We start from the raw sequence: 72,089 nt of genomic DNA on the forward strand, positions 1-72,089 counted from the left end.
GTTCCACCACTAGTGGCAACGGATGAACTGTTGCGCGGGCCACATGGCAAGGTCTGGCGGGCCGGATTCGGCCCACGGGCCTTGTGTTTGCCACCCCTGCTCTAAACAAACATCACTGACAATAATTATTTCACTACACAGGCATAGGGTGACCACGTGTCCTGGTTTGCCCGCATTTTGTCCCGGGCACATTCATTCCAGGTCATTACAGTGTCCCGGAATGAAACTGACACAGCCAACTGCCCCCCCCCCCCCCCCCGGGCCAATCTGATGCCCCCAAAAAAGGCTGCCACATCAATGCTTTACTCACTGACAGTACTTGTCCTGGCCGGGAATGCCTGGAGGAGCACAGTCCCCACCCCGTTTGTGATTGGAGAAATCATAAATCCCGCCACTTGTGTCCAATCAATGTGTTGCGATTTGTTACAGCACAAGCTGATTTTTGGGAAGGGAGGTGTCCCTGAATGGTAGTTTGGAAATGTGGTCACCCTACACAGGCAGCCAATGGACAATCATTACAATATGCAGCCAACACAATGATGGAGTGCAGGGGTCAGGAGTATGGAGCATAGAGCCCCTTTCACACACGCAGACCATTCATTTCATCAATAGTTCCACATTTTTTCAAAGAAGAAAATAAAAAAAGTTTCCATCAGTTATTCATCCGGTTTTCATCTATTTTTTTACATCCTCCAGCTAGTGTCCTTAACCACTTAAGTCCTGGAGCCATTTTTTCATTCAAAAACTGACCATTTGTCCTTTTACATCCGTTTTTCATCTAGTCAGTTTTTTTAAACGGAAGAAAAATAGAGCTTTGATCTGTTCCAAAAAAAATGGAGGCGGATGTAAATGGATGATCTTCCATTTACATCTGTTTTTCCATAGAGATACACTGATGTCTGTTTTTCATCCTTCAATTGATGAATGAAAAACAGACTGCATGGTCAGTAGAAAGAAAACATAGGGCAGCACAGTGGTGTAGTGGGTAGCACGCTCGCCTAGCAGTAAAAAGGGTTGCTTGTTTCGAATCCCAACCACGACACAACCTGCCTGGAGTTTGCATGTTCTCCCTGTGCCTACGTGGGTTTCCTCTGGGTACTCCGGTTTCCTCCCACATTGCAAAGACATGCTGATAGGTTAATTGGCTTCTGTCTAAAATTGGCCCTAGTATATGAATATGAGTTAGGGACCTTAGATTGTAAGCTCTTGAGGGTAGGGACTGATGTGAATGTATATGTAAAGTGCTGCGTAAATTGATGGTGCTATATAAGTACCTAAATAATAATCATTCCCCAGCCTGCCATGAAGAATATGTTCCATCATTGGTGTCAGAGGGAGGAAAATGCTGAGGGCTCTGAGGGAAGTAGAGGAGCTGAGAAGGTACGGAGACTGAAAGACTTTGGGGCCCCTGATGGGGTAGTGGGGTTGAAGGATTCTGAGGGGGTAATGTAGCTGAAGGACTTTGGGCCCTTGATAAGGATGGAGAGCAGCGGGTCTCTGAGGGAAAAAGGAGACTATAGGGCTCAGGAGGACTCTAAGGTATGGAGGATGGTCCTCCTACCTGCACATACTTTTCTGACCTCCTTACATAACTCTTGCCAGGCAAGGAAGGTGCCTTTCACCTTCTTACCATCTCACTGGTCATATAACATTTTTCCAGAATATCAAGTAGAATTAAGAAGGACAGTCCTTCACCCCTTCTCATTTTTGTAGGATATCTGTTTGCACAGCATTGACAGGTGACCAAGTCAAAGGAACGATCGTATTTATCATTCCTTGTCTGCAGATCTAAAACTAATCAAAACCAGTTCAAAAACCAAACAACCCAACAGAGGAAAGGGAATTTCTGATCCAGGAGACTTCTGGGTTCATGAAAATGTAGCAAACATTTAACAGTTCAAATGAAATGTGTTCCCATGGGGGCAGTAGTTCTTAAATGTACAGCAACCCTCCTATTACCCCCCTCGCATCCATATCCTATTATTGTGTGACCAATACCATCCAAATAATTCTTACTTTCATTTCCCAAAGTTATCTGTCAAGGAAACCTGTATAGATCAAATGACGTCACCAATGAGGATGGAGAAGGACTGGAGTCACATGACTGAGAAGATACTAAACCTCACCCTGGAGATCATCTACCTGCTGACTGGAGAGGTGAGGAGGATTCTGGGAGGTCACATGACATCACTCTTATCTCTATTAATAAAACACAGACCTGACCAGAGAGGTGAGGAGGATTCTGGGATTCTAAAATTCGTTTTTTATTGGTTTTCACAATACAGAGATTTCCTCTTGTGAAGTCAGGTGATCACATGACCATCACAGTGCCTCCATGTGACTCCCTAAAACCTGAGAGACACAACATGGAGAAGATTCTAGAAGTCACCAAGAAGATGATGGAGCTGCTGACAGGAGAGGTGAGCGGTGCCGGGAATTCTGGGACATTATCCAGTAACAGACAAGGGATGTGTCTGGATGGTGACTGTATCATTGTGTGTGTCAGGTTCCTATAAGGTGTCAGGATGTCACTGTCTATTTCTCCATGGAGGAGTGGGAGTATTTAGAAGGACACAAGGATCTCTACAAGGACGTCATGATGGACAATCAGCCGCCCCTCACATCACCGGATAAGAGGAGACTTTATTGTAAAGGAGAGAGCAGTACGGAGGCTCCACCTAGATCCCCCATCATCTGATAAACACATAGAAACAATGTATTCAGTCAGTGTGTGTGTTTCCTACAGATGGATCCAGTAATGGGAACCCACCAGAGAGATGTCCCCGTCCTCTGTATTCCCGGGATTCCACACAGGAAGATCACACCATCCCTCACCATCATCAGGTAGATGAGGAACAATCACTGATAGTTATGATTTATACACAGTAACTTTTTTTCAATTCATTCTTTATTATATATTCAGAGTGGAAACTTTGGGATTGTTGTTAAAGAGGAGGATGAGGAGTATGGTGTAATGAAGGAGCTTTTTGAAGGACAAAAGGATCTCTATAAAGACATCATCATGGAACCACCCAATTACAGAGACCCACCAGAGAGATGTCCCCGTCCTCTGTATTCCCGGGATTCCACACAGGAAGATCACACCATCCCTCACTGTTACAAGGTTGGTGGGATGGATTATCTAGATAGAACAAGGACAATATGTGGATTCTGTTTGTCACAATATTAACGTTTATGTCGTACAGATGTTATTGTTAATCTTTCTCTTGGTTTAGGCTAAAGATCTAATAGATATAAAAATTGAGATTAAAGCAGAAGAAGAAGAGACGTATGTGAGGGATGATCAGCAGTCTGTAAAGGAGGATGGAATAACGGGGACATTTATAGAGGAGGACACTCCTACAGAGATCAGCACAGGTGGGTCATTAACACTAAATACATTCCTCCACCCATACTGCTCACTGATTGGTCCAGAGTAGGGCGGGGACTGGGTGATATCAGCCTGTAATCCCCTGGACACTTTCCTGAGCTGTGTTCCCCGTCCTGTATTCCTGTATTTCTCTCAGATAATCTTCCTTCTCTGTGCTGCAGACACAATTTATAGATCTAGACTGGATTTATGGAGATTCTGGGGTTCAGCTGACAACACAATGTTGCTTTTCACCATAGGCATTACTCATTCTAAGCATCTGATGCATGTGCTTTGGACCTTCTACCTCATACCCGGGTCTAGCGAAACCTCTAACAGAACCATTCTCCCGGGGTCACTTCCTATGTTGTTTGCTGGCAGTGCTGGGTGGTGGGAAATGTCTGTATACTTGTTGATACATTTGGAACCTTTAACAGAAAGTGATAATAAGGTATAAGTGATATTGTTGAAGGAGTCAATAACCCAATGATGGTGGTCTTCAGGATCAGTCCAGACTTCATCTTGGTTGTTCTCCCCCATCCTCACTTTCTGACCTTTGGTGGGGATCAGCCCCGCTGTTATTCATGACTAAATCATGGACTAAATAAGGAAGTGCTGGACTTCTTGTGTTGAGTAGATGACAATGAGAGATAGAGGGGGAGGGGACACTCGTCCTATAATCCCCTCATCACTGTCACTCCAATAAAAGACAGTTCTCGTTGTTTCCTCACTCTCTGACTAAGGTCCATGAATAAAGAAATGATCTGGTAGGAGATCAGAAGACCCATTTACTGGTTACCTTGAGGGTGGAATTGTAAGATGCTCAGAGACAAAGCTGCCTGATGTGGGCGGAGTCCTGGTTTAGGGGAACCAATCAGCTCATGTCTAGTAATAATCTTTTTATTTCTATTTTAGTAGATGGACGGGAGATGAGGAAAACTTCAGAGGATTGTCTCACTTTGTCTCCAGACTGTAAAGTAGAAGATGAGGACATCACACAGTATAGACCAGGAGAAAACCTGACTACCTCAAATGTCCATCCGGCACCACACAGTGTAGATGGACCATCGTATTCCTCTTATCCTGAGGAACCTCAGACTGTGAGGGACGGTGCCGGACCATCGTATTCCTCTTATCCTGAGGAACCTCAGACTGTGAGGGACGGTGCCGCCCTTCCAACGGATAAGGGGTTTTCCTGTACTGAGTGTGGGAAGAGTTTCCATTCTAGATTAAATTTTAATAGGCATAAAAAATCTCATACAGGTGAGAAGCCACTGTCGTGTTCTGAGTGTGGGAAATGTTTTTCAATCAAGTCCAGTCTTCACAGACATCAGAAATTGCACACAGGTGAAAAGCCGTATTCTGAGTTTGGGAAATGTTTTATACAAAAATCAGCACTTGTCACACATCAGAGGTCTCACTCGGGGGAAAAGCCTTATTCCTGTTCTGAGTGCGGGAAATGTTTTTCAGAGAAGTCCAATCTTAACAGACATCAGAGATTGCACACAGGTGATAAGCCATATTTCTGTATTGAGTGCGGGAAATGTTTTTTACAAAAATCAGTATTTGTCGCACACCAGAGAACTCACACGGGGGAAAAGCCGTATTCCTGTCCTGAGTGTGGGAAATGTTTTCCCTATAAGTCCCATCTTTACAGACATCAGAGAGCTCACACAGGGGAGAAGCCGTATTCCTGTCCTGAGTGCGGGAAATGTTTTTCACAGAAGTTCCATCTTTACACACATCAAAGATCTCACACAGGGGAGAAACCGTATTTCTGTACTGAGTGCGGGAAATGTTTTTCACAGATATCTAATCTTTACAAACATCAGAGAACTCACACGGGGAAGAAGCGCCCTTCCTGTCCTGAGTGATTGAATTGTTCCTCACTGAAGTCCTGTCTTCCTGTACATCAGGGATCCCACACAACCCTCGAGGTGTATTAGTGCCTTGAGTGCGGGAAATGTCTTCTATATGAATGTTGCTGGACATCACAGCTCTCATGTGGGGAAGAAGCACACCCTGATATACACCTCAGATATACTCCATGGCTGATCTTCATCATGTAAGAAACAGTTCATAAGGAGATCAGAGATCACCAAAGACATGGATGAAGTGTTGTACCGTGTTGGCCATTGATAGCAGTATAAAAATAAAAATGGAGTCATTAGCTTTTCATTGGCTGAGTACATTTTGTGGTGTAACATTTCACAAACACTTAGAGGTCTGTTTTGAAAGAAAATGTCGAAGGAATGTGACCTGCATTCGCCCACCCGTGGCAAGCATTGGTCATATTTTATTTCATACAGTGATTTCCTATGACCATTGGCTTCATCCAGTGTCAAAAATATAGCACTTTATTGCCCCAAGAAGGAGCTGACGATCATAAGAAATCATTGTGTAATGAAAATACTACAAGAATTCGGCACTGCTGGGCCAATGCTTGTCACATTAACCACTTAAGGACCGTGTCCTGCACATATACGTCGGCAGAAAGGCACAGACAGGCAAATCGATGTAAATATACATCAGTTTAAATTTGCCACTGTGTGGGTGCGCGCACGCCCCTGTCGCGAGCTGCAGAACGTGGATGCCAGTGTAAACAAGGCTTCTCCCTGTTCTGCCTAGTGACAAGACACCGATCGTCTGCTCCCTCTCATCAGGAGCAGCACTAATGTGAGCAAACTCCGCCCAAGGCAAGAGGTCTGACCAGTTGTTATGGTGGTCAGAAATATAGCAACGTAAAAAAAATACTCCAAGGCTTGGTTGGCTCGTTCTACAGCCCCATTAAAGGAATTGTACATTTTTGCTGAAATGACTGTTTACAGGGTATAGAGACATAATAGTTAACTTAAGAACCGCCTCCTGCACATATACGTTGATAGAATGGCACGGCTGGGCACAAGCATGTACCTGTACGTCCTCTTTAAGTGCCCAGCCGTGGGTCGCTGGCGCGTGCCCGCGACCCAGTCCAAAGCTCCGTGACCGCGGACGTGGGACCCGCGAACCCGATCGCCTCCGGAGTCCCGCGATCGGTCCCCGGAGCTGAAGAACGGGGAGAGCTGTGTGTAAACACAGCTTCCCCGTTCTTCACTGTGGCGCTGTCATTGATCGTCTGTTCCCTAATATAGGTAAAGGCGATCAATGACATGAAACGTCCAGCCCTGCCCCCTACAGTTAGAAACACATATGAGGTCACACTTAACCCCTTCAGCGCCCCCTAGTGGTTAACTCCCAAACTGCAATTGTCATTTTCACAGTAAACAATGCATTTTTATAGCATTTTTTGCTGTGAAAATGGTCCCAAAAATGTGTCAAAATTGTCCGAAGTGTCCGCCATAATGTCGCAGTCATGAAAAAAAATCGCTGATCGCCGCCATTAGTATTAAAATTTTTTTTTTAAAAAATGCATTAAAACTATCCCCTATTTAGTAAACGCTATAAATTTTGCGCAAACCAATCGATAAACGGTAGAAGATAAATAGGTAGAAGAATACGTATCGGCCTAAACTGAGGGAAATTTTTTTTTTTTTTTATATATTTTTGGGGGATATTTATTATAGCAAAAAGTAAAAAATATTGCATTTTTTTCAAAATTGTCTCTCTATTTTTGTTTATAGCGCAAAAAATAAAAACCGCAGAGGTGATCAAATACCACCAAAAGAAAGCACTATTTGTGGGAAAAAAAGGACGCCAATTTTGTTTTGGGAGCCACGTCGCACGACCGCGCAATTGTCAGTTAAAGCGACGCAGTGCCGAATCGCAAAAACTGGCCGGGTCCTTTACCTGCATTTTGGTCTGGGTCTTAAGTGGTTAAAAATAGATAAAAATCAATCATATAATGTACCTGTAGTTTCTAGTTTCGTTTTTGCATGTTGTTTCCTGCTTCTGTGCTGTACAGAGCATACAGAGCCATACAGGGCAGTGATGGTTTGGAAAACTAAACTGATCCAAAGGGGAGGTTCTGTGGGGTTTTAGACACGCAGTAATCACACCTCCTTGAAGTTAGTGACCACAGAGAGAAAGCTCCCAACACTGTGGTTATCAGGAAACAGACAACCAGGAAGTGTGGAGATCAGAGAAGAATTACAACAACTTGAGAGCAAAAACGAACAATGAGGACATGAAAACAGCACTGCACTAAGGTAAAGGAAGCTATTAAGATAAAAAAAAAAAATCCTTTACAAACCCTTTAAACTGCGGGTGATACGCAGAGGAGAAGGAAAGCTGAATTCCCAACTGTGCACAAAAGGCTCACCAAAACCGGGAGACAAACTGGCTAGCCCTATCTGAGATGATAACCTTGGGTAGCCCATGTAATCGAATGATCTCACAAGCAAAAATGGATGCCAGTTCTTTGGATGTAGGCAACTTCTTAAGTGGAATACAATGTGACATTTTTGAGAACCGGTCAACCACTATAAGAACAACTGTGTCGCCCTGAAGAATGTGAGATTCCTATGGCCAGTCAAAATGAGCATCGGCATGGTGGTACTTTCAAGGAGATGCCTCCATTCTTTAAGAGCTTAAATGATAGCTAACAATTCTCTGAACCCAATCTTGTAATTGCACTCTGCAGGAGACAATTTCTTAGAAAAGTAGTCACAAGAGTGCATAGTGCTCTGAGGTGAGATGTTGACACAGAAGGGGGCCTACTCCAGTCTTAGATGCATCAACCTCAATAATGAAGGGTAACATAGGATCAGAATGTGCCAGCACAAATGTAACGGTCACCACCGTTTACGACCTTCCATCAACTACGACAGCTCATCTGACACACAGACAAACCAGCAGGCATCCGATTTCCCCAGAATCAAGACGAGACACGCAGCTCTGTACTTGTTTCAAATGAAGACAATTTTAATGGTTTCTTCTCAGCTTATATACAGTACCAGGCATTAAAGGAACAATCAACTCCCCACGCACACACTAAGGCTAATTACTAAACATTCCTTCATTAACAGCATTACAAACAAAACACCATCACACAATGCTCTCTTTCTAATCCACATCCCCAGACAGACGTTCTGTCTCCAACGAGTATATTCCACACATAAACAGGATTTAGCATATATAATTAGAGGTCTGGGAGCAGACCTGGATTAACACCTGTCCGTTACAACACCTTTACACAAGGACAATGAAATGTCTTCCAGGCCCTGACTCAATTAGCATGTCACTAGTCAGGGCTAATCATAGAATGAGTCACTATTGACAGGCTGGGCCAATATCCTGCAGTATCTCAAAATCCTGCAATACGAACTATCAGTGATGTCCTATCTCATGTAATACATTAACCTCTTGACCACTGGGCACTTAAACCCCCTTCCTAACCAGACCAATTTTCAGCTTTCGGTGCTCTCACAATTTGAATGACAATAACTCAGTCATACAACATTGTACCCATTTGAAATTTTTGTCCTTTTTTTCACACAAATAGAGCTTTCTTTTGGTGGTATTTGATCACCTCTGCGGTTTTTATTTTTTGCGCTATAAAAGAAAAACGACAGAAAATTCAGTAAAAAAAAACAAAAAAACTTGTTTCTGTCATATTCGCAGGTTATTTCTCACACACAGCATATGCTTACCACGAATTACACCCCAAAACACATTCTGCTATTCCTCCCGAGTATGGCGATACCCCATGTGTGCGACTTTTACACGGCGTGGCCACATAGAGAGGCCCAACATGCAGGGAGCGCCATCAGGCGTTCTGGAACACCCAGACCAATTCTTACAATTACATAGAACCCCAAAACATTATATATGCAGAGTATTGGGGTATTTTGGAGTATTGGGGTATTGCGGAGTATTGGGGAGTATTGGGGTATTGCAGAGTATTGGGGTATTGCAGAGTATTGGGGTATTGCAGAGTATGGGGGGTATTGCCAGAGTATGGGGGGTATTGCCAGAGTATGGGGGGTATTGCCAGAGCATGGGGGGTATTGCCAGAGCATGGGGTATTTGCAGAGTATTGCGCAGGGATAGCTGGGATGGATCTGTGACTGCAGTTGTCCAGTCACAGCAGTGCTGACACCCCGCGTCCCCCCCCCTCTCCTCTCGCACTGTACTGAACGGTACAGAGAGGGGAGGGAGGAACCGGCGTCATCAAATGACGCCGGTTTGTTGACAAGTGATCGCTCCGTCATTTGACGGAGCGATCACGTGGTAAACGGCCGCTATCAGCGGCAATTTACCGTGATGCGCCGGGTCTTCTAGACCCGGCGAGCACGGACACTTCCGCGAGCGCGCCCCAGGGGACGCGCAAACGCGGAAGTGCACGAGGACGTCCCAGGGACGTCCTGTCACAGTAACTCGACCACGCTGTAGCAGTATTTTTGCTATAGCGCGGTCGGCAAGAGGTTAATTATGATTCACTTACCACCCCATGCCCAAAGGGCACAGGGTGGACTCAGACCCAAGAGTTATCAGTGACGCTGACACAGGAGTATCCCCCATCCTCACAAAGTCTCTGGGTGTCCCGGGTCATTCCGTTACACCAAATAACTTTGAAGCGGACATAGACCTACGGGTCGAGGCTACTGTAGAACTGCAGATAGTTTTTCTGGGTCCATTGAAAAACCGACAGTAGAAAAGACATCTCTCAGCCTCTGTAGCACACAGGAGACATCTGCGTGGTGGCTCTCTAAGGATTTATAATGTATGAGGATATTGTCAAAACAAACCACCACACATTGCTGCAACATATTTCAGAGGACATTGTTAATGAATTACTGAAAAACTGCAGGAGCGTTGCAAAGACCAAATGGCTTTACGAGGTATTCGTAATGTCCTGTCCTGGTATTAAATGCAGTTTTCCATTCGTTGTCCTCCTTGATCCTCAGGAGATTGTATGCCCCTCTCAGATCAAGCTTCGTGAAAACCGTTGCTCCCTTGAGGCAGATAAGCATTCTTAATCGTGAAGCGATTGAGACCCCTATAATCGATAGAAGGTCTCAGTTCACCATTCTTCTTTTTCACAAAGAAGAAGCCAGCACCAGCAGGAGACGATGATTTGCAGGTGAACCCTTGAGAAAGTGTGTCTGCAACATACTCTTCCATGGCTTTATCCTCTGAGACAGACTAAGGGTAAACCCGGCCATGAGGAGGGATGGCACCAGGTTGAAGGTCAATTGCACAATCATATGACCGGTGTGGAGGCATACTACCACCTTGACCTTTGTCAAAGACATTGCTAAATTCGCGGTACTCCTCTGGCAAGGAGGAGAGTGAAGTGGTGCACAAGACCTTAGCCACTTTCTGAAAACATGTTTTACTGAATTGTGGCGACCAGGAAAGAATCTCAGCATGAAGCACAATCAAAAGAGGGGTTGTACCTCTGTAATCAAGGATAACCAATGACCACCAGGAAATTAGGTGGTGAAATTACTTGGAATTGGATTTTCTCATTAGGAAGAGCCCCTACGGCCATGGTCAATCGAGCAGTCTCTTGAGTCACATGGGTAGGCTGTAGAGGTCTTCCATCAATAGCCTCAATGACAAGTGGAGTGGCACAAAGCTGTGGTGGAATCGAGTGCTTAGACACAAAGGCACAATCTATGAACAAGCCTGCAGCCCCAGAGTCGATTAGAGCCTGTGTCTCGATGGACTACTCAGACCAAAAAGGCTAACTGGAACTAAAGGCTTATCCTTCCGGATAACTGGGGATGTAACAATGCCACCCACAGGACCTCAGATGCAATGCGTTTCACGGACGGGTAGGACAACACTTCAAAAAGTGACCTGCCTGGCCACAATAAAGACACAATCTCACCCTCCTCCTAAAGGCCCTCTCATCCGCTTAGAGACTTGTAAAGCCCAACTGCATGGGTTCTACCTCACTGGCGGATTTGGTACCAGGAGGCAAGGGTGGGACTGCAAAGTTTAGAGCCAAATGTACAAGAAGCTTCCGCAAGCGCTCCTTAAAGGAAGGTCTCTCTCGGAGTCTGGAGTCAATGAGAATGGCAAGTGTGATCATCTTCTCCAGATCCGTAGGTATGTCTCGGGCTGCTATCACATCTTTGATATTATCCAAGAGACCATGAGAAAAGCAGCCACGAGAGCCTCATTGTTCCAAGCGACCTCTGCTGCCAGAGTACGGAATTCATTGGTGTAATTGATAACGGTTCTCGTACTCTGTTTGATGGACATGAGGCTCTTGGCAACAGAAGTGGAGCATGCAGGAACATCAAATACCCTTTTAAAGGAAGCCACAACCTTCGGGGTAACTGAGGACAATGGGTTTTTGCATCTCCCATAGAAGGTTTGCCCAGGCCAAGGCTCTATCAGAAAGCAAAGAAATAATGAAGCCTATTTTGCTTCTGTCCGTGGGTTATTCCTGGGGCAGCAACTCAAAGTATATGCCAACCTGGTTGAGAAACCCTGTGCATTGAACTGGATCGCCACCAAATTGCTGGGGAAGTGGAGTGGAACCAGACATACCTCTTAGAGGTAATATTCGAGGCGGGTGCCTACACAGAGACTGGAGCAGCAGCAGGGATGGCCTGCAACACAGGTTGTACTGGAACAGCCACAGTGGGAAGATCCAGGTGAGCAGTGCGAATCAGGAGTGTCTGTAATGCTATGGCAAACTGATCAATGCAGTGGTCCTGCTCATTCAATCGGGGAAAAAAAATTACCAATTGCCTGCATCTTCTGAATTCATGGCCTTCGCCTACTGTCAGGAACCATGAATCAGATGGAGACAGAAAATGCAGTAAAAATCACACCTTTTAATGTAATGTCATAAAATGGTACAAATAGTAAATGTAGTAAAAACATAGACAGGGTTCGGTACCCAAAGCGGGTAGTCAGAAATCAAGAAGCCAGAGATCAGTATAGTCAGAGGCAGCAGACATGATCAGGAACCAGAAGGGACGTCAGCCAGGCAAGTCTTCAACAGGAACACAGCAGAGAGTTTCCAGATATGTTTGACCAAAGGCACTGAAGGAATGAACCAGGCAGTTTCAAATAGCCAGAAGAGGCTGGCTGATGAGCAGGAAATTATTACCAGGTGCGCCACTGCGGAACGATGAGTGCTGGCAATTAACCAACAGCTGAGCACCGTAAGCACTGAGAAGGGAGGGCTAAGCCAAGTCCTGACACTCTGGTGTGAAACAAGGGGTGATATGTGGCAGGGCCTTGCCACAGTGTAAAAAGGAAGTCTGCACCAGGTTTTGTAGAGAACAGGAACAATGATGGTGCAGGTATGTGCTGGGTTCTTAAGAGAGTGCGGATTAGAGTTCAGGGTTCCACCCTCCCAAAGAGTTGCTGTGTGTGCAAGGGAGCAGAGAGGTAGGCAGGTCTGTGCTGTACAGGACAGACAGAATCTGAGCCTGAGAGATGATGCGACAGGGAGCTACAGGAAGTAAAAGAGAGCTAACAGAGGTACTGTGTTTGTACCCTTTAATTTTGCAAACACGCACAAAAACAGTATATAAACTATACGCAATTGCGCAAAAAAAGCCTCCCCCTTACATCAGAGTCCCTAGAGAGCGCCCCCTTACATCAGGGTCCCCAACAAGACCCCCCACTTACATCAGGGTCCCCAGAGAGCCCCTCCTTACCTCAGAGTCCCCACAAATAGAGCTTTCTTTTGGTGGTATTTGATCACCTCTGCGATTTTTTTTTTGCGCAATAACTAAAAAAAAGACTGAAAATTTTGAAACAAAAATACGTTTTTATTTTTTTCTGTTAATTTTTTTGTAAATAAGTAAGTTTTCTCTTTCAATTACGGGCACTGATATGGCGGCACTGATGGGCACCGATGAGATGGCACTGATGGACATCGATGAGATAGTACTGACGGGCACAGATGAGGTGGCACTGATTGGCGGCGCTTGTATGCGGCACTGATGGGCACACATAGGCGGCACTGATGGGCACACATAGGCGGCACTGATGGGCACTCATGGGCGGCACTGGGCACTCATAGGCGGCACAGATGGGCACTCATGGGCAGCACTTATGGGTGGCACTGATGGCTACTTATGGGTGGCACAGATGGGCACTGATAGGTGGGCACTGGGCATGGATGGGCACTGTGGGGTGGCACTGATGGACACTGTAGGGTGGCACTGATGGACAATGTGGGGTGGCACTGATGGACACTGGGGCGACACTGATTTACCTATGTTGCCAGTCAGTGCCCATTTGTGGGCACTGATTGGCATCTTTTTTTTTTTAAATGCTTTTTTTTTTTTTTTACAGCCTTTTTTTATTTTTTTTTGCAGCCTTTTTTTTGTTTTCTGCCCTTCCTGGTGGTCCAGGGTGGGCTTCCCTGGTGGTCCATGTGGCGATCCGAGGGGGGGCTGCGCTGATAAACAATCAGCGCGAACCCCCCCTGTCAGGAGAGCCGCCGATCGGCTCTCCTCTACTCGCATCTGTCAGACGCGAGTGAGGAAGAGCCATCAACGGCTCTTCCTGTTTACATCGTGATCAGCCGTGATTCGACACGGCTGATCACGTGGTAAAGAGTCTCCGTGAGAGACTCTTTACCGAGATCGGTGTTGCGGGGTGTCAGACTGACACCCCGCAACAACGATCGCCCCCGGGGGCGCACAGCGGCTCAGAATCCTGAGGACGTCATATGACGTCCAGTCAGGATTCTACAACCACTTTGCCGACGTTAATTTGTCATTGGCGGGCGGCAAGTGGTTAATAAAAGTGGTCAGAAGCAGCCCTGAAAAGGCATATCTTGTGTGGATTGAAGTCACTGTGGAGCACTACCAGTGGCGTCTCCAGCTTTCATATTTAGGGGGGGCACATGGGGGGACAGGGACAAAAGTAGGGGGGCCAACTATAAAATGCAATTATATATATATATATATATATATCCTGGGGCCCTTTACTACGATCCCACTATGGGCCCTTTCACATGTTCTGCAGTGAGCTCCCTTCCTACTATACTGGGGCCCCCCAGGGTGGCAGAAAACAAGAGATATATGTCACCAGCACACCAAGAAAATATAAGGGTCCAAAGCAGTGGGAGAACTATCAGGGTTGCAAAGGTTGTCTTGCCACCGGGCCCTGGTGTTCTGCCACAGTGGGGATCCCCAGCTGTCCTGTCCCTGCTATTTACAGCGCTGGTCTGGCGCCTGTCTCCTTGGCAGCGGTGGCAGTCTATTAGTGCTGGTGACATTATGGGTGCATGCAGGGGAAGGCTGGCACTATTGGTTATAGAGAGCCGAGCCCCCAGCTGGTCACCTAGCAGCAGTAATGCTGTATAACCTTCTCTGTTGACATGCTGATCGGGATGTGATCCAGGTGATGCTCCCAGTCAGATCTAATAAACGCAGTATTTATTAGCATCAAGAGTACAACCACATATATATAATCAACCGTATGATCAGCAGCCATGTGGGCTCTATGCCTGTAAAGTGTGGGATTTGATCAATAAAATCACTGATATTTAACACTTGGATTTGACTAAGAGCATCACCTGGATTGCATCCCGATCAGCATGTCAGAGAAGGGTCCACTGCTGCTAAGCAACCTGCAGGGAGCTCAACTGTCTACAACCAATAGAGATGGGCTCGGGTGTGTTTGAAATCCCACATGCCCGATCCCGCCAGGAAGCCGACACTCCACAGTGCTAATCAATGTATGGGCTGCCTATGAGCTAAGACCAGCCATAGACAGTTTAAATCTCAGCTGGTTCAGCAGAAACTGGCTGAGATTTGAACCATTAATGAGCAGATTCTCTTATAATTATCACTAGTGGTTGCTGTATAGTCACTGGTGATAATCACTGTTTGTCGGGAGAATATAATTGCTGGGCAGGAGGGATATTCCCCTGTCAGTACTGTCTGTTGATGGGGGGAATCATGCAAGTTTCTTTCCTGCAATCTGTGGATGCAGGAAAGAAATTTGCACCGTATATTATCTGCCTAAGTGAAAGTAAATTGTGAATGTTTTGAAAGAACAGGAGAGGGGGAGGGAGACAGATGGGGGGAGAGAAGGGATGGAGATAATGTAGTTCAGTGATTACAGTGTACTGCAGTCTGCAGTGAACACACTTAAACACGGCCCAGGCTAGAATATCTGGTTGTGTGAGCGCTCGCATTATGCAGTGTCGGCGAGCACAGGGAGGGGGAGGAATCCCCCGCAGAGCTGACTGGGGACGCTCTCCCTCTCGGGGAGCAAAATACAAAAATTGCAAAAAAAAAAATAATAATTTTTTTTTGGGGGGGCACATGGTGGGGGCACAGCATGATGTTGGGGGGGTCAGGCCCCCCCTAGGGACGCCTCTGAGCACTACCAATGAGCGAAACAATCCCCAGAATTGACATATACGTATAACGAACGGCGCAAGCGCCGTCCCGTGGACGCATCCCAGTGCGCATGCTCAGAATCACGTCGGAACTACTCCCTAAGATACGTCGGATCACTGCCTACGGCGTGAACGTAACCTACGCCTAGTCATATTCACGTCCTACGTAAACTACGTGGACTTGTTGTGATACATTTGCCTATATGTCTCAGTGTACTGCTCCCTGCTAGCCATGGGTAGAGGTAGAAAGGAATTTCATGTGTGATTCATTCCTCTGACAGGTTATTGACGTGCTAATGTCCCCTCACTATTCTAAACGTTAATTGATCTATTGTGTTGTGTAAAGAAGATCTGTGTTTACCTTTAAAAGATGTGTATTGTATCATCAGGCTAAATGATTAGAGAAGTAGTATGTTAATTATTCTGATTGCTTCAGTGTAGTAATTAACTCCAGTGATGTCTTTATCTAAAGAAACGTGTCTGCATGGTCGGCTCCGACTTGTCTCCTATAATCTGTATGGGAAACCCCACTGTGTGAGGGGGGCGTTCCTAACAGGCTGTAACCACATATAAGCTGAGTTTTTGTGTCAATAAAGTGTCTTGGTTCCAGCATCCAGTCTTGACTCATGTGTGGGGAATCCTGTGATGTTCTTGTATGGAGAGGAGGGAATGCTTGACGGGGATATCATACCGATACTGTCACAAATTGGTTGGCAGCAGCGGGATCTTCCCTTCTACTCTCCTTCACACCCGGATTTCAAGCAGACACTGGAAGAACTACTGGAAGGATTGCTAGCAACAAAACCAAGCGGGTCATCATAGCGGAATCAATGGAGATAGACCAGGAGGACGGGATTGCAGCAACGCCAGCAGTACAAGAGATGGATACACCAGTGATTCAGGAGGAGGAATCGCCAGCCAACAAGCTAATGAGAGAGAAGCTAGCGTGGTTTGGCCCGAACCCAACGCCGGATGTGGTGCTGAAAGTGATGGACCTGTTAGCATAGGAGGCTAAACAAATAAGGGACGCAGAACTACAGAAGGCTAAACAAATAAGAGACACAGAACTACAGAAGGCTAAACAAATAAGGGACGCAGAACTACAGGAGGCTAAAGAAATAAGAGACGCAGAGCTACAGGAGGCTAAAGAAATAAGAGACGCAGAGCTACAGGAGGCTAAAGAAATAAGGGACGCAGAACTACAGAAGGATAAACAAATAAGGGACGCAGAACTACAGTTAAAACTGGCAGCAGTCCAACAAGCAGCCGCACCTTCTCCGAACAGTGAGTACAGCACAGCAGACGCAAGGAAGATTCCGTTTAGCGCTTTTAAAGCTTTTGATGAAAAGGACTGTGAAATTGATAACTACCTGGTGGATTTTGAGCGACAATGTAACCTGCACCGAATAGCTAGAAGAGAGTGGGTTGCAATATTGTCAGGCAAACTGTCAGGCAAAGCTTCTGATGCTTTCCGGACCGTGCCAGATCAGGATATCCATAGCTACGCCCGGGTTAAAGAAGTGCTCCTGGCTCGTTATGCAGTAACCCCAGAGTCCCACCGACAGAAGTTCAGGGACTCACGCAAAACCACGAAAGACTCTTACGCAGAATGGGCATGCCAGCTGTCCCTGTTGGCCTCTAACTGGGTTAACAGCAGCCAGGCCACCACCGCAGAGGACATTTTGCAACTAATGCTCCTGGAGCAATTTTACAATCACATCCAGACGGATGTCAAAGATTGGGTGAGAGATCGCAGGCCCATGACTCTACCAGAGGCCGCGAAGTTGGCGGATGAATATGCGGATACTCGCAAGACAAACCAGGTCACACCACGGGTACAACCTCCACGACCAACGGCGCCCTCACACCCACCAGCCGCTAGATACCAACCTCCTAACAGACCGGTGACATCTAGCCCTCGCTATCCACGCCAGGAGGACAACGAACAACGCTGCTTCCGGTGCAAACAGTTGGGTCACTTCAAGCAGAATTGCCCCATGAATGACAACACCAGGTCAAATTGGTCTCAACCTGGGTACCGCCCACCAGCAGCAGCCCATTGTGTAGACTCGGCTTGGGATCCCCAGGAGCGGGGTCGGGAAGAACCATTGGGCACCCCTTACGAAGCCCTCATGGTACAATCTGCTATTACGGACAACAGGGAACACCATTGTCAGCTGGTCATGGGCTCCAGCCCTGAGCCGGAGGGGCCCTGGAGGGAGCTGGGCAGAAAGAGGCACCGCCGGCCATCCTTCAAGAAGAAGAGGTCCTGGAAGTCATATAACCAGCGGACCTGGGAGGAGAAGAAGCGACTGGAGGAGAGGGAGTCGCAGCGGGCGTCCCAGATGCGGGCCGAGATGTTCACCAAGGGCCCACCGGTGGCCCCTTACACCACCACCCAGTTCCTGATGATGAAGGACCACGTGGAGAGCCTGCAGGACATGAGCAAGCAGGATCTGATCCGTGAGTACATAGAGCTGGAGGAATGCATAAGCCGCATGGAGGAGGAGAACAACCACCTGAGGTCACAGCGGGCTGACCCCCCCAGGCTCCATGAACTGGAGATGGAGCTGGAGAAGCTCCAAGAGGAGAACCGGCGGCTGCGGAGGGAGCAGGGGGTGGCTGACCTTATGGGGCTCTGAGTCCCCTCTCTCTCCCCCCCCCCGGACTCTGAGCACCAGTGCTACAACAAATATAACTTTTCCTTTTTATGAATCTCCTGTGATTGTCACTTCAGAGCCATAACCTGCCCCCTCCCATAGCGGGACACCTAGACGGCGGCGCACAGACCCATTCGCTGTCTTCACACTGACTTCTGGTGACTTTGCAGATCGCACAAAGACTTGGGGACTGACCGGCGTGTGATCTGACGACCCGGTGACATACCTGAGTCTGAAGCAGTTGTCAAGGGAGGTCAGTCATGCCAAACGGAGTTAACCTCGGACTAAAAGCTCTGAACCCGTCAACCCTACTGGACCAGGGAAGGTCCAACCGGATTTGCCGGAGCAGGGAGCAAAAGGGGGGCCATTGTGATACATTTGCCTATATGTCTCAGTGTACTGCTCCCTGCTAGCCATGGGTAGAGGTAGAAAGGAATTTCATGTGTGATTCATTCCTCTGACAGGTTATTGACGTGCTAATGTCCCCTCACTATTCTAAACGTTAATTGATCTATTGTGTTGTGTAAAGAAGATCTGTGTTTACCTTTAAAAGATGTGTATTGTATCATCAGGCTAAATGATTAGAGAAGTAGTATGTTAATTATTCTGATTGCTTCAGTGTAGTAATTAACTCCAGTGATGTCTTTATCTAAAGAAACGTGTCTGCAGGGTCGGCTCCGACTTGTCTCCTATAATCTGTATGGGAAACCCCACTGTGTGAGGGGGGCGTTCCTAACAGGCTGTAACCACATATAAGCTGAGTTTTTGTGTCAATAAAGTGTCTTGGTTCCAGCATCCAGTCTTGACTCATGTGTGGGGAATCCTGTGATGTTCTTGCATGGATGCTGCTGAGTTACACCTCCTTTATGGAGCATAACTTTACGCCGGACTTAGAACTTTACGCGCACTGCATCGGGCGCACGTACATTCGTGAATCGGCGTATCTCCCTCATTTGCATATATGAATAGAAAATAAATGGGAGCGCCAAATGCATCCGGCGTAAATATGCGCCCACTCTCCGCCGGCGTAGGCAAGTTTGTGGGCACAGCGCATTGATACGACGGCGCATATTTGCACTTAGTGGGGCAGATTCAGATAGATTATCGGATCTTTAGATCCGCGTAATCTATCTGTTTTTCGATCCGCCGGTCCAATTTTGCAAGGCTAGTGCATGATTCACCAAGCACTTACCTCGAAAATTGCACCGTCGGATCGTAACTCCCCCCGGCGGAATTCAAATTCCACGGCTAGGGGGAGTGTACAATTTAAATCAGGCGCGTTCCCGCGCCGATTTAACTGCGCATGCGTCGCCGGCGAAAATTGCCAGTGCGCATGCCCCAAATGACGTCGCTAGGACGTCAATGTTTTCGGCGGCTACGTCAATTGCGGCCATCCGTATTCCCGATCGACTTACGCAAACGACGTAAAAAATTTAATCTCGGCGCGGGAACGACGGCCATACTTAACATTAGCTACCCCTCATATAGCAGGGGTAGCTATCTGCTGGAAAAAGCCGAACGCAAACGACGTAAAAAAAAAGCGACGGGCGGGCGTTCGTTTCTGAATCGGCGGTTCTCCTCATTTGCATATCCGACGTGTAAAAAACTGCGACGACACCTAGCGGCCGGCGGTAGATTGCAGCCTTTGATCCGACTGGTGTAAGGCACTTACACCAGTCGGCTCTAAGGGAGATCTATGCGGAACTGATTCTTATGAATCAGTCGCATAGATCCGACCATCGGATCGCAGAGATACGACGGCGGATCAGGAGATCCACCGTCGTATCCCCTTGATGAATCTGCCCCACGCTGCATATCTGGAGATACGTCGGCGTAAGTGCTTTGTGAATCCGGGCCTATGAGCACAAGGCCGTGTTCACACTAACATGTTTCTCAGGACTGCAGTTCCTAAAAGATCCACAAGGTGGTGATCTCACTTATACTGAGATAGAACATCGCTAGTGACTGCAGACAGGAAGTGATGTCAGGTATGGACAGGAAGTTCCGGGTGAGAGGTGGGTCGGGAGGAAGTAGAGAGAAGACATTGTTGGAATTGGCAGCAGAGGAGGTAATAAGATCTTATTTTCTATTTACACCCAGTAACCCCGTCATGTCCGTCCTCTTCCTCCATAGTCACTGTGACGTCTTTTATCTCCAGCAGATGATGACACACACATATATATAGTGTGGAAACCTAGATTAACCCCTTCAGGGGAAGAACATTTCCCCACTTACAGGGCCGAAACATTTTCTTCATTTTGGAGATAAATTCTAGTAAAATGGTCCTCTAAAGTCTAAACAAACAGCACTGACAATAAATAGACAAGTCAATGACCATAAATGGCCTACAAAGGGCAATTGTTATACACAGGCAGACAATGGGCAATCATTATAATATGCAGCCAACACAATGATGGATTGCAGGGGTCAGGAGTATGGAGTAAAGATTGCTGGTCAGGAGGAAGAAAACATTCCCCAGCCTTAGGGTTGCCAACTCATCTCTTTAAACCCAAACTCATATGAATTACACAGGTTCTGAGGCTGATTTAATGCAGATAAGGCACAAAGTGAGGTTCCTTACCACCTCAAAGGGGTTGTAAAGCATTGCATTTTTTCACTTTAATGCATCCTATGCATTAAGGTGGAAAAAACATCTGATGCTTACATGCCCCCCAGCCCCCCGGTTTACTTACCTGAGCCCTCGAAAGTCCTGCTTCGTGAACGCGCTGGCTTCTCGCCTCTGTCTTCTCGGCTATTCTCGGCTCTTCATTGGAGATTGATAGCAGTGCAGCCATTGGCTCCCGCTCCTGTCAATCTAATCAATGGCACGGCGCGCCGGGGGGCAGGACCGAGTGATACACTTGGCGGCTATGGCCGCCACTGTATGACACAGGAGCGCGCACGCAAGCTAACCCTCTTGGGAGATAGCATTCCAGAACGGGGAGGAGCCGAGACAGCCGCCGAGGGACCCCAGAAGACTATGATCAGGGCCACTCTGTGAAAAACGAGCTGCACACTGGAGGCAAGTATGACATTATTTTAAAAAAAAGAACCGTTACAACCCCTTCAATTAGCCACAGAACCTGTGTAAATCATATGTGTTTGGTTTTAACCTAACCTGCCATGAAGAATATGTTCTATCATTGGTGTCAGAGGGAGGAAAATACTGAGGGATGTAAAAAAGCCTATGTGGGGGGTACTGAGGTGGAAGGACTTTGTGGCACCTGAGGGGGTAGTGGTGTTGAAGGATTAAAGGACTGTGGATTCAGATGTAAAAGGGGAGCTCTGTGGATTCAGATGTAAAAGGGGAGCTCTGCGGATTCAGATGTAAAAGGGGAGCTCTGCGGATTCAGATGTACAAGGGGAACTCTGCGGATTCAGATGTAAAAGGGGAGCTCTGCGGATTCAGATGTACAAGGGGAACTCTGTGGATTCAGATGTAAAAGGGGAGCTCTGCAGATTCAGATGTAAAAGGGGAACTCTGTGGATTCAGATGTAAAAGGGGAGCTCTGCGGATTCAGATGTAAAAGGGGAGCTCTGCGGATTCAGATGTAAAAGGGGAGCTCTGCGGATTCAGATGTAAAAGGGGAGCTCTGCGGATTCAGATGTAAAAGGGGAGCTCTGCGGATTCAGATGTACAAGGGGAACTCTGTGGACTCTGATGTAAATCAATTAATCGCAAAACATATGTATAGTTTATACTATAGAAAATTGCCACTAAACTGGTTTAACTTGAAGAAAAGGTGGCAACCCTAGGTGGAGGTGACTCAAGTACAATTCTTAGGTGGACGTGAGACAGGCTTCCCTGAATAAGTATGTTTTCAAGGACCGCCTAAAGGTGGACAGGGTAAGAGATGACCGGACATACTGGGGCAGGGAGTCCCAGAGGATGGGAGAGGCTCTGGAGAAGTCCTGAAGGCGAGCAAGGGAGCTAGAGAGCAGGAGGTCCTGGGAGGAGTGAAGAGAATGATTTGGGTGATATCTGAAAATGAGGTCGGTGATGTTGTGGATGGCCTTGTCTATGAATAACACAATATTCCTAAGTGCACATGGGACAGTAAGTACAATCTTCAAATCTTAATAATATTAACCATTCATTAGGGGAGGAGGAAAAATGATCCGCACCCCGGTCATTGCTCTTTAAAAAATCATAGTTTTTATTGACAAGCCGCAGCGAACAAACACAAATATAAACAGTTGACGCGCTTCAGCCTTTAAGGCCTTAGTCATGGGTTATGACTAAGGCCTTATAGGCTGAAATGTGTCAACTGCACTAATGAACTACAAGCACCAGCAGTTTATTACCGTTTTATTTGTTGTGGAATCACTTTATGAACAGTGTTATAACGTTCTTTTTTCATCTTTAATGATTATTATTAGGAGTTGGAGATTGTAGTCACAGTTTTCACTGAAGCACTAGCACAGTGTGGATCATATTGAACTACCAATACCAGCATTTTATACTTTTTTTTTTTTTCGTGGTATCACCTTATAAACGGTTGTTTAATATTAAGATATATAGATTGTACTTACTGTTTCATGTGCACTTATAGAATATTCTGTTATTCATAGATTAATACACAGGAGTATGTAGGGGTTGAAGAATTCTAAGGGGGGTCGTGTAGCTGAAGGAATCTTGGCCCATGATATGGTTGGCGGGAAGTGGAGGTTGTAGGGCTCAGGGGGACTCTGAGGTAGGGAGGGGAGTCTTGGTCTATGACGGTCCTCCCACCTGCACTTACTTTTCAGACCTCCTTACAGAGCTCCTGCCAGGCAAGGAAGGCAACCTTCACCTTCTTACCACCTCACTGGTCAAATAAATTTTTTTCCAGGATACCAAGTGGAATGAAGAAGCACAATCCTTCACACCTCGGTGGGCACTCGTTCTTATAGGAGATCTGTTAGCACAATGTTGCCTAGTGGGTGCCCAGGGGTCAGTGCTCTGCATCTGGGGGAGACAGTCCAATATCTCCCCATGACACAGGCTCTGGCATTGCCCGGTGCAGGAATTCAGAGGCCCAGGAGCCCACTGCTACTCTCTACAATGTCCTGGATACTACAGTATACTTGGCAACCAAGAGAACAAATCCTTACCCTGCTGTCCTCTTCCTACCTACACTAGGCTGTCATTAGAGGAAAGAGAACAGACTCCTCCCCCACAGCTCTTTCCTCCACCAGCAGCATCCTTCTGCTATCCAATCCCTTCTCTTACTGCAGAGAGTGGCAGTTAAATTATTATTATACAGGATTTATATAGCGCCAACAGTTTGCACAGCACTTTACAACATGAGGGCAGACAGTAAGGTTACAATACAGTTCAATACAGGAGGAATCAGAGGGCTAGGCTCCTTAGAGCTTATAATCTAACAGGGACTATCACGTGAAAACAAAGGTAATAACGGTGGGGGTGACATCACTCTCTATCAGTCAGCAGACTGCCGACCTTTTGAGCCCCACAGCTTCTGGTAATTGTCCTAATTAACCGACAACTCCGGACAAAATTCAGCAAGTTCCCCTACCTGGACATCATGATGACTCTACATTGTCCTCACAGCACGGCCTCAGAGCAAACCAGTCACAGGAAGACTCACAGGAGAAAAAGGAATTTCTTATCCGGCAGGCCAAGAGGGTTCTGGGGTCATGAAAATGTAGCAAACCCTAAACAGTCCAAATGAAATGTGTTCCCATGGGAGGGAGTAGTCCTTAAATATACATCAACCCTCCTATTACCCCCCTCACATCCACATCCTATTATTGTGTGACCAATTCCATCCAAATAATTCTTACTTTTATTTCCCAAAGTTATCCGTCTACGAGACCTGTATAGATCAAATGACATCGCCAATGAGGATGGAGGAGGACCGGAGTCACATGACTGAGAAGATACTAAACTTCACCCTGGAGATCATCTACCTGCTGTCCGGAAAGGTGAGCAGGATTCTGGGAGGTCACATGACATCACTCTTATCTCTATTAATAAAACACAGACCTGACCGGAGAGGTGAGGAGGATTATGGGAGGTCACATGATATCACTCTTATCTCTATTAATAACACACAGACCTGACCGGAGAGGTGAGGAGGATTCTGGGAGGTCACATGACATCACTCTTATCTCTAATAATAAAACACAGACCTGACCGGAGAGGTGAGGAGGATTCTGGGATTCTAACATGATATTCCTATTGGTTTTCCAATACAGAGATTTCCTCTTGTGAAGTCAGGTGATCATATGACCATCACAGTGCCTCCATGTGACTCCCTAAAACCTGAGAGACACAACATGCAGAAGATTCTAGAAGTCACCAAGAAGATGATGGAGCTGCTGACAGGAGAGGTGAGTGGTGCTGGGAATTCTGGGACATTATCCAGTAACAGACAAGGGATGTGTCTGGATGGTGACTGTATCATTGTGTATGTGAGGTTCCTATAAGGTGTCAGGATGTAACTGTTTGTTTCTCCATGGAGCAGTGGGAATATTTAGAAGGACACAAGGATCTCTACAAGGACGTCATGATGGACAATCGGCCGCCCCTCACATCACCGGGTAAGAGGAGACTTTATTGTAAAGGAGAGAGCAGTACGGAGGCTCCACCTAGATCCCCCATCATCTGATAAACACATAGAAACAATGTATTCAGTCAGTGTGTGTGTTTCCTACAGATGGATCCAGTAATGGGAACCCACCAGAGAGATGTTCCCGTCCTCTGTATTCCCAGGATTCACCACAGGAAGATCACAACTATGCAAGCTTTTATCAGGTAGATAATTGACAATTATTGGTAGTTATTATTTATAGCCAGCATGTTTGTTACAATTAATGTTTTATTATATATTCAGAGTGGAAGCCTTGGTATTGTCATTAAAGAAGAGTTTAAAGAGGAAGATGAGGAGTATGGAGTGATGAAGGTGCTTTTTGAAGGACACAATGATCTGATGGAGCCACCTAATACCAGGAAACCACCAGAGAGATGTTCCCGTCCTCTGTATTCCCGGGATTCCACACAGAAAGGTCACACCATCCCTCACCATTACAAGGTTGGTGAGACTTGTAGAGACAATGTGTGGATTATTTTTGTAATGTCACAATATTAAAGCTTATATTTTACAGATGACCAATCCCAATAATTTTCTTGCTTTAGGGCAAAGATCTGATAGATATACAAGTTGAGGTTAAAGAAGAAGAGACATATGACTGGGATGATCAGCAGTCTCTGGAAGAGGATGGAATAACGGTGACATTTATAGAGGAGGACACTCCTACAGAGATCAGCATAGGTGGGTCATTAACACTAAATACATTCCTCCACCCATACTGCTCACTGATTGGTCTAGAGTAGTCCAAGGACTGGGTGATATCAACCTGTAATATCCAGGTCACTATCCTGAGCTGTGTTCCCTGTCCTGTATTCCTGTATTACTATTGGATAATCTTCCTTTCTTGATCATACATCACGGGACACAGAGCCTTAATTACTTAATGGATCATGTAGTCATCACAGGTGATTGGACACTGGCAAACCCAATTAAAATTGAGTTCCTTCCCTACATAAACCCCCCTCAAATGGAGAGTGCCTCAGTTTTTTCGCCAGTGTTAGGGTGGTTGGTCACGTTCAACATGTGCTAAGAAGAAAAATGCTCTTTTGATGGTCTGGCTGCAGAGACCTAGGAGCTATAACCGGATCCATTCCTCGGGCTAATATCAAAGGCCTAAGATGGTTGGTACCCGGGCCTTGTGTAAGAAGAAACAAGGTTTGCCTGTAATGTCTCTCTGCGATGGTCTGGGCTCTGGGATCCAGACTTTGGTGTACTAATACATCCGTGGCACGAAAAGTTTCTGGCAGAGTCTTCTGCAGGTCCAGGTATGAGGTTTTCTTGAATAAAACCCTTTGTAAACCTGAAGGTTGGCACAACTTGCCCGCCGTGATGGGTGAAAGCTGGAACTACATTTTGTAGCTTTCCTGCGGTGTGGATCAGGTAAGAAGAAGATAATTTTTTATTTATGTATTATCTTCTTGGAGTAGGATGTCTTTCCTGGTTTTCACCACTGGAGGGAGTTAGTGCAACCTGGTGTTTTCTTACATAGCCTTCCAGGATAAACATGCTCAGTGATGTCCGTCATAATAACACCACTCGCCTCCTTCTGCTGCAGGCTCTGCCATGATACGCATACAGGGGTCCCCAAACCCCCCCAAGTAACTCTCCCCCGCTTCTTTCTCTCCTGGGCACCGCCATGACAGCACGCGCACGTGCGAACGTTTGCACACCGGAAACGATTCTTTCTGACAGTATGGAGACATGGATAGGGGGAGGGCCCAGAGTGGTTGCTAGTGCCCTGCGCAATGCAGGACACCTGTGTGCAGGCGCCAAGAGGCTGGGTCAAAAGCCCAGCACGCCAGAGCCTTCTGTAAATCGGCATGGACACAGAGCTGTGGATTGAACCAGGCAAACCTAAGACTCCTACTCGGCATCAGGTTGTTCAGTGAGCTGATATTTTTTGTATATTGTAAGACTATAGCACAACAGTGATTACATTTATATATTGTGGATAGTACCTTTGCTTTGCAGTAAGGTCTGTCTCCTAGAAGAGGGTCTAGGGCAAATAAAAAAGGCCCCAGAAAATCCCCACGTACGGCTTAGGATTCTGAGCTTGACTGCATGTTACCATCCACCTCTGTTAGCCTGATAGCAGCCTCACAGGATGAGCCCCTGTCTGGTTTTGCAGCTTCTCCTATGGCAGCACCTGTATACGTCACTGAGGACGCTTTAAAAATTGCTAAGGATGGCCTGGAAGAAAGAATTGCTAATATTGTCGCAACCTCCTTGAGAAATAGCAGAAAACGGTGTAGATCCCCTTCATCTGCTCTGGCTCTCTTTTCAGATGAGCCTTCTGAGGGTGAAAAATCCCTCTCAGGAGATGCGGATCATGGGCAGTCTGAGGACTCAGAGGATGAGAGGTTTCCTGCGACTTCTCAGTCGCTAAAGATGCAGGTGCAATATTATGCAGAGATGGTGCGTGCCACTTACAAATTGCCTCCTGTTGAAGCTTCTAGGCCCTCTGTTTCCTCTTTGGGATCTCGGAAATCCCTGCAGGCTGCATGCTACTTTCCAGTTCATCCCTTGCTGGATAAACTGATGTATGATGACTGTGTTCACCCAGAAAAACTGTTTTCTCATCCTAAGCAGTTTTCCCTCCTCATCCTAAGCAATTTCACCAAGAAATGGGGGGTACCTGCTAGTGATGCAGCTATTTCTTGTGCAAACAAAAACCTGACCTGTCCTTTAGAAAACGCACAGGGTTTCAAGGATCCAACTGATAAAAAGCTGGAATCCCTAGTAAAAGCCTCCTCTGCCATGGCTAGGGCTGTAGTACAACCTGCTGTTACAGTTCCTCAAAGAACAAATGAAGCAGATGATTAACCTCCTCCCTTCAGAGGAGATTGAGGTTAATGAAGACCTTCCTAAGGCCTTGTGCTTTGCGATTGATGCGATTATTGACTCTGTTCAGCAAGCATCTTGCTTGAATCTCCTGCAGGTACACATGCGCAGGTCCCTTTGGTTAAAACATTTGGAGGCCGAGGCTTCCTGCCATAAATACTTGGCAGCGTTCCCCTTTGGGGGAGAGCGCCTGTTTAGAGATGACCTGGCCAAATACATCCAAAAGATTACCGGAGGCAAGTCTACTCTGTTGCCTTTTAAAAGAAAGAGTAAGCGTCCCTCATTTAAACGTACTGTTTCTCCATCCCCTGGAAACTCAGTCTCCAGGCAGTGGCGATGGCCGCCCCAGTGTAACACTAGGGGTAAAGCCTACAGCCAAGCCCAAGGGCAGGAAAGGACTTGGGGTTCAAAGTCTAAACAGACCCCCAAAGCTTCCTTATGAAGGAATGCCCCCGCTCGACCGAGTGGAGGAAAGGCTACTGCATTTTGAAAACGCCTGGCGGAACAAGGTTCAGGACAAGTGGGTCATCTCCACAGTGTCCTCAGGCTACAAGCTTGAATTCAGAGAACTTCCGCCACCCCAGTTTCTGAGATCAAGAATTACCAAAGATCCAGAAAAAAGAAGGCTTCTCCTGTTGGCCTTGGAACACCTGTTGTCCCAAGGGGTAATCTTGGAGTTAGCCTCAGAGTCAGGATTCTATTCAAACCTGTTTACGGTTCCAAAACCAAACGGGGATGTCAGACCTATCCTAGATCTAAAAAGTCTAAATCAGTTTCTGAACATTTGCTCCTTTCGCATGGAGTCTGTCCGTTCAGTTGTCTCCACCCTTCAGGGAGGAGAATTCCTGGCATCAATAGACATCAGAGATGCATATTTCTCGCCTATCTGTGGTCTTCATTCCAGGGGTAGAAAATTGGCAGGCGGATTTTTTAAGTCGCCAGGAACTGAGTCCGGGAGAATGGTCTCTACACCCCGAAATGTTTCAAATCATGTCAGAAATGGGGTACCCCAGATGTGGACCTGTTGGCTTCCAGGTTCAATGCAAAACTGGACAGGTTTGTGTCAAGAACAAGAGATCCCTATGCTCAAGGCTCAGATTCCCTGACAATCTCATGGGATCGGTATTCCCTGATTTATGTGTTCCCTCCAATACTGCTGCTCCCACGACTCCTTCAGAGGGTCAAGAAGGAAGGAAAATCTGTAATTTTGGTCGCCCCGGCTTGGCCCAGGAGACCCTGGTACGCAGAAGACATAAGGATGGCAGTAGGAAGACCTTGGATTCGTCCATTGCGCCCAGACCTGCTATCTCAGGGTCCAATATTCCATCCTGCCTTACAAAGTCTAAATTTGATGGTTTGGCTTTTGAGACTCACATTCTGAGGAAACATGGGCTCTCAGGTCCAGTCCTATCCAATCTGGTTAATGCTAGGAAGCCGGCCTTCAGGCACATCTACTACAGAATCTGGAAGGCATATGTTTCCTGGTGTGAACCCAGAAAGTGGCATCCTAGGAAGTTTGTCATTAACAAGATTCTTGCCTTTCTTCAGTTAGGCTTAAATATGAAGTTGGCCTTGAGCACTATCAAGGGCCAAATCTCGGCTTTGTCTGTATTTTTTCAAAGACCGCTTTCTTCTCATTCCCTAGTCTGGGCCTTTGTTCAGAGTGCACTGTGGTTAAATCCACCGAATAAGTCTCCTGTGTGCCCATGGGATTTGAATTTGGCATTGCCTGTTTTACAGAAGCTACTTTTTTAACCTTTACACCAGGTTTCTCTAAGTCTGTTGACACAGAAGCTGGTTTTTCTTGTAGCCATATCCTCAGCTAGAAGAGTATTGGAATTGGCGGCTCTTTCATGTAAAGAACGGTATATGATTATTCATGAAGACAGGGTGGTGTTACGGTCTCACCCAACTTTTTTACCTAAGGTGGTTTCAGGTTTTCATCTGAACCGAGATGTAGGCTTACCGTCTTTTTTTCCAAATACGCAGTCTGCGGAGGAAGAGAGTTTACACTCTCTAGATCAGGGATATGCAATTAGCGGACCTCCAGATGTTGCAAAACTACAATTCCCATCATGCCTCTGCCTTTGGGTGTCATGCTTGTGGCTGTCAGAGTCTTGCTATGCCTCATGGGACTATTATTGAAGATTCCGACTCCCCGCGGGGAATGGGCGTTCCTATCCAGAGGGAAGGTGATTGACGGCCGGCTCTGGCGCGTCACGCTTCTCCGGAAATAGCCGAAATAGGACTTGGCTCTTCACGGCGCCTGCGCATAGTCTGTGCGCAGGTGCCGTATAGCGCTGTGAAGAGCCGAGACCTACTCCGGCTGTCTTCGGGGAGCGTGACGTGCCAGAGCCGGCCGTCAATCATCCTCCCTCTTGATAGGAATGCCCATTCCCCGCGGGGAGTCGGAATCTTCAATATACGATTGCACAGTGAGTACGGGGCTAAAAAAATAAATACAGGCATACTGTAGCTTGCGCTACTATGCCTCATTTTATGCTAAAATGTTGTTATGGAGGGTGAACCACCGCTTTAAGGCTCTGTGTCCCGTGATGTATTTCCAAGAAAAGGATTTTACAGGTAAGCTGTATTAAAAAATCCTATTTTTCTGTGCTGCAGACACAATTTATGTATCTAGACTGGATTTATGGAGATTCTGTGGTTCAGCTGGCAGCAAAATGTTGATTTTTTTCACCATAGACATTGCTAATTTTAGGCACCTGATGCATGTGCTTTGGATTTTCTACCTCATCCCTGAGTCTAGCAAAACCTCTAACAGAACAATTCTCCCAGGGATACTTGTTCTGTTGTTTGCTGGCTGTGCCGGGTGGAGGGATATGTCTGTATACTTGTTGATACATTTGGAGCCTTCAACAGAAAGTGAGGGAGGAGTCAATAACCCAATGATGGTGGTATTCAGGATCAGTCCATTCTTCATCTTGGTTGCTCTCCCCCATCCTCACTCTCTGACCTCTGGTGGGGCTCAGCTTTGTGATTATTGATGATTGATAGAGGGGGTGGTGACCCTCATTCTCTAATCCCCCCCTCATCACTGTCAGTCCTATAAAAGATAGTTCTCGTTGTTTCCTCACTCTCTAAGGTCCGTGAATAAATAAATTAACTGGTAGGCATATTGAGGGAGAAGTTAATAACCCAATGATGGTGGCATTCAGGATCAGTCCAGTCTTCATCTTGGTTGTTCTCCCCCATCCTCACTCTCTGACCTCTGGTGGGGCTCAGCCCCGCTGTTATTCATGACTAAATCATGGACTAAATAAGGAAGTGCAGGACTTCTTGTGTTGGGAAGATGGCAATGAGTGATAGAGGGGGTGGGGACACTCGTCCTATAATCTCCTCATCACTGTCACTCCTATAAAAGACAGTTCTCGTTGTTTCCTCACTCTCTGACTAAGGTCCATGAGTAAAGAAATAATCTGGTAGGAGATCAGAGGAGCCAGTTACCTTGAGGGGGGAATTGTAAGTTCCTCAGAGACAAAGCTGCCTGATGTGGGCGGAGTCCTGGTTTAGGGGAACCAATCTGCTCATGTCTAGTAATAATCTTTTTATTTCTATTTTAGTAGATGGACGGGAGATGAGGAAAACCTCAGAGGATTGTCTCATTTTGTCTCCAGACTGTAAAGTAGAAGATGAGGACATTACACAGTATAGTCCAGGAGAAAACCCGACTACCTCAAATGTCCATCAGGCACCACGCACTGTAAAGGGACCATCATATTCCTCTTATCCTGAGGAACCTCAGACTGTGAGGGACGGTGCCGTCCTTCCAACAGATGAAAGGTTTTCATGTACTGAGAACTGGCAGAGTTTCCATGTTAAATCCGGTCTCAATGTGCTTAAAAGGTCTCATACAGGTGAGAAGTCACTGTCTTGTCCTGAGTGTGGGAAGTGTTTTTCATTGAAGTCCAGTCTTAACAGACATCAAAAATTGCACACAGGTGAGAAACCGTTTTCCTGTCCTGAGTGCGGGAAATGTTTTATGCGAAAATCACATCTTGTCACACATCAAAGGTCTCACACGGGGGAAAAGCCTTATTCCTGTCTTGAGTGCGGGAAACGTTTTTCACAGAAGTCACATCTTTACGGCCATCATAGATTGCACACGGGGGAGAGGCCACTTTCCTGTTCTGAGTGCGGGAAATGTTTTTCAGAGAAGTCCAATCTTATCAGACATCAGAGATTGCACACAGGTGATAAGCCATATTTCTGTATTGAGTGCGGGAAATGTTTTATACGAAAATCAGTACTTGAGGCGCATCAAAGATCTCACACGGGGGAAAAGCCATATTCCTGTCCTGAGTGTGGGAAACGTTTTTCACATAAGTCACATCTTAACAGGCATCAGAGACTGCACGCGGGGGAGAAGTCGTTTTGCTGTTCTGAGTGCGGAAAAAGTTTTGCACAAAAATCAGATCTTGTTACACATCAGAGATCTCACACGGGAGAGAAGCCGTATTGCTGTCCTGAGTGCGGGAAATGTTTTGCTGATATGTCCAATCTTTACACACATCAGAGATCTCACACCGCAGAGAAGCTGTATTCCTGTCCTGAGTGCGGGAAATGTTTTGCAGATATGTCCAATCTTTACACACATCAGTTATCTCACATGGGAGAGAAGCCGTATTCCTGTCCTGAGTGCGGGAATTATTTTTCAGATCTGTCCAATCTTTACATACATCAGAGATTGCACATAGACGAGAAGCCACTTTCCTGTCCTGTTCTGTCCACCTCAGATATACTCCATGGCTGATCTCCATCATATAAAAAACAGTTAAAGACATGGATGAAAAATTATAATAAAGTGCTTATAGTTAACCCGTGGTTATCGTAATATAAATTTGTTTCCTTTATACCAAATCTGGATTAACACCGCGAGTTAGGACAACTTGTGAAAATAAAATGAATAAATAAATAAAAGTTTGAGTATTCAAAGAAGACGCCCTATAAGAGGAGAGTATGGCGGGACAAAGAAGGAAAAGAAAAAGAGAATAATTGGAGAAGGCATATCCAATCCTAGCGATGCACAATTGACTGAGGAAATGAAAGTATTGGAGAAAATGAAAATTTCAATAAAAATTCTTTAATGCAAAAAAAAAAAAGAAACTATTGGAGAAGGGTTTGAAATTTGAATCAAAAATAAATATTATTATAAAGGATTTCTTTAGCGCCAACGGTTTATGCAGCGCTTTACAATATAATGGGGACAGTACAATTACCATATATACAGTGTATGGGGCTTTCAAGACTCGCCAGGATTTTGAGACGCTTTTTTCTAGTTAATGTAGAAGTCTGTTACTTCACGTGAAATGCACGGTGTCGAGTTTCCACTCTTTAATGCAAAAAAAAAAAAGAAACTATTGGAGAAGGGTTTGAAATTTGCATCAAAAAGAAATATTATTATTATAAAGGATTTCTATAGCGCCAACGGTTTATGCAGCGCTTTACAATATAATGGGGACAGTACAATTACCATATATACAGTGTATGGGGCTTTCAAGACTCGCCGGGATTTTGATTTTGATACGCTTTTTTTCTAGTTAATGTAGAAGTCCGTTACTTTACGTGAAATGCACGGTGTCGAGTTTCCACTCGGAAAAAAGTCCTTCCTGGCGAGGTGGTGGTGAACAACATTCTGGGTGATGTTGGGAAGATTTGGAGTCTTGAGAAGGACAGCAGGCGAGGCGCGATGGTTTTGACAAAGGCGTGGAGGAATGTCAGGTTCCTGTAGCTGCAGTTTGTCAGTTTTTGGATGTGCGGCTTTTCTTTCTGTCCTTTCACGTCCCCTAGATTTTGTTATGATCAGATTTTTGAAAAAAGGCTGCATGCATGTGTAATCGTTTCTTAGCCTGAGGGTGTGTTTAGGTTGAGGTTAGAGTTTTGTTGAGGAGAATCGTGATAATATTAATATGAAAATATGTCTTGGTTTGTATATTTAGTTTTATTTATGTTTTTTTTTTTTTCTGGCAAAATAAGCAGTTTTCTGTTTCCATGCTGAATTAAGCTATTTATGTATACTGTATATAGTAAATAAACCAAAATAGCTTAATTCTTAATATTATTTATTATGTAGATATGTAAATATGTTTTAATTATGTTGTATGTTTGTACGATTTTTAATAAAGTAAAATCTACAATTACCACATAGGTCAATACAGAGGAACTAGGAGGGCCCTGCTCATAAAACGTACAATCTAAATATGGATAAATTCAACCCCGCAAGAAAGAATGACTGTCCTTTATGTAGAGACGAGTGATATACACAGCAGTTTACGCAACACATACAGTGGGGAGAACAATGATTTGATCCCCTGCAGATTGTGTAAGTTTGCCCACTTGCAAAGAAATGAAGGTCTATCATTTTTATCATAGGGGTATTTTAAATGATAGAGACCAGAATATCAACCAAAAATCCAGAAAAAACACATGATACAAATGCTATAAATTAAATTGCAGTTCAGTGAGTAAAATAAGTATCTGATTCCCCAAGCAAAACATGACTGAGTACTTGGTGGGGAAACCCTTGTAGGCAAGCACAGAGGTAAGGGGTTTCTTGTAGTTGGTTACCAGGTTTGCACACATCTCAGGTGGGATTTTAGTCCATCCTTCTTTAAAGATCTTCTCTAATAGCCAAATTCAGGTAGTGTTACGCCGGCGTATCGGTAGATACGCCGTCGTAACTCTGAATCTAAGCCGTCGTACATTTAAGTGTATTCTCAAATTGAGATACACATTAATGTAGCTAAGATACGACGGCCTGCGCCGTCGTATCTTAGCTGTCTAGTTCCACCGGCCGCTAGGGGCGTGAACACTGATTTACGTTTTAGAATACGTAAATCAGCGAGATACGCCTATTCACGAACGTACGCTTGCCCGTCGCAGTAAAGATACACCGTTTACATAAGGCGTTTTCAGGTGTAAAGTTATTCCACCAAATAGCTGGCCTATCCAATGTTAAGTATGGACGTCGTTCCCGTAATTTGGAGCATGCGCACTGGGATATGTCAACGGACGGCGCATGAGCCGTTTGTAAAAAAAACGTCAATCATGTCGGGTCATGATTCATTTGCATAAAACACGCCCACCTCTTCACAATTTGAATGAGGCGTGCTTAGGCAAGGGACATTTACGCTGCGCCGCCGTAACTTAGGACACAAGTGCTTTGTGAATACAGCACTTGCCTCTCTAACTTACGGCGGCGTAGCGTATATGAGATACGCTACGCCGGCTCAAACATGCGCCGCCCTACCTAAATCTGGCTGTAAATCTTTAAGTTCTCTTGGCCTCATACACACGATCGGATTTTTTTCCGAAGGGCATTGGCCGTGAACTTGGTATGCATACACACGAATCACGTGTTTTTTCTGCTCTTTACCGCCACCCTTTGGTCAACTTCTGCTATTGTTGGTTGATTTTAACATTGGTTCTGAGCATGCGTGTTTGGACTAAAGTCCGATGGACTTCTGTACACACAATAGGACTTTGTACCGTAGGACTTTTGTTGCCAAAAAGTTTGACCGTTTCCAGAGCGAACATTTGTCCGATGAAAACCGAAAAGGTTTGTCTGATGGAGCGTACACACGGTCTGGTTTTTGGTAAATCTGCTCATTTTGAAGTTTGTTGTCAAAAAGTCCTATTGTGTGTATGGGCCTAAAGTTTCAGCTCCCTCCAAACATTTTCTATAGGATTAAAGTCTTGAGACTGACCAGACCACTCCATGACTTTAATGTGCTCTTTTTTTAGCTACTTCTTTGTTGCCTTGGTGGTATGTTTTGGGTCATTGTCATGCTGGAAGAACATTCTCAACCAAGATTTTACAATACATGGCCCTGTCCATTGGCCCCTCAATGCAGCAAAGTCTGCCTGTACCTCTACCTTAGCAGAGAAAACAGCCCCAAAGCATCATGTTTTCACCTCCATGCTTGGCTGTAGAGATGGTGTTCTCATGTCGCGTACACACGATCATTTTTCGGCATGTAAAAAACTAAGTTAAAATGATCATGTGTGGGCTTCACATCATTTTTCGGGTTCTGAAAAACGTCAAAAAAAAATCGAACATGCTGCATTTTTTACCGACGTTTTAAACAATGTCATTTTTCGGGTTGTAAAAAATGATCGTGTGTGGGCTAAAACGACGTTAAAAACCTGCGCATGCTCAGAAGCAAGTTATGAGACGGGAGCGCTCGTTCTGGTAAAACTACCGTTCGTAATGGAGTAAGCACATTCATCACGCTGTAACAGACATAAAAGCGCGAATGGTCTTTTACTAACACAAAATCAGCTAAAGGGTGACGTTATCCGAATGGAACTTCCCCTTTATAGTGCCGCCATACGTGTTGTACGTTACCGCGCTTTGCTAGAGCATTTTTTTTTATGACCGTGTGTGGGCAACGTCGTTTTAATGATGTAGTTGGAAAAAAACTTTGTTTTTTCTACATGCTGAAACATTTCGTTTTTTACATGCCGAAAAATGATCGTGTGTACGCAGCATAGTCAGCATTTTTCTTCCTCCAAACGCGTTAAGTTAATTACAATAAGCTCAATGGAGTGATCCAGCGGCTGCATATTCCTGAGCAGCTTCTGTAGCGATGGCTGCAGCCTGAAGGAGACCTGGCGGAGTGATATCACCTGTACTCTCTGTCTAACTCTGACTGCATCTTCCTGTGCCAGTAGCAGCTGTAAGTGAGAGCTAAATAGAAGAACGAAAACTGGATAGCCGCACTTCAAATCACTTAAAAAAGTTGTCTTTATTTTTCAACTGTACACACAGTCACTGCAACCAACAAAACACAGTATGGCCGATGCGTTTCGCACTTACAGTTAGTGCTCAGCCATGACTAAGCACTAACTGTAAGTGCGAAACGCGTCGGCCATACTGTGTTTTGTTGGTTGCAGTGACTGTGTGTACAGTTGAAAAATAAAGACAACTTTTTTAAGTGATTTGGAGTGCGGCTATCCAGTTTTCGTTCTTCTATTGTGCTATCATCAGCATTGCCAGCACCTTGGTGGTTCAACAGCCCTTGATTGCTCACAGGGCTCACCTGGAGCGGTGAGAAAATTTGCCTGTAAGGGAGAGCTGGGCTGCACTGCTCAGTCCTACCGATCAATGTACACAGTTTATTAGTCATTTGTTGCTGCAGGGGGCTGCCTATCTACTGTTGCTGGGGGAAGGCTGCTGTACTGTTGCTGGATGAAGAGGAGGGGGGCTGCCTATCTACTGTTGCTGGATGGAGGGGGGCTGCTTATCCAATGATACTGGATGGGGGGCTGCCTATCTAATGTTGCTGGGTGGAGAGGGGGGCTGCCTACCTACTGTTGCTGGATGGAGAGGAGGGGGGCTGCCTATCTGCTGTTGCTGGGCGGCTGTCACGTACCTGATAGGAAGAGCCTGTTATGTGGAGGAAGGCCTCTCTTAGGCCCCGTACTCACGACCAAACATGTCTGCTGAAACTGGTCCGCGGACCAGTTTCAGCAGACATGTTTGGCCGTGTGTAGGCCCGAGCGGATCGGACAGGTTTCCAGCGGACAGCTGTTTCCTGGACTTGCTTTAAAACAGTCCGCTGGAAACCTGTCCCCCCGACATGTACGGTCGTCTGTACAGACCTACCGTACATGTCCGGCCACCCGCCATCCCTCGCATGCGTCGAACGACTTTGGCGCATGCGTGGAAGCATTTAAAAGGCAGGCCCGCCCACGTCGCCGCGGCGACACCGCGGACATGCCCCGCGTATTGTTTACGCGCGGAATTCTGTTCGATGGTGTGTACAGCCATCGAACAGAAGTCCCCGGGCAGACATGTCCGATGAAAACGGTCCGCGGACCGGTTTCATCGGACATGTCTGCTCGTGAGTACTCGGCCTTACACCTATGACTCTGGGCCCCTGATAGAGATGACAGCGGATGTCTTGAAGACTGGAACAAGCTGGTACTTGGACATAGTCAGCAGAAGAGCAGGTCCCAATGGCGGATGGACAGATGTTTGCAGCTAGATAGCTCCATATAGATTGGAACATAAACAGAGTCAGACAAACCGGGTCATACACAGTGCGGTCAGATAAGGTACAGATGCGGAGAGTGGTCAAGGTACAAGCTGGGACAGGTGGAGAGCAGGAGTAGTCAGAACAAGCCGGGTAGGCAACTGGAAGCAGATGCAAATAAACAGGGAACAGGACAATCATGGGAACGCTGTAAACAAGACGGCACCGATCCAGTTTATATAGCCCATTTGGTGCCCTCATCTGTCACAGGATGCACCGTGCACACTAATGCGCGCATTCACATATCTATTCATATTCTTGCACATATTTATGCGCATATTAGCTCTCGCTAATGCGCCTTTGCTAAGAAAGGTTTGGGGAACAGAAGTTAGCCTGCAGGAACCATCTCATCTTCTGGTAAGTCTTTCCTGACAGTGGCTTCCTATCTACTGTTGCTGGATGGGAAGGCTGCCTATCTACTGTTGCTGGATGCCTATCTTATGTTGCTGGACGGGGGGCTGTAACGAAAGGTCCCACCCTCCGTCAGTACACTGCTTCCTCCAATCTGGAACTTCAGATATCATATTTTACAGCCGAATATTGTAAGAACCAGACAAGACTAGCTCAGTTACAAAGCTGGACATGAACTGTTTATTAAAACACATGTAACAACAGATATCCACTCGGGGACAATGCCCCCTCCCTTGGATTCAGGATGGGGTAAACTGTCCAATCAGCAATAAAGAACACAAAAACAAATATCCATCCCATAATACATTTCTCATAAGGCAGACACAAAAAATAAAACAAAGGAATACGGCCACACCCCATACTACCCAGCAAAGGGTACACAAAAAAGAGACAATATAAAAAAATATATATACACACACACACAACATTCCAGTGTGGTTGAACAGTAAGTCCGATTAGTACAGATCAGACTGGATTTCTCGGTCACCCTGTGCCCCTATTAGAGACACAGGGTGACTTATGCTTAGTACACACGTGCGTTTTTTCCGTCGGATAAAAAACCGACAGTTTTCGTTTTCCCAACAAAATTCCTCTCAGGCTGCCTTGCATACACATGCTCAGACAAAAGTCTGCCCGTCCAAAGCGCAGTGACGTACAACACGTCGGCACTTTAAAGGGGACGTTCAATTTCAACGGCGCCACCCTTTGGGCTGCTTTTGTTGATCCCTGTGTTAGTAAAAGTTTGGTGAGAGACAATTTGCGCTTTTCAGTATTCGTGCTTTTCAGTCAGTTACAGCGTCTCATTCTGAGCATGCACGGTTTTCTGCCCGTCGTAAAACCATACAGATGGATGGATTTCCCACTCTGATTTTTGGCCTGATGGGAAAAAAGAGATCCTGATCTCTTTTTTTGTCCGGCAGTTTTCCTGTTGGAAAAACTGCGATGGAGCATACACACGGCCAGGATTCCCGACTAAAAGCTCTCATAGCAGTTTTCCTGTGTACCAGGCATTAGACATAGGAGCAGCCTCACTGTGCCCATCATTGCCGCCTTACCGTGTCCTCATTGCAGCCTTACTGTGCCCACCATTGCCGCCTTACTGTGCTCTTCATTGCAGCCTCATCATGCCATTAATTTCAGCCTCACCGTGCCCATAATTGCAGCCTCACATGCCCATCATTGTCGCGTTACTGTGCCCTCATTGCAGCCTCACCATCATTGCCGCCTTAGAAGAAAGTCACTGCTCCAGGTGGGTCTACTATATGGTCATGCACTGGTACAGGATTCCAAGGGTGCTGGCAGTGCACTAGGCAAGCATAAAGGTTGAATGAAGGATGGATGGCCGCACTCCAAAAACCGTACAGGTTGTCTTTTATTAAATGAACAGCAAAAGCATTACCAGATCACAGCAACAGAAACAGGGGACAGCCGACGTTTTGCACAAAATCAGTGCTTATTCATGGCTTACTGTGCCCTCATTGCAGCTTCCCTCGCTCTCATTGCAGCTTCCCTCGCTCTCATTGCAGCCTTACCGTGCCCTCATTGCAGCCTTACCGTGCCCTCATTGCAGCCTCCCTCACCATCCATCCTGCCCTGCATAGGAGGTGCATGGGGAAACAAATGTTTCCCCAACCTCCCCAAGGAATTCTGGGTTCCATGGGCCCCCCGCCCAAAGTAACTCCCGTCACATCTATCCCCTTTCAGCAGCAGACTAACATAGGAGGAGACCCCAGATGGGTTGATTACAAAGTTAGTCAGTAGTTCCAGTCCCAAAATGCCGGTATCCACACAGTACCCCAAATAAATTGTCCCAAACAGAGCATTACTTACCCAGTCAACCTCTGCCTCTCTCAGAGAACATACCCGCCACTGAGGAGAAGCATAGACTGGCCCTTCTTCCTGGAGGGAGTCCTTTCAGCCACTGTAGAGAAGACAGGGTGACTGAGCTCACTCCCTTGTGCTGTGGGGGATCTGGGCTGACTGCCCAGCATTCTTGGAGTATACAGGTGGAGACTAAAAACTCATCCAATTTTTCTGCATGAAAATCCCCCAGTGCTTGCAAAGCATGGCTGACATCCTCCTGTGCCGCACCATTTTCTGGGGTTGTGTAAGTGGAGACCAAAGTCCCATCAACTTTCACAGGAACTCCCTCTTCTGTTAGTTGCCTGTTGACATCCCTTCTGCTGGGTTGCTGGCATCATTCTGGGATGCCATCTTCTGCTGGGAAGGGAAACAGGCTGCTTCATCTCCCTTACCCTGATCTGGCTGCTGGGACGACATGTCTCCGGTACTGTCTCCCAGGTGCACGGATGCTTGCTGGGGAGGAAAGACCACCACCACCTTCTCACCCTGGGCCTCCTGAACTGCCGCAGAGGTCTTCGACCTTCTGTCTAGTTGTCAGCGCTTCAGCAGGAGAAGTTTCTGGTACGCCCACAGATGCTGCTGGCCGGAAATCCCATGTCTCTGTCAGTGTTGTGGAAGAAAGGCCGACTGCCTCTTCTCTCGGGGAGGCTGAAGCTGCTGTTGGTGCTGGACAGAGGTCAGTGACATCTGGCCCTGATGCAAGCTCTTCTGCTGGAGGCTCACCAGGTTGTTCTTCCTCAGCAGAAAAGACTATCAAATCCCCAGTCTCTATAATTGGTGTCTGGGGATAGAGGATCACCATCTCCTGTCCGTGGAAACCAGAAGATGTTTTTGGTGCTGGGCCAAGGTTAGCAGAGCTCTGCCCTGTTGTCAGCACTTTAGCTTTGGAGACGGCAATCTCCGGAGTTTCTGATGAGGACTCATTAATTAATTGATTTCCTGATACAATCTCAGGGCTAACTCATTTCTGCCGGAAGACCCAAATTAATATATATATAAGGTGACATGTACAATCCAGGCACAGAATCTACATCTCACCTTCCAACGTTCAGCCAGCAAAGAGAATGGTTGCCAACTGGGCAGTTGGTTTTATTATCAGCACAAGATCACAAAATGCATTCTCATTGGTCAACCTATACATTTCACACCCACTGATTACTCCCATTCAGTCTCTTATTACACGCCCCCCGTGAGTCTGTCATTGGTCAGTTCATTTTGAAGGGTGGTTTCTCCTCACAAGTTCATTCCAGACTAGCTGCACACACCCTTCTTGTCATGTGGCATAAAGTCCCCTTGTGTCTTTTTTCAGACTCATTCGCCATTTTACATAGAATTCCTTTGGTGGGGGTGAAGAGAAGGGGGTTTTGGAATGAGGAATTTAGGAGTGAGGGGAATGGAGCTGCTTCTTGATTTCAATAGTTCTCTCTCTGTATGTCCATCCAAGTTGAAATATACTCTAAAAACATATTTGACAAAACTTATCAAGGAAAATAAGCAGTATTGATCATTCTCATACCTACGTATGCATAATGCGTATAAAAACAAATAAACAGTATAAGGAATATAAAAACAATATTTACGAATATAAGAAAAGCAACATTTAAGTGATTCTAATAATAAAAATAATTAGCCTAATTTGAAAATAGGGATTTTAGAATCATCTCCACCACATTTCCACAGACGATTCTCTGACATGCTGCTGAACGTGTTCTAGCAGTTTCCTGTAGGCCCTTTCCAGATGCTGTTCTTTCCTAATAGTCCAAATAGTCCAGATCAGGTTTAAGCTCTGAAACCCCTGCAAGACCGAGCATAGCCTCAAGGGTAGGTTCTCCTTCATCGCCAAACACAAAACCATCTGTAAGGCTCCTACACAGCAATCCAGGGTCAAAGTCATATTATTGTTAAATATTCCTGCTCTGCGTGCCATTGCAGAGCCCAATATCGATTGTCCAGCTCTATCTCCTGGTGAACCAGCCTGTTCAACTCAGTCACCCATTGCTCCTGGGGCCACTCTCCCAGGAATATAGAAGTGAATAATGATCAGTGCAACTTTCTAAAAACGTGCTAAAACTCAATCTACAGTATGTCTAAAATAATAAATGTGATTTAAATTAATAAAATAAAACATCCACAATTTTCAAATAGTGATTCTTCTAAACACTATAAAAACAATCTTCAAAATGTGTCAAATCTTCTGTGTAGTGTATCAACCAATTCTTCTCTGATAATCACAATGACTTAGTGCTCACAGAGCGCTTACCTCACAGAGGGATATAATCAGCCTTCTCAATATTGTAGAGTCAGGGCAGAAAACAAGTTCCTAGGCCCAGATTCACAAAGGAGATACGACGGAGTATCTCAGATACTCCGTCGTATCTCTCAGAGTATCTATGCGACTGATTCATAGAATCAGTTACGCATAGATATCCCTTAGATCCGACAGGTGTAATTGTTTTACACTGTCGGATCTTAGGATGCAGTACCGCGGCCGCCGCTGGGGAGTTCGCGTCGTAAACCAGCGTCGGGTATGCAAATTAGGAGTTACCGCGATCCACGACGGTTTTTCGCGTTTGCTACATCGCCGCTAGTCTAGTTTCCCGTCGCAAAGTTAGTCGTCGTTTTGGGTGCCTCAACTTTAGACAGGAAACGTATTGCTGTCTAAAGTATGGCCGTCGTTCCCGCGTCGAAATTTAAAAATTCACGTCATTTGCGTAAGCCGTTCGGGAATACGGAATTACGATACACGCGTCGCTGTTCGAAAAAATGACGTCACTTTGCGCAAAGCACGGCGGGAGTTACGAAACGGAGCATGCGCAGTAGGTCCGGCGCGGGAGTGCGCCTAATTTAAATGGCACACGCCCATTTAAATTACGCGGGCTTACGCCGGAGTAGTTTTTATCGCAAGTGCTTTGTGAATCAGGCACTTGCGATGAAAACTTGCGGCGGTGTAACGTATCTACGATACGTTACGCCGCCGCACTTCTACCTGAATCTGGCCCCTAATCTCCAGGGGCCTTAAATTCCCGATAATGGAGAAGCCGGTTGGCAATCTTCAAAGGTCGTGATGGCTTTCTAGACTTCTGATTGTGTATGGATCTTCTCTCCGGTGATGCCCCCACAGACTAGCCAATCCAGTGATGAAGCCCCGCTCCTTTTCCAGGTTGAATGTCAATATCATTCAACTCACTTTCTTACACATCCGGGACTCACAGGAGAATATTTTGGCAGTGAATTTAAAGTATTTTTCACAATATAGAAAAAAATTGGGCTAACTTTACTGTTTAATTCAAAACAGTGGGGAAGATTCAGAGAGAATTTACGCCGGCATATCCATAGATACGCAAATTCAAATCTGCGCCGTCGTATCTACTTTCTGTATTCAGAAAGCTAGATACGCCGACTTTAGCCTAAGATACGACTGGCATAAGTCTCTTACGCCGTCGTATCTTAGGGTGCATTCTGACGCTGGCCGATTCACAAACGTACGTACGCCCGGCGCAATTTATTTACGACGTTTACGTTAGGCTTTTTCAGCGTAAGGTTGTTCCTGCTATTAGGCAATGTTAAGTATGGACGTCGTTCCCGCTTCGAAATTTGCATTTTTTACATCATTTGCGTAAGTCGTTCGCGAATAGGGCTTGACGTAATTTACGTTCACGTCGAAACCAATACGTCGTTGCGCCGTACTTGGAAGCAATGCACACCGGGATATGTACACGGACGCCGTAAAAAAAAACGTCAATCACGTCAGGTCAAACATTTACATAAAACACGCCCCCCTTCCACATTTGAATTACGCGCGCTTACGCCGGCCCCATTTACGCTACGCCGCCGCAACTTACGGAGCAAGTGCTTTGTGAATACTGCACTTGCTCCTGTAAGTTACGGCAGCGTAGCGTAAAGACGTTGCGCTGCGCCGCCGTAAGAAGAAGCGCACGTACCTGAATCTACCCCAGTGTATTTGTAAGGCCACTGCACATAAAGTATTGCGACGATCACCTTTTTATTCTCAAGGGTGTCTGAAAGAATATATATATATATAATGTTTCAGGGTTCTAAATAATTTTAACTTATAAACAACAAATCTCAAAAAGAGGCTTGGTTAAAATAGACAGTCTGGGGTATTTAGTAAAAGGTATGGTGAGTTTTTTGAAGTTGTAATTTTTTTGTCATAATTTTTTGGAAAATTAAGAAATAAAAAAACATTTTTTTTTTACATACGATCACCAGTGCAGTTCAAAATCATATAAAGGGTGTGGGTGTGATCAGGCACACTGACTGGTGATGGTGCGGGAAAAAAACCCAATAACATTTTGCAGTGTTTTTTCTTTTTTTTACGACTTATTTTTATTTTTTTAACACATTGTGACTAGAGCAATATAATCTTACCATAGTAACACTGTACTACTCTGTTAAAGTGATCTGGACATATGATGTATACCTGCAGCCGACGAAAGTCCTGCCCGGCTGTCATTTTGCAATGGGATGTGGGTTAATGTTAAGTGGTTGATGAGAGAGACCCCTAAACCCCTAAAAACCTTTGGAGGAATCCTGGCTGAGAAAGGCTGGACTAGGCAGTCATATATCTCTATCCATCTCGGTGGGAGTGGAGACGATTCTCCGAGCTGCAGTTCCTCTGAGCTCCACAAGATGGTGATCTCACTTTTAACAAGGAAATCTCTATGGAAGACAGGAAGTGATGTCAGGTACACACAGGAAGTTCCGGGTGAGAGGTGAGTCGGGAGGAAGTAGAGAGAAGACATTGTTGAAAGTGGCAGCAGAGGAGGTAATAAGATCTTATTTTCTATTTACACCCAGTAACCCAGTCATGTCCGTCCTCTTCCTCCATAGTCACTGTGATGTCTTTTATCTCCAGCAGATGATGATACACACATATATAGTGTGGAAACCTAGATTAACTCCTTCAGGGTTAGAACATTTTCCCACTTACAGGGCCGGAACATTCTCTTAATTTTGGAGATCATTTCTAGTACTATGTTCCTCTAAACAAACAGCATTGACAATAAATAGACAAGACAATGACCATCCTGCCCATACATGGCCTACAAAGGACAATTATTACACTACACAGGCAGCCAATGGGAAATCATTACACTATGCAGCCAACACAATGATGGAGTGCAGGGGTCAGGAGTATGGAGCACAGAGACCCTTACATTGCTGGTCAGGAGGAAGAGAACATTCCCCAGCCTGCCATGACGAATATGTTCCATCATTGGTGTCAGAGGGAGGAAAAAACTGAGGGTAGTAGAGGAGCTGAGGGGGTACTGAGGCTGAAGGACTTTGGGGCCACTGAGGGGGTAGTGTAGCTGCAACTGGGCTACGGACACCGTCCACTGCCCTACTGACACAGTCCACCCCCCTCCCCATAGACTCCCCTTCCCTTATATCGGTCCCCCTCAATTAGATCAGGGAACCCACCCATCAGTGTCCCTTGCCCTGAAAGACCCCCGTTAGACTGCCTTACCAAGAGCCGCTTTGAGCCAGAAAGTGTGGGAGCTGGAGTTTGGGGGTGGAGCTCCTCTACTGTAGAGGAGCCTTGGGGAGAAGTGTGTCGGCAAGACATAGGAATCAGGACACATCCGAACTGGTGCACTCACTCAGAGGGCTGCTGTTAGGAATTTCTGAGGCCCCGTACAACCATCCTCATGGGGCCCCCACACCCTGAGGAGGGAAAGAGGTGGGGGGAGGGAGGGGAGAAATGGGAAGGCGAGAGGAGGTGAGAGAGAGGCGGCAGTGAGAGAAAGGGGGGAGGCAGGAGAGAGTGGGGGTTGGGTGAGAGGGAGGGGGTTGACAGAGAGGAAGGAGGGGGGCTGATACAGGAGGAGGGGGTCAAGCTGACAGCAGATGAGACCTCAGGAGGCACACATCGTGAGGCAGGACCCCGGGAGCAAGCAGGCATGATTATCAAGTCCACAGTCCAGCCCCGCCTTCATACAGGACCAGCTCTGCAGGGCCAATCACAGACCCTTGTGTCTGCCACCCGGGCTGCCCCACACATGGCCCGTTCGGGCAATCGCAAGGCACCCACTGCCAATTGCTAAGCTGGGCTCAAAGTGCACAGATGTTCCAGCACTATGTGACAGTGATAGCGGGCACGGGATGCGTGGCGCCCCTCTAGATGTTGCGGCCGGGGCCAGAGATTCAGGATGGTTGAATGTGTGCCCCGGTTTTTCTGCTGGGGGAAACCCGTGCACATGTGTCAAAACCGGACAGGTGGCAACCCTAATCCATAATACTGTCCAACCGACTTCCTTGGACTTGCCAAGACACCATAGCGGATTCTGCTGGGCACTTCATGTTCATTAAGGGTTTACTGGGGATCTTAAAAATAGGATTTTTTAATACAGCTTACCTGTAAAATCCTTTTCTTAGAAATACATCACGGGACACAGAGCTTTAATTACTTAATGGGTTATGTAGTCACCACAGGTGATTGGACACTGGCAAACCCAATTAGAATTGAGTTCCTCCCCTATATAACCCCTCCCAAATGGAGAGTGCCTCAGTTTTGTAGCAAAGCAATAAGTGTTCCTCGTTGACTCCGAAGAGGGGTGGGAGGTCTGTGTCCCGTGATGTATTCCCAAGAAAAGGATTTTACAGGTAAGCTGTAAGCTGGTTCACCCTTAGAGGGCACTTTTCCCCCTTAGATTCCTGCTCGTTTTTACTAGGGGAATCGGCTATTTATTTTAAAATATGTGCAGTACTTACCCGTTTACGAGATGCATCCTCTCCGTCGCTTCCGGGTATGGGCTTCGGGAATGGGCGTTCCTTCTTGATTGACAGTCTTCCGAGAGGCTTCCGACGGTCGCATCCATCGCGTCACGATTTTCCGAAAGAAGCCGAACGTCGGTGCGCAGGCGCAGTATAGAGCCGCACCGACGTTCGGCTTCTTTCGGCTACGAGTGACGCGATGGATGCGACCGTCGGAAGCCTCTCGGAAGGCTGTCAATCAAGAAGGAACGCCCGCTCCCGAAGACCCATACCCGGAGGCGACGGAAGAAGATGCAGCTCGAAAACGGGTAAGTACAGCTCATATTTTACTACAAATAGCCGATTCCCCTAGACCGAACGAGCAGGAACCTTATGGGAGAAAAAAAAAAATTTCATAAATGGGTGAACTCCCGCTTTAATGGAATGTCCCATAGCAATGCTGAAATTTGAGGGGAGGGTGACACAGATCAGAAAAAGACTGCCATTGAGCCAGAGGATTTATACTGCTGCCTGCAGTACACTACACCCGAAGGCGGCATCCTCGTACCCTCTCACATCTACCTGGTAGAACTTAGTAAATGTATGGACCGAAGACCAAGTAGCAGCCTTACAGATCTGAGCCATGGAGGCCTGGTGATGCACTGCCCATGAAGCACCAACTGCTCTAGTCGAGTGCGCTTTCACCTGAAAAGGAGGGATCTTCTTTTCTAAATCATAGGCCTGAATAATGACTTCTCGAATTCATCTTGCAATAGTGGATTTTGACGCTGCCTGGCCCTTCTTTAGGACTTGTGGCAGAATAAACAATCAGTCTTCCTTATCTGAGCCGTAGCTTGTAGATAAACCTTTACCGCTCTAACAACATCTAGAGAGTGTAGACCTTCTTCCTCCAGAGACTGCGGATCTGGAAAAAAAGACGGTAGGACTATATCTTGATTCAGACGGAAACCTGAAACCTTAGGTAAGAAAGTCGGGTGAGGACGCAGCACCACCCTGTCTTCATGAATAATCATATACCGTTCTTTACACGAAAGAGCCGCCAATTCCGATACCCTTCTAGCCGAGGATATGGCTACAAGAAAAAACAGTTTCTGTGTCAACAGACTTAGAGAAACCTGGTGTAAAGGTTCAAAAGGTAGTTTCTGTAAAACAGACAACACCAAATTCAAATCCCATGGACACACAGGGGACTTAACTGGCAAATTCAGGCATAGTGCACCCTGAACAAAGGCCCTGACTAGGGAATGAGAGGCAAGCGGTTTTTGAAAGAATACCGACAAGGCCGAGATTTGGCCCTTGATAGTGCTCAAGGCCAACTTCATATTTAAGCCTAACTGAGGAAAGGCAAGAATCCTATTAATGACAAACTTCCTAGGATGCCACTTTCTGGGTTCACACAAGGAAACATATGCCTTCCAGATTCTGTAGTAGATGAGCCTGGAGGCCGGCTTCCTAGCATTAACCAGATGCGCCGTCGTATCTATGCGCCTGATTCTCAATGCTAGATACGCCTGAAATGTGGCTCCATCCAACGGACGTAAGTTTCCTACGCCGTCGGAGCCTGGGCGCATATTTATGCTGGCCGCAAGGGGCGCTTCCATTGATTTACGCGTTGAATATGCAAATGACCGAGATACGTCGATTCACGAACGTACCTGCGCCCGTCGCAGTAGTATACGCCGTTTACGTAAGGCGTACGTCCGGTGTAAAGTTATTCCACCTATAGGAGGCGCATCCCATGCAAAGGTATGGACGATGGAACATTTATTTTATTTTCGCTGTACATACCGTCTTATAGTTCTTTTTCACCCGGCTTCCGGGTTCTCACTCCCGCGGGGAATAGGCGTTCCTATGAAGAGGCGTAGATGATTGACGTGCGGATAAGGCACGTCACGCGTTCCGAAAATAGCCGAAATGGGACTCGGCTCTATACGACGCTATACGGCGCCTGCGCACAGACTAGGAGCTGCGTAGAGCTGACTGCGCAGGTGCCGTATAGAGCCAAATCCCAGTTCGGCTATTTTCGGAACGCGTGACGCGCCTTTTCTGCACGTCAATCATCTACGCCTCTTCATAGGAACGCCTACTCCCGGCGGTAGTGAGAACCCGGAAACTGGGTGAAAAAGAACTATAAGACGGTATGTACAGCGAAAAAAATAAATAAAATACCAGCATACTGTACATGTCGGAAGTATGCTGGATGTAATGGTATATAATTGTTTTATGGTGAACCTCCGCTTTAATGCGAGCGAGCTCGCATGGTGTGGAGTCCTTGCGGGCGCGCTCCCGTGATACAGCCAGCGGCTATTGCTGATCACTGTATCACTCGGATGCATTAAGGTGAAAAAACGTTTACCTTTACAACCCCTTAAGGCAGTACGGTAGAAAACTATCCACATTTGAGGAATACTGCTCGGAGGAGGGGGTATTGACACGTAAGTACTTTCAAAAATGTATAGCCTACTGATTACCCCTCTGTAAGAACTACATGTCCTGGATAGGGACATGAGGAAAAGAGAATATCGTTAGGTTCTCACTGACGTCATCTATTTGCACGAAAGTGATCCAGCCGCTAATTAGCCGCACAGACCACTTTCATGAGTAAAAGAATCGTTGGCTGAAGAAAAGATATCAGGTTATGGGTGATAGCTTCAGCTCTAAACCTCAGTGTACCACTTGCAAGCCTCAACGTATATATACGTATTGCAGTCAACAAGTAGATATCTTATAATATTGCATTAATAATGTTGCACAAACTTTTATACAATAATAATAAATGAAAAATAAAGATGACCAAACGAAACAACAGAACAAAGATTACATAATTCAGGACAGGCCAATGTTTCCTAATGATGTGATTGACAGCCTATAAATGACTAATAAAAACAGGGATAAACCTCAATTTGGTGTCACGTGGGGCTGGTGGACCACTAGCAGCAAGATAGCTGCTGCTAGTGGTCCTAAATGCTTTTAGGACAAAATGCTCCTAAATGGTTTCTCTAGCAAATCATCAGGATAGCTGTCCTTAAACGTATTCATAAGAAGCTTGCTCCGTTCGACCTAGTAAAAACTTTTAGGTAGATTCACAAAGAGTTAGGCCGGCTTATCAGTAGATAAGCCGACCTAACTCAGAATCTATGCCGACTTATGTTTAAAGGGGTTGTAAAGACAAAAATATTTTCCTCTTAAATTAAAGTCTGACAGTAGCTGATAAAGTAAAAAGTAATGTTTTGCATTATAACTAGTTTGATACCTGTTGAAATCGAGCTGTTTTATTCACCTCCGTCACTCCTGAATCATTATTCTCACTGACTTCCTGGTTTGCGGTGCACATTCATTCTTGCTACATCACGGCCTAATGGGAACTACAGTTCCCATTAGGCTTAGACTTCATGCCTGTGAGGGATAAGAGAGCATCTTCATGCAGGGCTGTAGTCATAGGGAGGGGGTGAGCACATTCTGCTTTCCACCATGCAAAACGGCTCAGATGCTGGTGGAAAGCAAGAAGAGGAGTGACAGGAAATGGCATTTTCAAACCTGGATTACTGTATTTTTGAGGTCAAAAGGAAAAACGAGGTAAGTGATATTAAAATGCTCTAGCTTACAGCAATCAATTGATCTAATAAAAAACAAACCTTTAGTGTTCCTTTAAGCGTATGCTCAAACAGAGATACGCTTAAACATATCTAAGATACGACGGCTTGCGCCGTCCTATCTTAGATTGCAATATTTTGGATGGCCGCTAGGTGGCGCTTCCATTGCGGTCGGCGTAGAATATGTAAATGAGGAGATACGCCGATTCACGAACGTACGCCCGGCCGACGCAGTACTTTTATGCCGTTTACGTAAGAGATAGGCCGCCTAAAGTTAGAGCTAGGCCCTAGTGGAATAGTAATGTCAAGTATGGCCGCCGTTCCCGCGTCGAAATTCGAATTTTTATAAGTCATCCATGAATAGCGATTTACGTCGTTTACGTCCACGTCGAAATCAATAGGCCCGTACGGCGTACTTAGCCGCAATGCACACTGGGAAATGTAGGCGCCCAGCGCATGCGCAGTTAGAAAAAACTTAAAAAACGTAAGGTCAAGCACAATTGGCATACAACACGCCTCCCTAACACACATTTGAATTTGGCGCCCTTACGCCCGCCCGCTTTAGGCTACGCCGCCGTAACATAGCAGGCAAGTACATTGAGAATCATGTACTTGCCAAGCTAACTTACGGCGGCGTAGCCTAAACACGCTAAGCTACGCCGCCGCAAGTTTAGGCTATTGTGTGTGAATGTACCTACTTGTCACCTTCCCAGATGATGATGATATATTGAAGATGTGCTCCTCATTGGGGACGGTGACAAAGTGCCATTTTTGGAGTTTGACGAACACTGTAATAACGACAACCTGCGGCTCAGTTTTACTTATGTTATAGACCTGAACAACCTAATTTTATAAGACTTGGAATTAGCTTGTGAGGAAGATCGAATTATCACAAAAAAAAAATAAAAAAATTGTAAACCTACTGGTGGGAACTCGTTTCTCCATTATACGCGTTGCCACCACTCATTTACCCAAAGGACAGTTTCGCAGACTCAAAATAAATTGTACAAATAAGGAGCTTACATCCTAGTCATGACCTCACAGCACTGCCTCAGAGCAAACAAAGGAAGGATCATATTTATCAATTCTTGTCTGCAGATCTAATGCCGCGTACACACAGTCGTTTTTTTCGGCATGAAAAAAAAAGAAATTTTTTAAAACGTCATTTAAAATGATCGTGTGTGGGCTTCACATCGTTTTTCGGCTTCTGAAAAACGACAAAAAAAAATTCGAACATGCTGCATTTTTTCATGTCGTTTTTCAAAATGTAGTTTTTCGCTTGTAAAAAATGATCGTGTGTGGGCAAAAACAACGTTTTAAACCCACGCATGCCCAGAAGCAAGTTATGAGACGGGAGCCCTCGTTCTGATAAAACTACCATTCATAATGGAGTAAGCACATTCATCACGCTGTAACAGACAAAAAAGCGCGAATCGTCTTTCACTAACAAGTAACCAGCTAAAAGCAGCCCAAAGGCGAATAGAACTTCCCCTTTAGAGTGTCGTCGTACGTGTTGTACGTCACCGCGCTTTGTTCATCATTTTTCAAAAACGATGGTGTGTGGGCAATGTCGTTTTTAATGATGAAGTTGGAAAAACTTCGTTTTTTGGAAATGACATTTTTTTTAATGCCGAAAAACAATCAAGTGTACGCGGCATAAAACTAATTGTAACGGTCACCACCGTTTACGACCTTCCATCACATCCAAGACAGCTTATCGACACTCCAACCAACAGGACCCGATCCATCCCATTTGCCAGAATAACCGAGACTCACACATGTCTGGTACTGGTTTCAAATGTCTGACAACTTTTAATGGTAACTTTCAGTCTTATATACAGTACAAGGCATGAAAGGAACAATCAACTCCCCACCCACCCATCACACCGTGGGGGGCTTCAATCACATTCTTTGAGCTAATTACTAAACATTCTAGACATCTCGGCGCCGGGCTATAATTATCAGGACCTAATCACTGCACTTCATTAACAGAACTCAAACAAAATATCATCACACAATGAGTTCCCTTCAATCCACATCGTTAGACAGACATTACACAATGGACAATGAAATGTCTAAGAGTAGATGCAATTAACACCTTTCAACAGAATGTGTCCCCACATTGAATAAGCCAACAACTTGTGATATCTCAAGACATCCTGCAACGATGAATTATTATTAATGTCCCATCTCATGTAATACATGAATTATGATTCACTTGCCACCCCATCTCCTGGCTCAATCTGTGCCCAAGAGTCACTCCTGTTACACTAATCAAAACCAGTTTAAAAACCAAATTTAACAGAGAAAGGGAAATTTCCGATCCAGCAGGCCAATAGGGTCCTGGGACCACAAAAATGTAGCAAACACTAAAAAGTCCAGACTAAATGTGTTCCCATTGGGGGAGTAGTTCTTAAATGTAAAGCAACCCTCCTATTACCCCCCTCACATCCACATCCTATTATTGTGTGAGCAATACCATCCAAATAATTCTTACTTTCATTTTCCAAAGTTATCCGTCTACAAGGAGACCTGTATAGATCAAATGACGGCACCAATGAGGATGGAGGAGGACCGGAGTCTTGTGACTGAGAAGATACTAAACTTCACCATGGAGATCATCTACCTGCTGACTGGAGAGGTGAGGAGGATTCTGGGAGGTCACATGACATCACTCTTATCTCTATTAATAATACACAGACCTGACCGGAGAGATGAGGAGGATTCTGGGAGGTCACATGATATCACTTTTATTTCTATTAATAAAACAGACCTGACCGGAGAGGGAAGGAGGATTCTGGGAGGTCACGTGACATCACACTTGCCTTTATTTATAAAACACAGACCTGACCGGAGAGGTGAGGAGGATTCTGGGATTCTAACATGATATTCCTATTGGTTCCTCAATACAGAGATTTCCTCTTGTGAAGTCAGGTGATCATATGACCATCACAGTGCCTCCATGTGACTTCCTAAAACCTGAGAGACACAACATGGAGAAGATTCTAGAAGTCACCAAGAAGATGATGGAGCTGCTGACAGGAGAGGTGAGCGGTGCCGGGAATTCTGGGACATTATCCAGTAACAGACAAGGGATGTGTCTGGATGGTGACTGTATCATTGTGTGTGTCAGGTTCCTATAAGGTGTCAGGATGTCACTGTCTATTTCTCCATGGAGGAGTGGGAGTATTTAGAAGGACACAAGGATCTCTACAAGGACGTCATGATGGACAATCAGCCGCCCCTCACATCACCGGGTAAGAGGAGACTTTATTGTAAAGGAGAGAGCAGTACGGAGGCTCCACCTAGATCCCCCATCATCTGATAAACACATAGAAACAATGTATTCAGTCAGTGTGTGTGTTTCCTACAGATGGATCCAGTAATGGGAACCCACCAGAGAGATGTCCCCGTCCTCTGTATTCCCGAGATTCCACACAGGAAGGTCACACCATCCCCCACCATCATCAGGTAGATGAGGAATAATCACTGATAGTATCATTAGGTTCTGTAAATTGTCTGCATTTTTACAATTCATGCCATTTTTATTATATATTCAGAGTGTAAACCTGAGAGATTCTAAAGTTGAGGGTAAAGAAGAGATAAAAGATGAGGATGATGATGAGGACGGGGTGATGGAGAAGTCAGAGTTTCCAAAAGAACAAAAAGATCTGTACCAGGACACCATGGAGGAGGCAAGCAGCTACAGGAACCCACCAGAGAGATGTCCCCGTCCTCTGTATTCCCGGGATTCCACACAGGAAGGTCACACCATTCCCCACCATCATCAGGTAGATGAGTGACAATTATTGGTAGTTCTGATTTATACACAGCATGTTTGTTACAATGAATGTTTTATTAGATCTTTCAGAGTGGAATCCTCGGGGATAATAATATTATTGTTAAAGAAGAGTATAAAGAGGAGGATGAGGAGTATGGAGTGATGAAGGAGTTTTCAGAAGGACACAAGGATATGATGGAGCCACCTAATACCAGGAACCCACCAGAGAGATGTCCCCGTCCTCTGTATTCCCGGGATTCCACACAGGAAGATCACACCATCCCCCGCTGTTACAAGGTTGGTGGGATGAAATATCTAGAACATAACCTTGATGAGAGGAGATGATGTGTGGATAATTTTTTTAATGTCACAATAGTAAAGCTTATATTTTATAGATTACATTTTCTCCCCTTATCTTGGTTTAGGGTGAAGATCTGAAAGATATACACATTGAGGTTAAAGAAGAAGAGAGGTATGTGAGGGATGATCAGCAGTCTATGGAGGAGGATGGAATAACAGGGACATTTATAGAGGAGGACACTCCTACAGAGATCAGCACAGGTGGGTCATTACCACTAAATACATTCCTCCACCCATACTGCTCACTGATTGGTCCAGAGTAGGGCAAGGCCTGGGTGATATAATATCCTGGTCACATTCCTGAGCTGTGTTCCCCATCCCGTATTTCTCAGATAATCTTCCTTCTCTGTGCTGCAGACACAATTTATGTATCTTTACTGTATTTATGGAGATTTGGTGAGTTCACCTGGCAGCAAAATGTTGATTTCTCTTTCGTTCATGGACGGACACAGCAGCCTTTGACCTTAGGGTTATTCACCTTCCTTCCAGGAGAGTTAGGCAGAAAAACATCACTTTTTAAGTGTTAACAACACTTTGCTCATTACAGCTCCTCCCAGGGGGCGTGGTCCCCCGGGTATAACCCATACTCTGCCTCAGCAGCTCCAGTTTTTTTCTGCCTAATGTCAGGAGAGGACAGGCTCTCTGGAGTCCCTGTACTCTGGATTTTTTTCGCTTTTATTGTTTTGTTCCTGCATTTTTTTGAATCCTGAGATTCTTCTATCAACTGCCGACTGGGTCTTGACTCTTGTAGTTCCCCCATGTTCGGCCATCAAGCGTGTGCCGGCCCTCAGCTCAGCTCTGGGTCGTCCACGACAGGCCCCATTGCTCCAGGGGCGGCCGGGGAACTACATGTTCCAGGGCACACATATGACCGGTCTCTATGGCTTTGTCACAGTGTGTTTGGCCAACAGCCATGCCGTTTAGCGGAGAGTGGTCGCTCCACCCGGAGGTGTTTCAGAGTCTGTGCCAAAAATGGGGCACTCCAGACGTGGACCTTCTAGCGTCCCGTCTCGAACGGAAGGTGCCACAGTTCGTGGCCAGGTCGAAGGACCAGTGAGCGGACGCGGCAGACGCGTTGGTGGCACCTTGGGGTCACTATCGCCTAATTTACGCCTTCCCTCCTCTGAAGCTTCTTCCTTGCCTGCTGCGCAGAGTGGAAGCCGAAGGGATTCCAACAATCCTGATCGCCCCAGATTGGCCGCGCCGCTCCTGGTACACGGACCTGGTGCATCTGCTGGCAGACGCCCCCTGGCGTCTACCCCTGAGAGAAGATCTTCTGTTGCAGGGTCCGATCTTCCACCCTGCTTTACAGTCGCTGGCCTTAACGGCGTGGCTTTTGAGAGCCAGGTGCTGAAGGACCGGGGCCTATCAGGCTCGGTGGTTTCTACCATGCTGCGTGCACGGAAGTCTACTTCAAGGAAGATTTACCATCGTACGTGGAAGGCCTACATCTCTATGTGTGAAGAGATGAAATGGCACCCCTGTACATACGTGGTGTCCCGGATTCTTCTGTTCTTACAGCGTGGAGTGGATCAGGCTCTCGCCTTGAGAGCCTGATCATGTGGCCCCCCATGGGACCGGAATTTAGTCCTCTCGGTGCTTCAACAAGCTCCCTTTGAGGACATTCGGAAGATCCCTTTGTTGACTCTGTCACAGAAGGTGTTTTTTCTGGTAGCAATTACCTCAGTCAGACGGGTGTCTGAACTGGCGGCCTTGTCATGCAAGGCTCCCTACTTCGTCGTCCATGAGGATAAGGTGGTGCTGCGGCCGCAGCTGTCTTTTCCCCCTAAGGAAGCCACTTTACATTCCCTGGATGTGGTTCGGGGCCCTACGTGTGTACTTATCTGCTACGACTCCGTTACGGAAGTCGGACTCACTGTTCATGTCGGTGAACGGCCCTAAAAAAGGTTTGGCGGTCTCGTTGGCCACCATTTCTAGGTGGATCAAACAGGTTGTGCTTCAGGCCTATGCCCTGAAGGGGCGGGCGCCTCCTTTTCAGGTTACGGCGCATTCGACCAGGGTGATCGGTGCCTCTTGGGCTTTCTGTCATCAAGCCTCTGTGTTCCAGGTGTGTAAGGCTGCGACCTGGTCGTCAATCCACACCTTCTCAAAATTTTACAAGGTGGATGTGCGTGCATCTTCAGATGCCTACTTCGGCCGCAAGGTGTTACAGGCGGCGGTTTAAGGTTGGAGTTCCTCCGTTGAGTAACTCCTGTTTTGTTTGGGGTGTAGCTTGGTTTGCTGTGTTGTTTTCCTACCCCTCAAATTTTTTGACACTGCTTGGGGATGTCCCTAAGGTCAAAGGCTGCTGTGTCCGTCCATGAACGGAAGAGAAAATAGGATTTTTGTACTCACCGTAAAATCCATTTCTCTGAGTTCATGGACGGACACAGCACCCACCCCTCCTTTGTTTGTACTGCTTGTTACGAACTGGAGCTGCTGAGGCAGAGTGTGGGTTATACCCGGGGGACCACGCCCCCTGGGAGGAGCTGTACTGAGCAAAGTGTTGTTAACACTTAAAAGTGATGTTTTTCTGCCTAACTCTCCTGGAAGGAAGGTGAATAACCCTAAGGTCAAAGGCTGCTGTGTCCGTCCATGAACTCAGAGAAATGGATTTTACGGTGAGTACAAAAATCCTATTTTTCACTATAAGCATTGCTCAATCTAGGCATGACTGGGTTTAGGTCTCTGAAAGAGTAATTTTCCCAGAGTAACTTAATCTGTTGTTTGCTGGCAGTGCTCGGTGGAGGGATAAGTCTGTATACTTTTATTTGTTGACAATAATATGATTACATGTTCAGCCATTTGGAATCTTTAATACCCTAAAACTTAAACAGAAAGTGATAATGAGGGAGGAGTCAATAACCCAATGATGGTGGTCTTCAGGATCAGTCCAGTCTTCATCTTGGTTGTTCTCCCCCCATCCTCACTCTCTGACCTCTGGTGGGGTTCAGCCCTGTGGATATTCATGAGTGATGGAGGGGGGTGGTGACATTGACTTTATAGTCTCCTCCTCATTCTCACTCCTTTACGTACTCATTGTTTCCTCACTCTCTGACTAAGGTCCATGAATAAAGAAATTAACTGGTAGGAAATCAGAGGATCCATTTACTAGTAACCTTGAGGTGGGAATTGTAAGATCTTCAGAGACAAAGCTGCCTGATGTGGGCGGAGTCCTGGTTTAGGGGAACCAATCTGCTCATGTCTAGTATTAATCTTTTTATTTCCATTTTAGTAGATGGACGGGAGATGAGGAAAACCTCAGAGGATTGTCTCACTTTGTCTCCAGACTGTAAAGTAGAAGATGAGGACATCACACAGTATAGTCCAGGAGAAAACCCGACTACCTCAAATGTCCATCCGGCACCACACAGTGTAGATGGACCATCGTATTCCTCTTATCCTGAGGAACCTCAGACTGTGAGGGACGGTGCCAGACCATCGTATTCCTCTTATCCTGAGGAACCTCAGACTGTGAGGGACGGTGCCGGACCATCGTATTCCTCTTATCCTGAGGAACCTCAGACTGTGAGGGACGGTGCCGGACCATTGTATTCCTCTTATCCTGAGGAACCTCAGACTGTGAGGGACGGTGCCAGACCATCGTATTCCTCTTATCCCGAGGAACCTCAGACTGTGAGGGACGGTGCAGTCCTTCCAAAAGAGAAGAAGTTTTCCTGCACTGAGTGCGGGAGGTGTTTTTCTAAGCGATCCAACCTTTGTACACACGAAAGATTGCACACGGGTGAGAAGTCATATTCCTGCTTTGAGTGTGGGAAACATTTTTTGGATAAGTCTCATCTTTACATACATCAGAAATCTCACACAGGGGATAAGCCGCTTTCCTGTCCTAAGTGTGGGAAATGTTTTTCAAGGATATCCAATTTTTACAGCCATCAGAGATTGCACGCGGATGAGAAGCCATATTCCTGCCCAGACTGCGGGAAATGTTTTTCACAGATGTCCCATCTTTACAGCCATCAGAGATTGCATACAGGTGAGATGCCATATTCCTGCCCTAAGTGTGGGAAATGTTTTGCAAACAAGTCTTTTTATCTTAGACATCAGAGATTGCACACAGGTGAGAAACCGTATTCCTGTCCCAAGTGTGATAAAAGTTTTTCACAGTCTTCACATCTTTACACGCATCAGAGATTGCACACAGGGGAAAAGCCGTTTTCCTGTGCTGATTGCGGGAAATCTTTTTCAATGAAGTCCAATCTTCAAAGACACCGAACAATTCACACAGGGGAGAAGCCGTATTCCTGTTCTGAGTGCGAGAAATGTTTTGTACAAAAATCAGAACTTGTCATACATCAGAGATCTCACACGGGGGAGAAGCCGTATTCCTGTCCTGATTGCGGGAAAGGTTTTACTAGGAAACCCAATCTTCACAGACATCAGACATTGCATACGGGGGAGAAGCCGTATTCCTGTCCTGACTGCGGGAAATGTTTTGGACAAAAGTCAAAACTTGTCACGCATCAGAGATGTCATACGGGGGAGAAGCCGTATTCCTGTCCTGAGTGTGGGAAATGTTTTTCAGAAAAGTCTCATCTTTCCAGACATCAGAGGTCTCACATGGAGGAGAAGCCACTTCCCTGTCCTGAGTGAGGGAATTGCTCCTCACTGAAGTCCTGTCTTCCTGTACATCAGGGATCCCACACAACCCTCGAGGTGTATTGGTGCCTTGAGTGCGGGAAATGTCTTGTATATGAATGTTGCTGGACATCAGAGCTCTCATGTGGGGAAGAAGCACACCCTGATATACACCTCAGATATACTCCATGGCTGATCTTCATCATGTAAGAAACAGTTCATAAGGAGATCAGAGATCACCAAAGATCATGGATGAAGTGTTGTACCATGTTGGCCATTGATGGCAGTAGAAAAATAAAAATGTAGTTATTACCTTTCATTGGATGAGTACATTTTGTGGTGGAAGATTTCATAAACTCTTAGGGGGAGATTTGCCAAATCTGGAGAACTCAGAATCTGGTGCAGCTGTGCATGGTAGCCAATCGGCTTCTAACCTCAGCTTGTTTAGTTAAGATTTGCACTCTCCAGCTTTAGTAAAAAAGCCCCCAAGGGTCCATGCACACTAGATAGCTGAAAAAGTGGCATAAAAATGTTCACAGTGGCTATCTCACAACTGCTTGGGAGATTTTGCTTTTTATTTTGTTTTCCAAAATATTCCACTTTGCTCATTTTCAGCGGAAATCAGTAAACTTGAAAATGCTGATTGTGCCTAAATGCCGCTTAGTTCTTAGTTTTCGTTATACAATTTTGTAAATAAAACATTTTTCTCCTTCACTGATGTGCGCTGATGAGGCTGTACTGACAAGGTGGCACTCATGGGCACTGATGAGGAGGCATTAATATGCAGCACTGATGGACACTGAGGGGGCAGCACTGATGAGGAGGCACTGATAGGCAGCACTGATGAGGCACTAATATGCAGCACTGATGAAGAGGCAATAATGGGCACTCATAGGCAGCACTAATGAGTCACTAATATGCAGCACTGATAGGTGGCACTGCTGTGAAGCACCAAGAAGGCGGATCTGAAAAGGTGGCACTCATGGGCACTGATGAGGAGGCATACTATGCAGCATTGATGGACACTGATAGGTGGCACTGCTATGCAGCACTGATGGGCATTTATGAGGCAGCACTGATGAGGAGGCACTAATCTGCAGCATTGATAGATGGCACTGCTATGCAGCACGGAGGAGGCAGCACTGGCGGGCATCATTGATTCCTGTCAGGAGAGCCGCTTATGGGCTCTCCTCTACTCAAGCACTGTCAGCATGAATAGAAGAATGCCTATAACTGACACTTCCTATTTACACTGTGATTGGACACAGCTGAACACATGGTAAAGAGCCTAAGCTCTTTACCGTGATCAGAGATGCGGTGTGTCCGAGCGACACACTGAACCACCGATTCCCGGGGGCGTGCATGAGCAGCATGTTGTGAAGGACATCGTATGACGTACAGTCACAACAATTAGATCCTAATCCAGCGGTCATTTTACTATAGGCTGGGTAGGACCAGCATTCACCCAGCTGTTTGGTAGTATTTTTTTAATACCGCTTCAAAGCAGGGGAGGGGGTTGTTCTGGGAGGATGTCCATGGACGCCCTCCCAGAACTGGGTAACTGCACCGTAGCCATCATTCAACTATATCGCATCAGCAAGTGGTTAAGCCCGGGTTCACATTGAGGGTGGGCAGTGGCGTACCTATGGGGGACGGGCTGCCCCGGGTGCCACACATTGGGGGGGGTGTCAGGCCAGCTATCGGGGACATGACAAGGCAGGGCGGGTGCTCTGTAGCTGTGGCTGGCTCTTTATATACGTGCGTGTCAGCAGTTGCTGCTCCTCTGTGTTATTCAGCTCACAATTGGGCTCTTTACTGCCACCTCTGGCTGCTTCCTGCATGTGCACGCTTCATGTGTACTGGCAGTACTATATTTTGGTTAGCAGGTCCTCTCCAGTCTCACTGGGACATGTACAAACAGGACCTGAGACTATTAAGACCACCTTACAAGTGGGGGCTGTGAGTACAAGTGAAGGTAGGAGGCTGTTTATGTACAGGGGGGCAGCTGTGTGTGCGGGGGTTGGGGAGCTGAGTGTGTAGAGGTGTGTGTGGGGGGGGGGGGGGGGGCAGCTGAGTGTGTACAGATGTGTATGGGGAGCTGAGTGTGTACATGTTTGGGGGGTGGGGAACTGAGTGTGTACAGTTGTGTGTGGAGTTGCGTGTGTACAGGTGTGGGGAGCTGAGTGTGTAGAGGTGTGCGTATGTGTGTGGGGGGGAGCTGAGTGAGTAACGGTGTGTGTGGGGAGGCAGTTGAGTGTGTACAGGTGTGTTTGGGGGCTGAGTGCGTAGAGGCGTGAGGGGGGCTAAGTGCGTAGAGGCATGTGGGGGGCAGCTGAGTGTCTACGGGTGTTTTTGGGGGCTGAGCGCGTAGAGGCATGAGGGGGGCTGAGCGCATATAGGCGTGAGGGGGACTGAGTGCATAGAGGTGTGGTGGGGCAGCTGAGTGTCTACAGGTGTAATTGGGGGCTGAGTGCATAGAGGCGTGGGAGGGTGGCTGAGTGCATAGAGGCGTGGGAGGGGGCTGAGTACCTAGAGGTGTGGGCAGCTGAGTGTTTTATGGGTGTTATTGGGGGCTGAGTGCATAGAGGTGTGGGGGGGGGCAGCTGAGTGCGTAGAGGCGTGTGGGGGGGCAGCTGAGTGTGTGTGGGGAGGGCAGCTGAGTGTGTACAGGTGTGTGTGGGGGGGGCAGCTTAGTGTGTACAGGTGTGTGGGGGGGTAGCTGCGTGTGTGCGGGGGCAGCTGAGTGTGTACAGGTGCGTGTGTGGGGGGCAGCTTAGTAAGTACAGGTGTGTTTGGGGGCTAAGTGCGTAAAGGCGTGTGGGGGCTAAGTGCGTAGAGGCGTGTGGGGGGGCAGCTGAGTGTCTACGGGTGTTTTTGGGGGCTGAGTGCATACCGGTAGAGGCGTGACAAAGGGGCTGAGTGCGTACAGGCAGGATCAGTGAAGGGGGTGCCAGATGCTCTAGGTACACCCCTAAGGGCGGGCTAGAAATCCTGCAATTTCAGCTGAACCCCCATGATTTCAAACTGGCAATGTAGTCTGACTTTGGGGACAGACATCTGTGTGGGTTCATGCACATATGTCTATTCAAATTGCCCCAGAAGTTGCCAAAAGTAGTACGGGAACTACTATTGGGAATCGGTGCAGCAATGCAAAGTCGGCAGCGCACCGATTCGAACAGTGCTGTTGCCGACAATAGCTGGCGATTTGACATGTCAAAACGACCCGATGTGAACGTGTGGGCATAAGGATAAAAAGAATGCCTACTCCCAAAAGCTAAAATGATGACAGCATTGTACGTAAACCACGAACCTAGAAGCGTAATGCAACTCGGATGGATGTCGTGTAACCAACTGGCATATTTTTCTTTATCAGAGCAAACCTAGTTTAATCTGCCCTATCCTCTCCAAAATATAGAGAGAAATGACTGCAGTTCCTCCCACTTGGGGGTGGGGAGGGAAGGAAGGGGGGTTCAGACTAAAGATAAACCTCCTGAGCTATTATAAAACAAAAACAATGATCAATATTAACCACTTCCCGCCGGGAGGCCATACATGGACGTTCTCCTGTTTCAGTGGTTATACCAGGATAATGCCTGCACCCACAGGCATCAACCCGGTATCGTTCTCTTCAGCCGCCGATTCCCCGCATCGTAAGAACAATATAGTGGTAGTTCAGCCCCCGATGCTTCTATCAGCTCCCTTGTGTGATTATCGAGCCGGAGAAGGAATCCACCGGTCCCGGAAGTTGACCATAGAGATTTCCGGGGAACAGATGGTCCCCGGTCATCTCTATGACTCTGAGTCTCACGCCCGGCCTGGCAGTTGTAAATACTGCCATATACTCGACTGGAAAGCCAAGATCGTCCTGATTTTTTTATTTATTTTTTCTGGCTTTCTAGCCTGGAGGAGAGATGTGGGATCTTATAGACCCCACATCTCTCCATAAAGAGGACCTGTCACACACGATTCCTATTACAAGGGATGTAATAGGAATACAAGTGATCAAAAGAACAATTTTTAAAGGGAAAGTGTAAACATCAAAAAATGAAAATTAAATAAGCAAAAAAAAAGAAAAAATTTAAAGCGCCCCCGTTCCTGTGAGTTTTTCTTTTTTTCAAAAAAACACGTTGTAAAAATTGCTGCACAAATGTCATGTGACATAAAAAGTTGCAATGACCGCCATTTTATTCCCTAGGGTCTGTGCTAAAAAAACATATATAATGTTCTGGGCTTTTGAGTAATTTTCTGCCCAAAAAATGATGATATTTACATGTAGGAGAGAGAAGGTCAGAATTGGCCCAGATGGGAAGTGGTTAACACAAGGCTAACCCTTTCAACACTGATTTCACCCATGGGGTAGACATAGGGCCATATTCTGAGTAAGGATACGATGGAGTATCTCAGGAAACTCCGTCATATCTCTCTTTTTTGACCCGCGTATCTATGCGAGTGATTCCTAGAATCATTTTCGCATAGATATAAAGCGCTGCGTAAACGGTTGGCGCTATATAAATCCTGTATAATAATAATAATAGATACGCTGAAGATCCGACATGTGTAAGTCACTTACACTGTCGGATCTTAAATGTAATTACCCAGCCGGCCGCTAGGTGGCGTTTTTGTTCAGGTCTCATTTGTTTGTGCAAATGAGCCTGATACGCCTATTCCCGAACGAATGCGCGTCGCGTAACCGTCGCTTACGTCGTTTGCGTAAGCGTAAGGTTACCCCTGCTATATGAGGGGTAACCTTACGCCAGTCCCACGTAGGCCATGTTAAGTATGGCGTCGGGTCTGCGTCGTCTTTTCCCGTCGGGTACGTCGTTTCCCTAAGTCGTTCTTGAATACGACTTTACGTCAATGACGCACACGTCGGCGTCATTGACGTTTTCCGCCGAGAACTGGAGCATGCGCACAGGGCTATTTTTAGCCCGGCGCATGCGCAGTTCAATCGAAACGGGGGCGCGCTTAATTTAAATACAAGCCGCCCCCTTGGAATTACGCGGGGATACGCCGGGCCAATTTCACTACGCCGCCCCAAACTACGGAGCAAGTGTTTGGGGAATACAGCACTTGCTCCTGTAAGTTGGGGCGGCGTAGTGTAAATGGCTTACGCTACGCCCGCCTCAACTCTACAAGAATATGGCCCATAATTTCTAAGACACATTTCAAAGCTCCATCGGGCAGCTCCTTTTTTGCATGCAAAGAGTCACCATCATCCCAAATGGATACATAATTGCAGATTAACCACTTGCCGACCGTGCCATATCCGAACGGTTATTTCTGGGAGGCCGCCCGTCGCGCTCTGTGATCACAGTGGCCAGAGGACACAGCTTTCTTACAACTTATAATGAGGAGGAAAGAGGGACAGAGGGACATTGCTCCAAATCAGGGACAGTCCCTCGAATTCAGGGACAGTTGGGAGCTGTGGGTAAGTGCCCGGACCACCCACGGGGGGGTAGGAGTTGGGTTTGCGGTCTCAGTGCCACTGCCGAGGGGGGGGGTGTTGTTTGTTTTCCGCCCCCCCCCCCCCAAAAAAAGAACACACTTCTGCAGTTTACTATGCTTTAATTATAAATGAACACAGAGACAGTTCCCATTGCTTACTGTGTTAATTCAAGAAATTAAGAGGTCAGTTAAAAAAAGGGGGGGGGGGGGCACACAGGACAATCAGAACTGTAGGAAGGGAGGGTCTGATTGTGAAGGGGGTGATCAGAATAGTGTGGGGGGACACAATTACTGGAACAAGCGGGAGGGAGAGGAAGAGAAGATGGTTGCTATGCAAGGGTAGTCACAGGGCATCGGTTGCAGTAATTGCTCCCCACCCTGCCGGCCTAGTAAACTACCATACAGCTGTATGGGCCTCTCATTGAACATATAGAGCCTGGGCCCCGTACAAGAGGAACAGTACTACCCCCTTATCAGCTGCTCTGCCATCTGGACTTCCCTTTTTGATCAGAAAGGTAATTTAATTCAAGTGTGGTGCAGCCAACTGAGGGGCATGCCACTTTATGTGGCCTAGGAAAAAAACAAGTGACAGGAACTGATGGAAAAGCATACCTTATCAGACAATTCATTAACCGCGACTCGTGATATGTGGTCTATGGCTTGTTATGAACCTGCGGCCTACTTTATGTAGGCCAAACTTCACGCACCTTAAGCACACAGTTAGAGGAGAAAAATAGAACTATCCTGAAAGGATTTGATAAACCCTTTGTTCCCCACCATTTTTCAATGTGCAATTCGTTTAGTTCCGAATTCGTTTTTAACAATTGTTGACAAATAATTTCCGAATTTTTCAATTTTTGGATTTCCGAATTTTGTAAATTCGTAATTTCGAAAATGTAAAAATCTAAAATTCGAAAATGGGAGATTTCGAACATAGGAAATTTCGAAAATTGGATTTTCGAAATTTTCGAATTCCGAATTTTCGAATGTTTAAATTTCCAGAATTTTCGAAAAAAGCAAAAAAACAAAAAAAAAAGAATTTTTCGGCAGTGCACATGTCTAAAATTAATAATCCAGACGGTCTCAAGGTGTTTGGAATAGGGGGTAGATAGAAAACATAAGAGTGTCTGCAGTTGGGAAGCATTCTGGATCCACAGGTTGGATACCATGACACCAAGGGGTCTGAATGAAGACCTGGAGATCCATGTTCAATGACTAAATGATGCTGCACTGCTCATCCGACTAATACACCTCCAAATGCAGTGACAGTGAATGATAAATAAGAAAGGAACAATAAACACCCTACAGAGGTAACAAATGAATAAGTGTATAAGCCCACATTCTTTTTTTTTTTTTGTATCACAAAGTTTTTATTGGTTGAACACAATACAACGTAATATTAAAATGATCACATAAACATGTTGAATGTGTAGCGGGTATTATCCTTTTGATGTGATATAAAGACTACGATTGCTGATCATGAAGGATCTCAGCTCCCTCCAGTGGCTGAGTTGGGTTACAGCCACCTGTTGTTTACACTTTGTTCTGGTACCACAGTGAATGTTGGGGAATTGAGTTCAGTAGGAGAAGAGACTCCATTTGCCCTGGCCTGTAATGAACTGCATTATCCAGAGAGCAGCTGTGCAACCCCAAGATGCTTTGCCTTCCGCACCGCCTGGAGAGGGAGGTCATTTAAGGGAGAGGACGTGTTTGGCGCGCTCTCTCAGGACAGCCTCTTCAACCCAGGAGGACACTGCAGGAGTGTCTCCAAGGGGAGTAGGCCGCAGTTGAGGCCTACATACGCCCGGGCGGAGCGGCTTTGAGACAGAGAGACGGAGCTTCTACCGGAGCCATCGGACAAGATCCCAGTAACCCTGCGACCTGTCTGAGGACCGGAGCCTGCTGATCGACTGGACAGTGTGTCGTAGAGGGACAAGGCCTAAACCAGTTGGGTGAGACAGGCACTTGCCTGAAAGTACTGTTTGTCTGTGGAAGGGCGGATCGCTGACATCCATTTTATTGGTTTGACTATCCAGGAAACGTTATCAGTTTACTATTACCTTACTGGATTACAAGTTGTTCTTAGAGCGCCACCGCATGCCAACGAACATGTGCACGAACTGTTAGCAGGAGATTGTATTGAAGTTTGGTCTGGGACGCCAGGCCATCCTAATTAGTTATAGCTATAACACTCACAGACTATCTGATTAGAGTTGTACATTCACTATATTGGTTGCATTGCTCGCTGACCGAGTAATCGGTTCTACGACTTTAATACGTTATACTTAATCCGTTCTACTGTTTTATATTGTATTGTAGAGAGGCGAGAGCTGGGTGAGGTTTGGCAAGAGGGCGTTTTAATGTACACGTTTTGTTGAAGGAGACCCCTTTGCTGTGAGCTCACACAGGTCTATTTGACGTTGCAGCCTAGCTTTTGCCAAAACTCTAATATTGCTACTGATACTGCAAGGATCTGCAAATAGAGTGTAGCGCCCCCTTTCTTTCAGGAAGGGCACTACGCTAAAGTTAGTGGGAGAATGAGAGAGATAAGTTGCTCTCATTCTTAATTGTCGCCAAATCTGGATTGTTCTTTGGGTCAGTCTGCGTTCCAGGGATGCAGTTTCATCTCTGGGTGGCAGGTGGCGCCAGAGAGGTCCAGGCGGAGCCGCTTCTTCTCAGCTGCCAATTGGAGGAGTTTTCCCTCTCGGGGCATGCCGGGGAGGGGTATTTCTGTGGCGGAGGCCGTTGTTCTGGGTTCTTCGCGGGTTCCTGGTTCCAGGTGCGGCACCCACCTTTAGGGTGTACGCACATCGCGGGCCCCTCCACTATGGCCTACCTAGCCTGGGGTCGCACGCCACGTCGAGTTCCTGACTCTGGGCCCTCCTGGCCTGGAGCAACTGATGCTATCAAGGGGCTTACTGGGTCCCCATTTCTATTGAGGAGATCCCAGGCTGTATGCCGTTCGGTGGGGGATCGGCTTGAGGAGAACACGGAGGCAGGTTATCCAGAAGGGCTTGAACGAACCATCGGGCATCTGGTGACCGGAACATTTGCATTGTCAACCGGTGACCCTAGCTCAATTTACTGGTAGGATTCGCTCTGCTGTTCAAATCAAACCTTGCACTAGGCCTGTGGCAGAGGCCCCAATATTTAATCAGAGCCAAGTCTGTGGCAGAGACGTGTTCCTCCCAGCAACCTCAAGTGGCACTCCGGCTGCCAGGCCTGTGGCAGAGGCCTATCCGGAGTCACTTCACCCACTCTGGCTGGAGTGGCGACGCATTGATACAACTACAGAATAGCAGGATTGCTTTTCTCTATCCAAAGCCTGATACTGCAAAGTTCCTTTATTTCATCAACCTTTCCTGTCTACCTCAAGTTGATGTTGTTCGTGTTGGACCAAGGAAATAAAGCATTCAGAAAACGTAATCTACCGACTGGACATTCAATTACTGCTCTACTCACTACCTTCACCCCTAGACATCACATAGAAGTAACTTAATACGCCGATCCCAAAACAATCAGCGGCTCCTGAGGGTTTAGCGCTACAAGAGTATCACTGTTTTACATGTTCTTTTGTTCTTCTTTAAGTAAATCATTAATTTGGTTATCTTGAAGTCTGTGTGCAGCCTGTCTTTTATACTGCAGGATTCTTCCATTCAAGGTAATCCCTTTTATTGCATAATCTGTTGTTGTATAGTGGGATATTGTGTTCCTCATAAGCTACTGAGGTCCACAACTCTGAGGCCCCGTACACACGTCCGAGGAACTCGACGGGAAAAACTCATTGTTTTGCTCGTCGAGTTCTGTGTGAAGCCGCCGAGGATCTCGGCGAGCCAACTTTCCTCATTGAACAACGAGGAAATAGAGAACATGTTCTCTATTTGGCTCGACGAGGAACTCGTCGGCTTCCTCGGCCGAAAGTGTACACACGGCCCGGTTTCTCGGCAGAATTCAGCTCCGATCGAGTTTCTGGCTGAATTCTGCCGAGAAACTCGGTCGTGTGTACGGGGCCTCAAACTATTGCCAGGTGTGTCACGGGAGGGTTTTGAGCCACTTTAAGGGGTTAATCACCAAGCATAGACCCAAAACAATCCAGCAGCTCCTCCGGGGTAGTGCTACAAATATAACAATTGAGTAGTAGTACAGATTATAGTAAAATATGATATCATATTTTACCAATTAGCCCCGCAGGGCTTCTATCAGTATCTCCTGCTCCGGCATGCCCTACAGAAAAAACAACAAATACGATCGCTGGTGGTAACATCACCGTCGCCTTTGATGACAGCGGGACTGCTAGCAACAATTCAGAACCATGCTTCCCTTTGAAGCCGTAGGAAGTGGGTGGAAGACATTGGGGAGATAGACGGAGACCAGTGGGAGAGGGCGCTTGAATCTGTCCCGGTGGTGTCCGTTTCTGCGTCACACAAATTGTCGCAACTCTTTATCCTACACAGGGCGCACAGAACAGCGCCACAATTATATAGATGGGGAATAAGGGACACTCCTATGTGCCCTAAGTGTAGGGTTCAGCAAGGGGACTTCATACATTTGATTTGGAGATGCCCAAAGCTTCATAGGTACTGGGAGGAAGTATCCAGGGCCGGACTGGCCTACCGGGAGATCTCCCAGTAGGCTGCCTGACTTGCGGCCGGTTTCAGTTGCGGGGGCTGCAGCGCTCTCTGTCCCCTCTCTCCTGTGTATCATCACGGAGCTGGCCTGGCTGCCTGGGTCTGTGTTCGGCGATGACGCTGTAACATGGACGGTCCCGCCCCCCTAGACCGGCTCATGTGATAGTAGATAGAACCAGTCTTCATCCTATCACACAAGCCTGTCTAGGGGGGCAGGACTGTGTTACAGCGTCATCGCCGAACACAGACCCAGGCAGCCAGGCCAGCTCAGTGTGTGATGCTACACACAGGAGATATCATGCCCGTCGCACAGCCCGCCGAGGATCGGATTCGGCAGGGGGGCTACATATAGATTAATTGAGCTTTCTATATTCCTCCATACAGCCGCTGAATGCTTGCAGGAGGGAGAGGGGGTGAATCAAGCATTGCGCGGCTGTAATGGAGGAATATAGACAGCTCAATTAATCTATACAGGGCCGGACTGGCCTACCGGGAGATCTCCCGGTAGGCTGCCTGTCTTGCGGCCGGTTTCAATTGCGGGGGCTGCAGTGCTCTCTGTCCCCTCTCTCCTGTGTATCATCACGGAGCTGGCCTGGCTGCCTGGGTCTGTGTTCGGCGATGACGCTGTAACACAGTCCCGCCCCCCTAGACAGGCTTGTGTGATAGGATGAAGACTGGTTCTATCTACTATCACATGAGCCGGTCTAGGGGGGCGGGACCGTCCATGTTACAGCGTCATCGCCGAACACAGACCCAGGCAGCCAGGCCAGCTCCGTGATGATACACACAGGCCCCGCCCCCCTAGACCGGCTCATGTGATAGTAGATAGAACCAGTCTTCATCCTATCACACAAGCCGGTCTAGGGGGGCGGGACCGTGTTACAGCGTCATCGCCGAACACAGACCCAGGCAGCCAGGCCAGCTCAGTGAGTGATGCTACACACAGGAGATGTCATGCCCGTCGCACAGCCCGCCGAGGATAGGAGGATCGGTTTCGGCAGAGGGGCTACATATCGGTTTCGGCAGAGGGGCTACGTATAGATTATTTGAGCTTTCTATATTCCTCCATACAGCCGCTGAATGCTTGCAGGAGGGAGAGGGGGAGAATCAAGCATTTCACGGCTGTAATGGAGGAATATAGACAGCTCAATTAATCTATATGTAGCCACCCTGCTTCTCCTTCTATCAGCTTCTCCTTCCTTGAAGCTCCCCCCCAGTGTTCTCCTCCCCCACCACAGTTCTCTCTACCCCTGTTCTTTCTGCCCCCCCCCCCCTGATCTCCCCATCCTTCTCCAACCACCATCCCAGTTTGGGGAGGAGGAACTTGACTGACCTGCAGGTCAACTGGATAAAACAATTTTGCGATGAAATACAGAAGAGACTGCGAGCCAGGCCTTCTTGTCCAACATCAGTGCCTGACCTCACAAATGCACTTCTGGAAGAATGGTCAAAAACTCCCATAGACACACTCCTAAACTTTGTGGACAGCCTTTCCAGAAGAGGTGATGCTGTTATATCAGCACAGGGTGGGCCAACTCAATATTGAACCCTACAGACTAAGGCCTCGTACACACGATCGGTTAAACAGAGGACAATGGTCTGAAGGACCGTTTTCATCGGTCAAAACCGATCGTGTGTGGGCCCCATAGGTTATTTATCCATTGTTTAAAAGAAAAGAAAACTTGCTTTAACCAATGGATTGATAACCGATAGGTCAAAACCGATCGTTAGTATGCAAAACCTTCAGTTAAAAAACCCGCGCATGCTCAGAATCAATTTGACGCATGCTTGGAAGCATTGAACTTTGTTTTTTTCAGCACGTCGTTGTGTTTTACGTCACCGCGTTCTGACACGATCGGTTATTTAACCTATGGTGTGTAGGCGTGACGGACCATCAGTCAGCTTCATCGGTTAACCTATGACAACGGTGCTTCAGACCGTTGTCCTCTGGTTAACCTATCGTGTGTACAGGGCTTTAGACTGGGATGCCATTAACCACTTAATCCCCGGACCATTTTGGTGCTAAATGACCAGAGCACTTTTTGCGATTCGGCACTGCATCGCTTTAACTGACAATTAATTGCGCGGTCGTGTGACGTGGCTCCCAAACAAAATTGACGTCCTTTTTTTTCCCACAAATAGAGATTTCTTTTGGTGGTATTTGATCACCTCTGCGATTTTTTTTATTTTTTGCACTATAAACAAAAATAGAGCGGCAATTTTGAAAGAAAATCTATATATTTTACTTTTTTCTATAATAAATATCCCCCAAAAAATATATAAAAAAAATAGTTTTTCCTTTAGGCCGATACGTATTCTTCTACATATTGTTGGTAAACAAAATTGCAATACGCGTTTATTGATTGGTTTGCGCAAAGTTATAGCGTCTACAAATTAGGGGATAGTTTTATGGCATTTTTATTAATAATTTTTTTTTTACTAGAAATGCCAACGATCAGCGATTATTATCGTGACTGCGACATTATGGCGGACACATCGAACACTTTTGACACATTTTTGGGACCATTGTCATTTTTATAGCGATCGGTGCTATAAAAATGCGGCGAGGGCGCGTGCACAATGGCGCTTCTTTAAAGGGGACGTATATATACGTCCTTCTGCCCAGGAGTGCCATTGTTTAGACGTATAAATGCGCGCAGTGGTCGGGAAGTGGTTGTACACCGTGTACAACTACTTTTAACTACAGGTAAGCCTAGATTAAGGCTTACCTGTAGGTGCTGGAAATTTCTCCTAAACCTCCACGGTTTAGGAGATATTTACAATAGAGATGTGTGACAATGTCTACGGCGCATGCGCTGTAGACAACGGCGCAGGCGCACTTTAGAAATGGCAATTGTGCCGTTTCTAAAGGAGGTCATGC

General features: G+C 46.5%; 2 protein-coding genes across 2 annotated transcripts; both read left to right on the top strand.

The window, feature by feature from the left end:
- Window positions 1–1,479: 1,479 nt before the first annotated feature.
- Window positions 1,480–32,251, top strand: LOC120935491 (oocyte zinc finger protein XlCOF6.1-like; the record flags this gene model as incomplete). The annotated part of the gene is made up of 4 exons (XM_040347542.1): window positions 1,480–1,539; window positions 3,237–3,289; window positions 11,407–11,594; window positions 31,371–32,251. Coding segments are annotated over exons 1-4 (1,182 nt in total), but the record flags the coding sequence as incomplete, so codon positions are not given.
- Window positions 32,252–58,109: 25,858 nt separating this feature from the next.
- Window positions 58,110–59,150, top strand: LOC120935492 (gastrula zinc finger protein XlCGF17.1-like; the record flags this gene model as incomplete). The annotated part of the gene is made up of 1 exon (XM_040347543.1): window positions 58,110–59,150. A coding segment is annotated over one exon (1,041 nt), but the record flags the coding sequence as incomplete, so codon positions are not given.
- Between the last annotated feature and the right edge of the window lie 12,939 nt (window positions 59,151–72,089).

This window comes from Rana temporaria, chromosome 4 (genome assembly GCF_905171775.1).
Source record: "Rana temporaria chromosome 4, aRanTem1.1, whole genome shotgun sequence".
NCBI lineage: Eukaryota > Metazoa > Chordata > Amphibia > Anura > Ranidae > Rana > Rana temporaria.